A 71,116-nucleotide genomic window follows, 5' to 3' on the forward strand; every position below is an offset into this window, starting at 1 on the left:
AATCTCTGTCAACCTAGACCATTCAAGAGCCCCAGAACATGACACACCTTGAGCACTGTCATACCTCGAGGTCTTTGCTCATGCCCTGCTCTATTTGGCATGCCTTCTTCTTCATTTTTAAAAAAAAATTTGAATTTTATTTATTTTTTTATACAGCAGGTTCTTATTAGTTATCCATTGTATACATATTAGTGTATATATGTCAATCCCAATCTCCCAATTCATCCCACCACCACCACCACCCCGCCACTTTCCCCCCTTGGTGTCCATACGTTTGTTCTCTACATCTGTGTCTCTCTTTCTGCCCTGCAAACCGGTTCATCTGTACCGTTTTTCTAGGTTCCACATATATGCGTTATATACGATATTTGTTTTTCTCTTTCTGACTTACTTCACTCTGTATGACAGCCTCTAGATCCATGTCTCTACAAATGATCCAATTTCGTTCCTTTTTATGGCTAATATTCCACTGCATATATGTACCACATCTTCTTTATCCATTCGTCTGTCGATGGGCATTTAGGTTGCTTCCATGACCTGGCTATTGTAAATAGAGCTGCAATGGACATTGGGGTGCATGTGTCTTTTTGAATTATGGTTTTCTCTGGGTATATGACCAGTAGTGGGATTGTTGGGTCATATGGTAATTCTATTTTTAGTTGTTTAAGGAACCTCCATAGTGTTCTCCATAGTGGCTGTATCAATTTACATTCCCACCAACAGTGCAAGAGGGTTCCCTTTTCTCCACACCCTCTCCAGCATTTATCGTTCGTAGATTTTTTGATGATGGCCATTTGCATTTCTGTAATGATTAGTGATGTTGAGCATCCTTTCATGCGTTTGTTGGCCATCTGTGTATCTTCTTTGGAGAAATGTCTATTTAGTTCTTCTGCCCATTTTTGGATTGGGTTGTTTGTTTTTTTGATATGGAGCTGCATGAGCTGCTTGTATATTTTGGAGATTAATCCTTTGTCCGTTGATTCCTTTGCAATATTTTCTCCCATTCTAAGGGTTGTCTTTTTGTCTTGTTTGTAGTTTCCTTTGCTTTGCAAAAGCTTTTAAGTTTCATTAGGTCCCATTTGTTTATCTTTGTTTTTATTTCCATTGCTCTAGGAGATGGATCAAAAAAGATCTTGCTGTGATTTATGTCAAAGAGTGTTCTTCCTATGTTTTCCTCTAGGAGTTTTATAGTGTCTGGTCTTACATTTAGGTCTCTAATCCATTTTGAGTTTACTTTTGTGTATGGTGTTAGGGAGTGTTCTAATTTCATTCTTTTACATGTAGCTGTCCAGTTTTCCCAGCACCACTTATTGAAGAGACTGTCTTTTCTCCATTGTATATCCTTACCTCCTTTGTCATAGATTAGTTGACCATAGGTGTGTGGGTTTATCTCTGGGCTTTCTATACTGTTCCATTGATCTATATTTCTGTTTTTGTGCCAGTACCATACTGTCTTGATTACTATAACTTTGTAGTATAGTCTGAAGTCAGGGAGTCTGATTCCTCCACCTCCATTTTTTTCCCTCAAGACTGCTTTGGCTATTTGGGGTCTTTAGGGTCTCCATACAAATTTTAAGATTTTTTGTTCTAGTTCTGTAAAAAATGCCATTGGTAATTTGACAGGAATTGCATTGAATCTGTAGATTGCTTTGGGTAGTATAATCATTTTCACAATATTGATTCTCCCAATCTAAAAACATGGTATATCTCTCCGTCTGTTTAAATCATCTTTAATTTCTTTCATCAGTGTCTTATAGTTTTCTGCATCCAGCTCTTTTGTCTCCCTAGGTAGGTTTATTCCTAGGTATTTTATTTTTTTTGTTGCCATGGTAAATGGGAGTGTTTCCTTAATTACTCTTTCAGATTTTTCATTCCTAGTGTATAGGAATGCAAGAGATTTCTGTGCATTAATTTTGTATCCTGCAACTTTACCAAATTCATTGATTAGCTCTAGTAGTTTTCTGGTGGCATCTTTAGGATTCTCTATGTATAGTATCATGTCATCTGCAAACAGTGACAGTTTTACTTCTTCTTTTCCAATTTGTATTCCTTTTCTTTTTCTTCTGATTGCTGTGGCTAGGACTTCCAAAACTATGTTGAATAATTGTGGCGAGAGTGGATATCCTTGTCTTGTTCCTGATCTTAGAGGAAATGCTTTCAGTTTTTCACCATTGAGAATGATGTTTGCTGTGGGTTTGTCATATATGGCCTTTATTATGTTGAGGTAGGTTCCGTCTATGCCCATTTTTTGGAGAGTTTCATAAATGAGTGTTGAATTTTGTCAAAAGCTTTTTCTTCATCTATTGAGATGATCATATGGTTTTTCTTCTTCAATTTGTTAATATGGTGTATCACATTGATTGATTTGCGTATATTGAAGAATCCTTGCATCCCTGGGATAAATCCCACTTGATCATGGTGTATGATCCTTTTAATGTGTTGTTGGATTCTGTTTGCTAGTATTTTGTTGAGGATTTTTGCATCTATATTCATCAGTGATATTGGTCTGTAATTTTCTTTTTGTGTAGTATCTTTGTCTGGTTTTGGTATCGGGGTGATGGTGGCCTCATAGAATGAGTTTGGGAGTGTTCCTTCTTCTGCAATTTTTTGGAAGAGTTTGAGAAGGATGTTATCTCTTCTCTAAATGTTTGATAGAATTCACCTGTGAAGCCATCTGGTCCTGGACTTTTGTTTGTTGGAAGATTTTTAACCACAGTTTCAATTTCATAACTTGTGATTGGTCTGTTCATGTTTTCTGTTTCTTCCTGGTTCAGTCTTGGAAGGTTATACCTTTCTAAGAATTTTTCCATTTCTTCCAGGTTGTCCATTTTATTGGCATAGAGTTGCTTGTAGTAGTCTCTTAGGATGCTTTGTATTTCTGTGGTGCCTGTTGTAACTTCTCTTTATCATTTCTAATTTTATTGATTTGAGTCCTCTCCCTCTTTTTCTTGATGAGTCTGGTTAATGGTTTATCAATTTTGTTTATCTTCTCAAAGAACCAGCTATTAGTTTTATTGATTTCTGTGCTGATCTTTATGATTTCTTTCCTTCTACTAACTTTGGGTTTTGTTTGTTCTTTCTTTCTCTAGTTTCTTTAGGTGTAAGGTTAGATTATTTGAGATTTTTCTTGTTTCTTGAGGTAGGCTTGTATTGCTATAAACTTCCCTCTTAGAACTGCTTTTGCTGCATCCCATAGGTTTTGGATTGTCATGTTTTCGTTGTCATTTGCCTCTAGGTATCTTTTAATTTCCTCTTTGATTTCTTCAGTGATCTCTTGGTTATTTAGTAACATATTGTTTAGCCTCCATGTGTTTGTGTTTTTTACGTTTTTCTCCCTGTAATTGATTTCTAATCTCATAGCGTTGTGGTCAGAAAAGATGCTTGATATGATTTCAATTTTTCTTAAATTTACTGAGGCTTGATTTGTGACCCAAGGTGTGATCTATCCTGGAGAACATTCCGTGCGCACTTGAGAAGAAAGTGTAATCTGCTGTTTTTCAATGGAATGTCCTATAAATATCAATTAAATCTATCTGGTCTACTGTGTCATTTAAAGCTTGTGTTTCCTTATTAATTTTCTGTTTGGATGATCTGTCCATTGGTGTAAGTGAGGTGTTAAAGTCCCCCACTATTACTGTGTTACTGTCAATTTCCTCTTTTATAGCTGTTAGCAGTTGCCTTATGTACTGAGGTACTCCTATGTTGGGTGCATATATATTTATAATTGTTATATCTTCTTCTTGGATTGATCCCTTGATCATTATGTAGTGTCCTTCCTTGTCTCTTGTAACATTCTTTATTTTAAAGTCTATTTTATCTGATATGAGTATTGCTACTCCAGCTGTCTTTGATTTCCATTTGCATGAAATATCTTTTTCCATCCTCTCACTTTCAGTCTGTATGTGTCCCTAGGTCTGAAGTGGGTCTCTTGTAGACAGCATATATATGGCTCTTGTTTTTGTATCTATCCAGCAAGCCTGTATCTTTTGGTTGGAGCATTTAATCCATTCACATTTAAGGTAATTATCAATACGTATGTTCGGATTACCATTTTCTTAATTGTTATGGGTTCGTTTTTGTAGGTCCTTTTCTTCTCTTGTGTTTCCCACTTAGAGAAGTTCCTTTAGCATTTGTTGTAGAGCTGGTTTGGTGGTGCTGAATTCTCTTAGCTTTTGCTTGTCTGTAAAGCTTTTGATTTCTCCATCAAATCTGAATGAGATCCTTTCTGGGTAGAGTAATCTTGTTTGTAGGTTCTTCCCTTTCATCACTTTAAATATATCATGCCACACCCTTCTGACTTTTAGAGTTTCTGCTGAGAAATCAGCTGTTAACCTTATGGGAGTTCCCTTGTATGTTATTTGTCGTTTTTCCCTTGTTGCTTTCAATAATTTTTCTTTGTCTTTAATCTTTGTCGATTTGATTACTATGCGTCTCGGTGTGTTTCTCCTTGGGTTTATCCTGCCTGGGACTCTGTGTGCTTCCTGGACTTGGGTGGCTATTTCCTTTCCCATGTTAGGTAAGTGTTTGACTCTAATCTCTTCAAATATTTTCTCTGGTCTTCTCTCTCTCTTCTCCTTCTGGGACCCCTATAATGCGAACGTTGTTGCGTTTAATGTTGTCCCAGAGGTCTCTTAGGCTGTCTTCATTTCTTCTCTTTCTTTTTTCTTTATTCTGTTCCGTGGCAGTGAATTACACCATTCTGTCTTCCAGGTCACTTATCCGTTTTTCTGCCTCAGTTATTCTGCTATTGATTCCTTCTATTGCATTTTTCCTTTCAGTTATTGTATTGTTCATCTCTGTTTGTTTGTTCTTTAATTCTTCTAGGTGTTTGTTCTTTCATTCTTCCAGGTCTTTGTTAAACATTTCTTTCATCTTCTTGATCTTTGCCTCCATTTTTTTTCCGAGGGCCTGGATCATCTTTACTATCATTATTCTGAATTCTTTTTCTGGAAGGTTTCCTATCTCCACTTCATTTCGTTGTTTTTCTGGGGTTTTATCTTGTTCCTTCATCTGGTACATAGCCCTCTGCCTTTTCATCTTGTCTATCTTTCTGTGATTGTGTGGTTTTTGTTCCACAGGCTGCAGGATTGTAGTTCTTGCTTCTGCTGTCTGCCCTCTGGTGGATGAGGCTATCTAAGAGGCTTGTGCAAGTTTCCTGACGGGAGGGAATGGTGGTGGGTAGAGCTGGGTGTTGCTCTGGTGGGCAGAGCTCAGTAAAACTTTAATCCACTTTGTCTGCTGATGGGTGGGGCTGGGTTCCCTCCCTGTTGGTTGTTTGGCCTGAGGCGACCCAACACTGGAGCCTAGCCAGTTCTTTGGTGGGGCTAATGGCGGACTCTGGGAGGGCTCACACCAAGGAGTACTTCTGCTGCCAGTGTCCTTGTCATCATGGTGAGACACAGCCACCCCCCACCTCTGCAGGAGACCCTCCAACACTAGCAGGTAGGTCTAGTTCAGTCTCCTGTGGGGTCACTGCTCCTTCCCTCCTGGGTCCTGATGTGCACACTACTTTGTGTGTGCCCTCCAAGAGTGGAGTTTCTGTTTCCCCCAGTCCTGTCAAAGTCCTGCAATCAAGTCCCACTAGTCTTCAAAGTCTGATTCTCTAGGAATTCCTAGTCCCGTTGCCGGACCCCCAGGTTGGGAAGCCTGACATGGGGCTCAGAACCTTCAATCCAGTGGGTGGACTTCTGTGGTATAAGTGTTTTGCAGTTTGTGAGTCATCCATCCAGCAGTTATGGGATTTGATTTTATTGTGATTGTGTCCCTCCTACCGTCTCATTGTGCCTTCTCCTTTGTCTTTAGATGTGGGGTATCTTTTTTGGTGAGTTCCAGTGTCTTCCTGTCTATGACTGTTCAGCAGTTAGTTGAGATTCAGGTGCTCTCACAAGAGAGAGTGATCGCACATCCTTCTACTCCGCCATCTTGAAACAATCCCCCGGGCGTGCCTTCTTCTATCCATCAAACACTCTGTGTCAAGTCCTAGATCAAGTGTTACCTCCCCCTCTGAGGCTTCCTGTCCCCATCAGTCCCTCCCCTGGCCCTTCTGAGGGCTGGGTGCGCTTACCGCCCTTGCCCCCTCAGCTGTGCACTGCTGCCTCGCTTGTCCCTCCCACTGCATCACACCCTTCCTGAGGATGCGGGGAACTCGACCTTGCTCTGAGCTCCAGCCACAGGCCCGCACACAGATGTCTGAGGGATGTCAGCCTTCAGGGAAACTCAGTGATCAAATTGAGTCCGACAGTCCTCCTGCATCCTGCCCTGTTGCATCTCAGCCTCAGAGTTCTCTCCTGTAACTGAGGCAATGTGGCCCAGCAGGGTGGTGGCGAAGACAAATAAGAAAGCACTGGTGGGGCTTCCCTGGTGGCGCTGTGGTTGAGAGTCCGACTGCTGATGCAGGGGACACGGGTTCGTGCCCTGGTCCGGGAGGATCCCACGTGCCGCGGAGTGGCTGGGCCCGTGAGCCATGGCCGCTGAGCCTGCGCGTCCGGAGCCTGTGCTCCGCAACGGGAGAGGCCACAACAGTGAGAGGCCCGCATACCGCAAAAAAAAAAAAAAAAAAAAAAAATCACTGGTGAAGGCCCATTTTCTCCCTCCCTGTCTCCCAGGCAGCCTAGTTTGCTTCCCCCCTGGACTAGCTGGAGATGCGGAAGGGAATGCTGGATGTGGGGGCACCTATGGCCATCCAGAGGCCTGCTCGAAATGGTCTTCTGACTCTGGTTAGAGTTCCTGATTCCAAAGGGTTTTAGGGCAAGGCCCAGGACCCTGCATTTTCAAAAGTAAGTTATAAACCCCTTCCTCCAGGGGTTTCCAAGGGACATATTCTGAAATGACTGTTCTGGATGCACCAAACCTCTCTATGGCAATCGGGGCAGCGTAGCTGTGTGAGGAGCCACGTGACCCCTCAGCCCGCACAAGCTTTGGAGGGGGGAATGCTGCCACCTAGGGGCTAAGAAAGAAACTGCCAAAGCTAGGGCCTGAGCCATGTTGATAAAAACATTTATTGAGCACTTTCTGAGTGCCGGGCACTACGCCAAACTCTATGCCAAACTCTTTGTACATTTCATCATACTGGATCCCAATGACAGCCCTATGAGGTAGTACTGTCGTAAGCCCCATTGTAAAGATGAGGAATGTGGGGCTCAGAGAGGTGAAGTGACTTACCCAAGGTCACACAGCAAGTAAGTGTCAGCGCTTGGATCTGAAGCCAGATTTGGCTGACAGCTGAACTCTAACCACAACACTCGAGTGCCTCCTACATGCCTACATCACAGAGTCGTCTGGGGATGCTGGGAGAACTGCATGTGAAAAGGTTTAACAGGTAAGGGCTCCAACCATATCAGGTCCCTGAAGAGCAGCTTAACTAGAGGCTGCCCCTAGGCAGCCTGGAGGAGGGGTGGGTGGGACTCCCCTGTCTTCTCTCTCAGGCAGCCTGACCACCAGCCTGGACCAGCCAGACCCTGGGCCATTCAGGTTCAGCTGCCTCAGATCCCAGAATGCTGCAGGGCTTCCCAGCAGGACAGGTGACACAGCGAGGTGACCTTGGGCCAGGGTTTACAGAGCATGTTCCAAAAGGATTTTGACCAATGGCTCACTTCCACTGGGAAGGATGTCTAGTCTGCTCCTAGAGGCCCTGGACCCAAAGGTGAGCATCAGGCAGGATGCGGGAGCAAACACCATGGGTCCATCACTCCGAGGCCTGGATGTAGACAGGCACAGCAAGCATGGCACACGGGCCCTCGGCCCCTGTCTGCAGCTCTGCCAGGGCCAGGTTGGAGCCCAGGCCCTCAGCGTGCCCGGGCACCACCAGCTCAGGTTCGCCCCCCACTGTCCCCCCCACTACGATGGACAGCACGGCATCCGGCTCCGAGAAGGGCGGCTTGCCTGGGGCGGCCTCGGACACTGGCCCAGGCCCTGTGTCCTTCAGCTCCTCCAGCCCCAGCGTGTCAGGCAGGGAGGTCACCACCTTGCGGCCACCAGTGCTGCCGCTGCGGGGGGCTGCCCTTCTCCGGGGGGGCCGCCGGGCTTGCAGGTCCTTGTCCTTTTGGGGGCCGAGGCGGCAGCGGTGGTCCTTGAGGTACTTGTGGCGGGAAAAGCCCTTGGCGCAGCCGGCACAGCGGAACTTGTAGTTGCCTGTGTGGGCGCGCTGGTGCTCGGCAAGGTGGGCACGGCGGCTGAAGGACTTGCTGCACAGGGCGCACTTGTGGAGCTTCATGCCTGGGGAGCAGGGGGAAGGCAGTGAGAGGCACCCAGACCCTTCACCCTGCAATGCTGCCCTGGCACTTGGAACGAAGCCCAGTTCCTCAGCTTGCCCTATGAGCATGGGTGTGACCTGGGCCCTGCTCCCTCCACTCTCATCTCCCACCTTCTCCCAGCCACTTACCCTGTGCCAGCCTCCTGCCTCTGGGCCTTTGCTTGTGCTGTTTCCCCTCTGCCTGGAACAGCAAGCTCAGCCCCTAAACCTTGACTAACTTTGCCAGGTCACCATCATCTCTCTCCTCTCTGGTCTGCCTGCCTCACCCTGGCCGCCTCAGACCATTCCCCACAGGGCAGCTAGAGAGGTCTTGGTAAAACCTCTCCATGACACTCCCTGCTCCAAACCCTCCAGTGATTCCCCAAACTTCCCACAGAGCCGCCTGCAGCTGGCCACCCCCTTCACCTCTCAGACCCATCCCCTTCCTCTCCCCTCTCTCGTTCTCTGAGCTCCAGGCCTCCCGCCCGCCTTTCCTCGTCTCAAACACCCGCCGGTCTCTTCCCTGCCTGAAGGCTTCACACTTGCTGCTCCCTCACCCTGGAAGCCATTTCCGGCTCTTCTCCTCCCTCAGACTCAGCTTTCGTGTCACCTCCTCCGGGAAGCCCTCCCTGATACCCACTTCCATTCTTTCTCTGCCCTCTCACTCTGCTTATTTCCATCTTTGCCCTCAGCATATTTTACTGTAACATACTTATTTGTTTGCTGTTCATTTTCGATCTCTGCCACTAAATGCTAAGCTTCCCCAGGAGGGCAGGGTGGGCTTCTGCCTGATTCCCCCATGGCACCCCCAGTGCCTGACACATGGTATTCTCGCAGTAGTCACTCACTGGATGAATCACTGGTGCCTCCATATCCACCATGAAGTCAACTCCGTCCCACACACAGCCTGTGCCATGGCCCCCTCAGCCTCCCTGGGATGACAGCTCAGAGAGGGGGCAGTGAGTTGCCCGAGGCCACCCAGCAGGACAGTGGTAGTGCCAAGAATCAAGCCCAGGTCCTCTGTCTCCAAGTCCTCAATCTACTCTCTTAGTTTTCACACTTTTTTTAGCCACTAGATCCTGTTTATAAACCAGTGGTTGTTAATCAGGGGTGACTTTACTCCCCAAGGATCTTTTGGCTTGTCCCCGGAGACATTTTTGGTTGTCATAACCATGGGGTAGAGGCCAGGGATGCTGCTGAACATCGTACAGTGCACAGGGCAGCCGCCCACGACAAAGAATTATCCAGCCCAAAATATCAATAGTGTCGATATTGAGAAACCTTGTTCTAGAGACCAAGTGGTATGTGGAAAGCCAGCCAAGCTGCTCTGGGGAAGCAGCAGCCCCAGGAGAAGCTCTGTGGAGCCGTCGGGAAACTGAGGAGTGGTGTGGAGACCCCTACTCCACACCCCAGCTTCCTTGCTTTGCCGAGGGGGCCAAGGAAGCTCCCTGGCCTTATCTTGGACCCACTCAGAACTGGATCTCCCTCCACACCTGACCTCACCTCTGTCACACTGGGTGCCTCTCTGATATACAGTCATCTCCTCCTGAGTCAGCTTCCTCCTCAGCCTGGGGGACTGTGGTTGACTCACCTCCGTACACCCTGAGGACCCAAACACAGGCCAGGCTCATGGCTCACAGGAGCAAAAGTCTATTGGCTGGAAGGTACCAGGCAGGGAAAATAAGCCTCACAGGATGTGTTTGCTCTTTCTGGGGTTCCTGCCCAAGGGGCTTGAGCTGAACCAGACCCTCCTGGCACGTCCAGGAGCCACTTACCGGAGTGGGAAAGGATATGAGCCTTCAGCTTGTCTGGTCGGTTGAACTCCTTACTGCAGCCCGTGTGTGTCCTAGGATCCAAAACACTGGTCAGGGGAGCTCACTAAGCACAGGACTCTCCTGCTAGCCCCCCTGCTGGCAGCCCTGGGCAGGACGGACTCGCTCATCTACCCTAAAGGCTGGGCAGGGAAGCAGCATGGGGAGTGAAGCAGCCAGGCAGGACCCAGGACAGGACAAAAGGAGAGAGGGCCTACAGCCCTCGGCCCTGACCCCCTTGTATCCCACAGCTGGGTAAACCTGCCCCCTCCCACCCACTGTCTCTACTCACGAGAAGGGGCATTTGTATTTCTTGAATGGCTCATGGATCAACATGTGTCTCTTCAGTTTGTCCTTGCGGTTGAACGCGGACTCACACACTGAGCATTTGTAGGGCTTCTCACCTGCAGGAGGAAACACAGATGGGGGACCAAGGGTGTCGTGAGAGGGAGTCTGAATATGGGGCGCAGGGGTCTCCATTAGAGGACAGCAACTCCTCTAGGGAGGTGGCCTGGGGGAATATTGCCTCTCCCTTTCCTCGGGACTTTGCTTTGCCAAGGAGAAGAGGAGGCTGTTTCAGTTAGGATGGGCGGGAAGGGCCTCTCTGACGAGGCAACACCTGAGGCGGTGAGGGGGTGAGCCATGCAGGAATGTGGGAGTGAGGGTCCCAGGCAGGAGGAGAGGTGGGGCACTGCATGTGTCTGGGGAACAATGGGGAGGCCCGTGCGGCCGGGTTGGAGCAGCGGAGGGAGAATGAGGCAGAAGAGGAGGTGGGCAAGGCAGCCAGGCCCAAAAGGGAGGGTTTGGGAGGCCAAGGTTTTTACTCTGAGCCAGATGAGAAGCCACCAGAGGGGCTGAGCAGAGGAGGGACAGGATCTGACTCGAGAGTCTCACAGGCTCCCTCTGGCTGTGTGTACAGAACAGACTGAGGGCGTGAGGGTGGAGGCAGGAAGGAGGCTGGTACAAGAAATGGGAAGTGGCCAAGTACGGGTGATGTGCAGAAAGCAGAATCGGCAGCCCTTGCCAACTGACTGGCTGTGGGGCATGAGAGAATCTAAGGCGTGGGCTGGGTGGATGGCCGTGACATTTACTGAAATGGGGTCCACCACAGGGGAGGGGGGAATTACACCTTATCTGGTTGAATCCTTGCAACAAACCATAAGGCAAGTCCTAGAAGAGAAAACTTAGGTTCCTGGTCTACAAGTAGTGTTTGGGGGAAGTAAGATTCCAGCCCAGCAGTGTGACCCAGGGTCCACCTGAGTTGCCCCAGATGGTCTGCTGCAGAACCCATGTGTGGGGCTGGGGCTGAGGGGTGGCATGGAGAGCAGCTCTCACCCAACAGGGGTCAGGGGTCAGAAACTGCCCTTTGGAAAAGGGCTATTACCGGGTTGCTTTACTTCCTGCCATTATCTCCTCTCTGTTCTCCTCTCTGGGATGAATAAAGTACTTTTGAAAAATGCCAACCCAATGATTGAGGAAAGTCTGGTCCTTACAATGGAATGTTCTGCAGTCATTAAAAAGATTAAGGTCGATCTGTGTTTCCTGATCTGGAAAGATCTCCTGGCTATATTGCTAGGGGGAAAAGAAAAGTGTAGGACAGCTTAATACAGTCCCATTTTTGTTAGAAAAAAATACAGTCCCCATACTCCAAAAAAGCCCTGGCCATATGGGTTTGTATCGACACAGAATATGCAGGGAGAAAGGTAGGGGAGGGTACACACCAAACTGTCAGTAGCAATTAAGATTTGAAGGGGGAATTTAACATTTTACTTTATGTACTTCCATACTGCTTCCATTTTTACAAAAAGCATGTATTACTTCTGAATAATAATAATAATTTTAAAAACCATAAAGAAAGCAATTTGGTAATATCTATCAAAATTGTCAATGAAGTTTTTTTTTCTTCTTTTATCATAAATATGAAATATATGTAACAGAAAATTTACCATTTTAACCATCTTTAAGTGTACACTTCAGTGGCATTAACTACATTCTTACTGTCGTCCTACCATCACCACTATCCATCTCCAGAACTTTTTCATCATCCCAAACTAAAACTCGGTACTGCATATACATTTTTTTTTTTTTTTTTTTTTGCGGTACGTGGGCCTCTCACTGTTGTGGCCTCTCCCGCTGCGGAGCACAGGCTCCAGACGCGCAGGCTCAGCAGCCATGGCTCACGGGCCCAGCCGCTCCGCGGCATGTGGGATCTTCCCGGACTGGGGCACAAACCCGTGTCTCCTGCATCAGCAGGCAGACTCTCAACCACTGCGCCACCAGGGAAGCCCTGCATGTACATTTTAACCTAGCATTTCCACTGCTAGGAATGTACACTACAGATATATTCCCAAAAGCTTGTCAAGAGACCCACACAGCATTGTGTATACAAACTAACAGCTGAAAAAATAATTTAAGTGTCCATCCATAGGGAACTGGTTAAATCAAAGATGGTAAATGAAGGAGAATACTATGCAGCTGAGAAAAAGAAGGTGCTATTAGGAACATCTTCAAGGTACCTTGATAAGTGAAGAAAAATGGCACATAATAGAGTTATAATATGTGCCTATTTGTGTAAAAGTAAGCACATGTTTTGTATAGATGTAAAATAAAACTAGAATGTCCCAGATGAGACCACTAACAGTGATCACCTTTGGGGAGGGGAATTAGGATCACTCTTCAAACTGCAAACTCCAAGTCACAAACTGATGGTGGTTATTTTAACAACTAAAACTGTACAGATAGAAAATACTGTTTTGTGAAACTTCTGTTTCAGTATATTCTGTGTGTAAGTATGTGTTTCCTGGGTTACATATAAAATGTATTTTTTGGGCTTCCCTGGTGGCGCAGTGGTTGAGAGGCTGCCTGCCGATGCAGGGGATGTGGGTTTGTGCCCCGGTCCGGGAAGATCCCACATGCCGCGGAGCGGCTGGGCCCGTGAGCCATGGTCACTGAGCCTGCGTGTCCGTAGCCTGTGCTCCACGGCGGGAGAGGCCACAACAGTGAGAGGCCCGTGTACCGCAAAAAAAAAAAAAAAAAAAAAAATGTTTTTTTTACCGTAGGCCATAGTAAAAAAAAAAAAAAAAAAATCAAAAACCATTTGGATTGTCCATCTGAGGAGAGATGCTTTGGTGCTATCAAGGATTTTTTCCTCAGGTTTTCTCAAACTTTAGACCCTTTTCAGTATAAAACAGAACAGAATTTTTTAACTAATAAAAAACATTTTAAAGCTTAAAGAAAATAAAGTGTCGATGTATCTCAGCTGGGGAACTAAGGAGAGAGGGTTCTATCCAGGTTCGGGAGGGAATTTTGCATCAAGCACAACGGCCCCACCCCCAGGGGCTCAGAATGGCCTCAGGGGCAGAGCCAAGAGTCCCCCCACCCGCCCCCCGAGGCTCATCTCCACTCTAGTGTTGGTGGGAACCCCTTGTTCCCTTGAGAGGGCAGGCAGGGGCCAGGAAGGAGATGGGCAGGGGGGATGAAGAGAGGGAGGGGATGGGCAGGAGGGGGCTCAGGAGGAAGGCCAGAGGGGGATGGGAAGGGGAACAGAGAGGGTGTCTGGGGGGAGGAGAAGGGGGACTGAGCAGGAGTCGGTGGGGGACAGGGTACCCACCTGAGTGGATGTGAGCGTGCAGTTTGAGGTAGTGCTCCCGCCGGAAGAACTTCTTGCACACCTGGCACTTGAACCTGCCCCCGCTGCCGTGGGTGGGCAGGTGACGCCGCAGGTAGCGTTCACAAGGAAACACCTGGCAGAACAGAGGAGTCAGCGTCAGGTCTGACTCACCAGCCCTCACCACGTTATGAGCTCAAGGGGCCCCTCGTTACCAGCCCTTACAGAAACATCTTCCTTTCTGCCCACTAGGGGTCAAGGCCCACAGGGTCAAGCTCAGCCATTAGAGCCTCATGGCTCCCACTACTCACCCATAAGCCCAGTCAAGACATACATGCCCTGAGCTTCTGCCCAGGCTGTTGTTTCTACCCAGGGAGACTTTCTCTTAGCCTGACAAACTCCTACTCATCCTTTAAGACCCAACTCAGGTCACTGCTTCTGTGAAGCCCTCCCTGACTCCTCAATGCCACACCAGGCGAAGCAAATTCCGCCCTTGAATGTCCACCCATATTTTTAAAGTCAGCATCTAACTTATTGAAACACAGCCCTTTGCTTGTACGGGATCTCCAAGAGGGCAGAGAGGGGCTTTCATTCTTCAGCACAGGGCCTGAATCAAATGACTGACAAGCAAAGGAATGAATGAAAAAATGAACAAATAACTGAAGAAATAAATGGAAAGCCAGAAGACACAGAAGCCAAAATCTCCTTCCTCCCCAGGCATAGGAAAAGCATTCGTTCATTTTTTCATTCATCTAATATAGAGAAGTGGTCAAGGACACAGACCCATCAACTTACTAGCCCCATCATTTCCTAGCTGGATGACCTTTCTGTGCCTTGGTTTCCCTGTCTATAAAATGGAGATAGTAATAATTTGCCTGCCTCCTAGGGTTAAATGAGTCAGTTCAGATAAAATGCTCAGAACAGCATCTGGCACATGGTTCTTGCTAATTCACGATACCTTTTATTCAGACCACAAATTCCAAACCCCTAAATTAGGCTATATAATTAGAAACATCTACAATGAGGCCGAAGTGAAACCAGGGCTGTCTGTCCTGGAAAATCTGCCTCATAAGGTTGTAAGAAAATGAGTAGAACAAAGAAACCAGTTAACACACCAGGGGGATGCAATCAGCAAAATCCAGACTTCAGGAAACTCCACAGGACCGATGGCCCAGTTTCTTCAACAAATACATTAAAAGAAAAAAAAAAAGGAGCATCGATGGGGGGAATCTGTAGATTAACAGAAACTTTGGTCGTATCAACCAATCACAATATATCGACCTGATTCAAACAAACTTTACAAAAATTATGTTTTTGGGAAAAGTGGAAAATGGAACACTGCCTGGATATTTGATGATATGAAGGGCCAGGCTTTAGTGAGGGCTTCCAGATCCACTGAAAAGAAGAACCAGTAATAACAAGGATGATAAGACATCAGGAAGCTGGAGGCCGCTGTTCAGATGCTGGGCCTGGGCCCAGGAGAGGCCTCACTCCACGTCAGCCCGGCCTGGCCCGCCTGGCCCAGCAGTAGCCCTGGGATGGCCACGGGTGGTGTCCAACGGGTAAGACGGGCCAGGCAGAGCTCTCGCTCTTCAAAGACAAAGTCGTCTGCGGAGACAACCCCAAGCTTGGCCTGCACGTGTGTTGAGGCAGGAGGGGAGAAGGAGACGGTGGGGTCTCCATCACCTCTCGCCCCCTATTTTCGCCCGGCCAGCAAGGGCAGGGTTCCCTACCTTTTGGCAGTGCGGGCAGGGGAAGTTGTGAGTGGCAGTCTGCAGGTGGTGCTCCAGCGCCTCGGGGGTGGAGTACTTGTTGACGCATTTGACACACCTACATGGGGAGGAGCAGAGAAGTGAGAGAGCGTGTGTGCGGGGCTGGATGCCCCAGCAGGCGTGGGAACCGGCCACTCCCCGCCCCCAACACCAGGAGGCAAAATCCCACATTTGATTCATTCTCAAATAGGTCCCTTCTCGCTCGCCACCGCCTCCATCCTAACCCAAACCATCTTGTTCGAAGGAACGTGTGCAGTAGCCTCCTCCCTGCCCCAATTCATTCTCCACAGGGGAGCCAGCAGGAGCCTTTAAAAATCAAAATCACAGCTTACCCTTCCCCCTCCCCAGATCCTCAAGTCCAGTCTTTATTCACGCCTTGCCCCTAGGTTCTTTTTTTTTTCCCCTTAGATTCCATATATATGTGTTAGCATACGGTATTTGTTTTTCTCTTTCTGACTTACTTCACTCTGTATGACAGACTCTAGGTCCATCCACCTCACTAAGGGGTGGGATAGGGAGGGTGGGAGGGAGGGAGACGCAAGAGGGAAGAGATATAGGAACATATATATATGTATAACTGATTCACTTTGTTATAAAGCAGAAACTAACACACCATTGTAAAGCAATTATACTGCAATAAAGATGTTAAAAAAATAAAAAAAATAAAATTATGTGTTTACGACAAAACCTTTTTTTAAAATAAATTTACTTATTTTATTAAAAAAAAATCAAAATCAGACCATGTCACACCCTTGCTTAAAAATCCCCACCTTGGCTTACAAGGCCCTACTGGCCTGACTCACTCCCAGCTCTCAGCTTTCACCTTTCCCCATTGCCCATCTCACACCCTCTGCTCCAGGCCCCCCGGTCTCCTGAATGCACCCAGAACACACCAAGCTTGACCCCACCTCAGGTTCTTTGTACTTGCTGTTTTTATGACCTCTTCCCCCAAGTCCTCCCCTTGGCAGCACCTGCTCAGCCCTCACGTCTCAGCTCAAATGTCACCTCCTCAGAGAGACCCTCCCCGACCACCCCGTCTCAAGGTGCGCCCCAGAGCCCAGCCCCAGCCACTTCCTATTATGCTCTCCAGTTGTATTTTCTTCTTAGCAATTATTATTTGGAATCACTTATTTGCTTACTTCTCTGTCTCCTCCACCAGCAAGTGGGCTCTGGAGGCCAGGACCATATCTGTCTTGTTTGTCTTGTTCATAACCTGCTCTGAGCACCAGGGACAATCTCTTACATGAAACAGTCAGACAAGGACCCACTGTAGAGCACAAGGAACTCTACTCAGTACTCTGTAATGGCCTATATGGAAAAAGAATCTAAAAAGGAGTGGATAGATGTATAACTGATTCACTTTGCTGTATACCTGAAACTAACACAACATTGTAAATCAACTATACTCCAAAAAAATAATAATAATAAATAAAGGTCAGACAGACAAGGATCCAGGTCTGGCTTCTTCCCATCTCTGACCCTCAGTTTCCTTATCCATAAAATGAGGTAGGAATTCCAAGTGGACCTGCCCCTCAGTTTTTCTTAAGATCATAACAAGAGTCAAAGGACACACTGGTGCCAAACAGCTCATAAACTGCAAAGCACATAGACATGGTCTTTACTCTAAACATCACTCGCTAACATGCCCGCAAAATAGCAGTTTCAGGCCTCAAGCCACTCTAAGGAAAAGATCCCACCGTCTCCCCACCACAAAACATTCACCAGCAAATGGGCCCGTTTACAATGCAGTACCACTGAGGAACGCCAGAGGCAGGTGGGCAATTCATGTTAAAAACAGAACCACAGACCCTGCCATCTGTACACCAGGGCACGTGGGAAACCCGCAGTCAGGCTGCACCTGTGGTGGCCCCAGGGACGCCCCCTCAGGCCACACCCTGAAAACCACAAGCTAAATGCCTCCAGATGGCAAGAAAGAAGGAGCAGGAGAGGTGAGAGCAGAGCTACCAGGAGGGCAGAGACCTGGTGAGCTAGTGGGAGGAAGAAGACAGGAATCGCACAGGCTCTGGCAGCAGAGATGCAGTTTCGCACCATTAACTGAAAACTCCCTGCCAGAAACGCCACCCTAACTACGTCACCCAAAGTAACATCCCCAGCACCAGGTCAAACCAGAGCCATGTGTCTCCTGATACAGCACGCTGAGAAAGACACAGCATCGCTTTGTGATACTCCTGCCCAAAGTGCCAATCCTGGCTCCACCCTGAGGTCAAATCAGACAAACCCAAACGGAGGGCATTTTACAAAATTACTGGCTTATACTCGTCCAAAATATTAAGGTCATGAAAGACAAAGACAGAGTGAGAACTGTTCCAGCTTAAAGGGGACTAAAGAGACACGGCAACCAAATACAAGGTGGGATCCTGGATTGGATCCTGGGCCAGAAAAAACATTTGTTTCTTTGTCTATAAAGGATGTTATTGGAACAATTAGAACTTTTTGAATAAGGTACATTAGGTAACAGAATTGTATTGATTTAACTTCCTGATCTTGATAACTACACTGTGCTTATGTAAGAGGTTATCCTCATTTTTAGAAAATACACACTAAAGAGAAAGGGTAAAGGAGCACGTCTGCAAATTATTCCCAAAAAGTTCAGAATGTGATAAAGTAAGTGTGTAAGGATTGTAATATTGGGGAAATCTGGATGAAGGGTGTACGTGGGAATTCTCTGTACTATTCTTATAACTTTTCTAGAAGTCTAAAATTATGTCAAAATAAGTTTAAAAAGAACACTTCCTGAAAGTGATTGCTTATGGGATGAGGGAGCGGGTCAGGGTGGATAGGGAATTCCTTTTCACTCTATGCCCTTCTGTAGTTTTTAAATATTGCATTGTATGCACATAGCAATTATTTTTTTCAAGTAGGTAATTAATCTTTTTTAAACCCCTCTGTGATCTTTGACCTGCAAAATCACTTCTAGGAACTTATTTACAAACGAGCAAAGATATATGTCCCAAGTTGTTCCTGTAGTGTTGTTTATAATAATGACAAACTGGAAATAACCCAATTAACCTGCAATAAGGAATGGGTTAAATAAATTACAGCCCATCCACATACAATGGAATACTAAGTAGCTGTTTAAAAGAGTGAGGCAGGTCTGTTTGTGCTGAGGTGCAAAGATATAATCATTATAGTTTTAAGTGATAACACCAAGTATACAGAATGATCCTATTAAATTTTAGACTTGTTTGTCAGAAGTTGTGCAACAGGAAGATGGTGTGATGAATTTTCACCAGATTCAATAACTGTGTTTGGGATAACCTAACTCAAATATAGCCTGTGATATTTATAGCTATAAATATGCTTATTACAGATATATACCAAAGGACATGTACCAAGAGGTTAACAGGGTTTTGTTTTTTGTCTTCTTGTGGGTTTTTCTAAAAATCCATTTCTGTGTATTGAACATGGATGACTTTTGTAACTAGAAAAAAATACATCTTATTTTTAAAAGGAAAAAGTAAACATACAGCATATATATAGTGACGTGTATGAATTTCACTTGAGGGAGTTGGGGAGGCTCCACAGGCAGGCCAAGGCAATGTGGCCCAAAGCAGGCAGAGCAGCCGGACTGACAGGACCTGCCCCCGTGAAAATGGAATGAAACCACCACACCCACTCAAATGTCACCATGAGAGAGAAATAAACTCTCACCTTGTTAAAGTCACTGTTATTTTGGGTCCCTGTTACAAGCAACCAAACCTAGATTTAAATTATATAATTAATAAACATTGCAGCAATAATATTTATTGTGTACCTATTATGTTCCAGGCACCATGTCTAACTGCTTCATACTCATCTTACTTGATCCTTATAAATAATCCAATAGGGTAGGCACTATCATATCACCATTTCACAGGTGAGGAGACTGAAGTTCAGAGTGGCTGAATATCTTGCTGAGGTCATCCATCAGGTTTGCGGCTGAGCTCAGATTTGAGCACAGGGAGGTGGCTCCAGAGCTCTTATCATTACCCACTACACCATCCCACCCTTGGGCCATCCAGATGGTGTCCTGCCTCCCTGCACCTTACTTTGGGGCCAGAAGCTCCAATGGCTACAAAGGGCCTCTGTCACTCTAAGCTTGGCAAGAGAACCTGGGAGAAGTGATCTACTGCAGGCACAGGGCCATCATGGGGCTCAATTCTCAGCCTGCGAACTCCAAAACCAGAGCTATGAGGCTTCCACAGTCCAAGACAAGAGTTTGAATCCCAGCTCTGTACTGACATTGTTACTCTGGTGGGCAGGTCACTTCTCCTGTCTGAGCCTCAATGTCCTCATCTTGAAAATGGGGAGAACACCACAGCTATGGACTGAACTGTGTCCCTCCAAAATCTGCATGCTGAAGTCCTGACCCTCAATGTAATGGTACTTGCAGATGGAGCCTTTGGGTAGTGATTAGGTTTAGATGAGATCATAAGTGTGGGATCCTCCAGATAAGGTTAGTGCCCTTCTAAGAAAAGACCAGACAGAAAGGACACCCTCTCTCTCTCATGTGTCTATAATATTTTGTTATAGCCACCTCAGCTGACTGATACAACCTACCTCCCAGGATTGCAGGGATCAATGTCCCTAAGTCAGGCCAAGGCACCTAGTAGTTGCTCCCTTCCTTTTACTTGGCATCTCACTCCAGAGAGCCACACAGCTACAGGGACTCATAGAATATCCACAGATTGAAATGGCAAAAGCAAAAGAAAATGCCCTCTGAGAACAAATGAGAATTACTCATCATTATCCAGAAATCTCCACCCCTTAGCTGGTCAGAGCTTCACCTGTTTTTCCTGCCTCTCTGGCCCCATTTCCCAATCTCCCTCAGGGTCAGTTGCCCTACATCCCATTTCTCAAGCCCCAGTCCCCCTGCCAACTTCTCAAAGCTCTTGTGATTTCTACAAGGTCCTCATGCCCTGGCCCCACTTTCTCTCCCAGGCCCCATCTAAACATCTCCTCCCACTTCCATTCTACAGAACAGTCATTCTAAACCCCATGCTGTTTTATTTTATGTCACTACACCTGCTGTTCCTCCTGCTAGGAATGCACTTCCCACTACCCACTGTCTACCTGGCAAACTCCTACCCATCCTTCAAAACCCAGTTCAGATATCATTGTTCCTGGGACACCTTCGCTGTCCTACCTCCCACTTTGCGTAATATGTCTATGATAGCATTTTATCACAGTATATCCTAAGACTATATACACTCCTGTCTCCCTAAGCAGCCCATGCATTCTAAACTCAAGGTCTGTATTTACTTATTTTTGAACCCCAGAAGCCTCACCCAGGAGTTAGAGGGGGGCCCCATTAACAGAGGTCATCAGCCAAGTCTGTGCAGATACAAGTTTGTACAGAGAAGCAAAAGCCATTCTAACATGAAAATATTCACTAATGAACTAGAAGAAGTCCCTAGACAAACACTCCAATTTTTTTTTCACTATCCCCATGCACTGCGTGCTGGGTTTTGTGAGGCAGCTGCTCCCAAGAGACATAAGGCAAATGCGCGGTGAAATGGATGCAGAGCAAAAATGAGGGGTTCCACCAAGTCATGAAAGTGATGCTGGATGACACCACCGGCATATGAGAGTCTAGAAGAGGGACCAGAAAGCAATCGAGGAAGAGAAACTCTACAAGGATGATCACAGGATCCATGGCTCCAAACAGAATGACAAGGATGATCACAGGATCGATGGCTCCAAAGAGAATGATCTGAAGATCTAAGGACTAAAAGCATGAGGCAAAACGGAGGGAGCCCTTCATCATTTCTGCCAAAGGGACCTTCTTTATGACTGAAACAGAAAACTACAACAATGTAAAGGGTTGTCAGAAAACTACCCCCAATGAAACCTACATTTGATTCATTCCTTGTCCATTCTAAGAATCAGCATATAGCTTCAACTTTAACCTAAATTTTACAGATTATAAAACAAATAAATCTTATTTTTATGATTTTTGCTTTCAGATACATACTTCTTCATTTTTTCATTTAAGAATCAGCGTACCATTCCAACTGTAACCTAAATTGTGTAGACTATCAGACGGAATACTATTTTCATAATATTTTACTTTAGAAAAAAAAACGAATCTTTTTTCCATTATGAACAAGGAAAGAACATTGGCTTCCCTTTTTTAAGATTTATTTTCTTTTTTTTTAGGATAACTGTCTGCCAAGTTGAAGAATGATATAAGGAGGGCCAGCATCTTTTGCCCCCTTCAGTGCCAAGACACAGAACCCTCTCTGCCAGGCTGGACCCTGGAGCCTCAGATTCCCCTTTGAGATGTCCCACTGGTCCTGAGCAGTCAGAACCACCAAGGGACCAGACCCCTGGGCTCCCTGGAGGGACAGGGAAAAGGGAGGGCACATACTTGTAGACGGCACTGTCCTTCTTGGGGCTGTGCTGGGGCAGGAGGCTGTGTGAGTACTGATGCACGCCCAGGTCGTACAGCGAGGGGAAGTCCTTGCCACAGAGGTGGCAACGGTAGCTCAGCTCCTCCTGGTGGCTCTTGATGTGCTCCAGAAAAGTGTCGAGCTTTGGGAATGTCTGCGCGCAGCTTTTGACCACACACTTGTACACCTTGAGGGAAGAGGCAGCGTTGGTGAGGGAAGGCAGGAGAACTGCTCCACTGCCGCCCCCTGCCCTGTGGCATCCACCTCGAACACTGCTTGTGGAAGACCCGACCACTGTTTCCCTGCTCCCCTGCTGCTACAGCCCCGGTCTTATTTTGGTTAGAGGGTCCCCTCCTCTCAGCCAGTCACAATGGCCCCATTACCCTCCCTGCAGGCTCTGTGTCGTCTGGGTATGCTTAAGAAAAAATATCCAAAACCTGGGATGATAACATCTTGAAAAGATGTGAAAAGATGACACAACGTCCTTCCAATGTCATGCTAGAATAGTGGCTCTCCAACTTGAGTCTGCATCACGATAACAGATTATGCCACTGCCAGCGAATCTGATTCAGCAGGTCTGGGTGGCCTGAATATGTGCATTCCTACCAAGTGCCCAGGTGATGCTGAAGCTGCTGGGCCAGGGACCTCACTTTGAGAACTGCTGTCTGGCAGGCAGTTAGGTAAAGGCAGTTAAGCCACTGAGGGTCATCTCACCCTCTGGGTGATGTGATTTGTTTTGATTGTTTACTACTGATTAGGACCCAGACTCTAAAGTTAAATGTCAACTTGTAGAAAACTGATCCAATGTAAATGATTTTTGTCATGTAGAAAAGATAACTCCAAAGGTTTTGTTGCCATGTAGGACATGAACCAGATTTGTATCTAACTTAGCAATCTTATTTCAGGATTCCTTTTTTTCACTGACATAGTTATTTATGGGTATAGATATCAGTGTTTCATATCCTCTTTTGACTGGCTTTGTCATCCTCCCAGTTCCCTCATTAATGATTTAAGTAAAATTCTGACTCATGTTCACTATGTCATTTGTATGAGAATGATGTTTTTTAACATTTTGAAAATTATACTTTGACAAGTAGTACACACTCCTCATAGGGCTGCATGACACACTCAGATACAATTCCACATGCTCTTTCTTCCTAACAAAGTGAACCCTGATTTGCTCAGAGTGGCAAGATGCCAAATCAAGTTAAAACATTTGATCCCCTGGCTCCCTTACATCGAGTGTCAGCCATGTGACCCCTTTCTTGCCAATGAGAAGTAGGCAGTAGTCTTTGGGGAAGGAATCACTCCCAGAACAAAAAGGCAAAAGCTTCCTAGGAGAAGTCCCCTCTGTTTTTTGCATTTGTCCTGACTGGAATATAGATGTGATGACTGGAGGTATAGCAGCCATCCTGCAACCTTGAGGATGAAAGCCACATGCTAAAGATGGCAGAGCAGAAAGCCAAGAGAACCCTGCTATATAAGCCCAATGCTACCTACTTATGGACCTCTTGTGATGTGAGAGGAAAAAAACCCTAATCAGTAAGCCAGTTATCTATTATTTGCAGCATAACAATGCACTCCTAAATGACAGAGCATATGCACTGGCTCTGACCAATGAGAGGTCTACAGAAGGCTTCTGGGAAAGGTTTCCTTGCTCCTAAAGAAGACACAGAAAATACAACCCCTTTATGCTCACAGATAATACTGTGTCTGATCTTCTGCCTAGGAAGAGTGACTACCATCACAGGACCACAGGCAAACCACCAGCAGGGGACAAGGCCACACCCTGAGATAGTGGAGACAAGAGCTAGAAAGACACAGGGTCCTTGATGCTGGGTTGAGTCAACTGAATGTCTCAGGCCCAGAGCTGCCCTCTCTTGGGTTTTCTTGTTATGTGAGATAACAAACTTCCTAATTGTTTAAGCCAGTTTGAGTCAAAGTTTTCTGTGATTTTCCCCCAAAGATATCCTAACTTAACTCTATCAATCTCCCTGCTAAGAATCTATCATAAGGGGACTTCCCTGGTGGTGCAGTGGTTAAGAATCTGCCTGCCAATGCAGGGGACACAGGTTCGATCCCTGGTCTGGGAAGATCCCACCTGCCACAGAGCAACTAAGCCTGTGAGCCACAACTACTGAGCCTGTGCACCACAACTACTGAAGCCTGCGCTCCCTAGAGCCCATGCTCCGCAACAAGAGAAGCCATCGCAGTGAGAAGCCCACACACCGCATCGAAGAGTAGCCCCTGCTCGCTGCAACTAGAGAAAGCCCATGCACAGCAGCGAAGACCCAACACAGCCAAAAGAAAAAAAAAAAAAGAATCTATCATAAGGAAGAAGTCAGAGATGTGGACAAAGATTTGATTACAATAATGTTCACCACAGTTTTGTTTATAATAGCAAAACTCAGGAAGTAACCTAAATGTTCAATAATAGGGGATTTAAAAAAATGTAGCCATTGGGAATTCCCTGGTAGTCCAGGGGTTGGGACTCCACTGCTTCCACTGCAGGGGGTACAGCTTCGATCCCTGGTCAGGGAACTAAGATCCCGCATGCCACATGGCATGGCCAAAAAAAAGAAAAATGTAGCCGTTAAAAATTATGGTTTTTTTTTTTTTTTTAAATAGTGACATGGAGACTTCCCTGGCGGTCCAGTGGTTAAGAATCTGCCTTCCAATGCAGGGGACACAGGTTTGATCCCTGGTCAGGGAACTAAGATCCCACAGGTGGTGGGGCAACTAAGCCCGCGTGCTGCAACTACAGAGCATGCAAGCCACAGCTAGAGAGCCCGTGTGCTGCAACTACAGAGTCCACGCACTCTGGAGCCCAAGCACCACAACTAGAAAGAGAAAACCCGCACACCACAACCAGAGAAAAGCCCACTAGAGAGAAGCCATGCGCCGCCACTAAGATCTGACACAGCCCCAAATTAAATAAATAAATAAATAAATATTTTTTAAAAATAGTGACATGAGTAAATGCTCAGAATATAAAATTAGATTAAAAAACAAAAAGCACAAGAAAATTTACACTGAGTGAAAAAAGTCAGTCTCAGAAGGCCACATACTTGACGATTCCACATATACAACATTCTCAAAATGATAAACTTATAAGGAAAGATTAATTTTAGTGGTTCCCAGAGGCCAGGGATGTTGATGAGGAGGGTGGGTGTGACTACAAAAACCCAGCACAAGGGAGTCTCTGTGGTGATGGAATCCTTCTGTATCGTGATTGCGGTGGTGACTACTCAAATTTACACAGGTGATAAAATGACATAGAACTATACATACACTTTATATCAAAGTCAGTTTCCTACTTGTGATACTGTGCTCTAGTTATGTAAGAAGTAACCATTGAGGGGAACTGACTGAAGGGTATGAGGGACCTCTCTATACCATCTTTGCAACTTCCTGAGAACCTACAATTCTTTTTAAAGTCTTTTAAAAAGCTATCTCAGAAAAAAAGCATATTTCAAAATTATATATGTGTACAGATCCCAATTATATTAAAAAAAAACAGAAAATCTATAAAACATACTGCATTTTGGGCTGCATTCACGGGAGGACACATTGCAAGGTGGTTAATGACATGGGGTTTGGAGTCAAACCAACCTGGCTTTGAAGCCTGACTCCGTCACTTACTGGCAGAGTGACTTAGGATGGGTCACTTCACCTCTCTGTGCTTCAGTTTCTTCACCTGGATATACTGAAAATGCCTATCTCTAAGGTTGTTATGAGAAGTAAATAAAGTATTGAATGTAAGGCACTTAGCAGAGTACCCAGCATATAATAAATAGTAAATGTTAACCTAAACATTCTTCAGACTTTTCTGAATTTTCTAATCTTACATTGGGTATATGATACTTTTATAAGGAGAAAAAAAATAACTAATAAAGATTATTTTAAAAAATAAAGACTGGAATAGAGTTACCATATAACCCAACAATTCCACTCCTAGGTTTATACCCAAGAGAATTGAAAACATATGTTCATACAAAAACTTGTACACAAATGTCCACAAAAGTATTAGTCATAAAAGACAAAAAGTAGAAACAACTTAAATGTCTATCAACTGATAAAAGGATATTCAAAATGTGCTATATCCATACCACAGAATATTATTCAGCAATAAAAAGGAATAAAGTACTGATACATGTTACAACACAAACAAAAACATTATCTCAAAAGACCACATACTATATGATTCCATTATTAAATGTCCAGAACAGGTAAATCCATAGAGTCAGAAAACGGATCAGTGGTTGCCTGGGGTTGGGAGTAGGGGTGTGTGACTACTAACAGGTATAAAGTTTCCGGGGTGATAAAAATGTTCTAGAATTAGTGTGGTGATGGCTGTGTAACATTATGAATAGATTAAAAACTATTAAAGTGTACACTTTAAAAGGGTGAATTTTATGGTATATGAATTATGCCTCAATGGAAAAAAAAAAGGCTGTAGTCTTAAATCCCCATAGGTAGGTTTTTAGACCCTAGGTCTTCTCAGAGGAGTAAGGATGCTTCCTGTGTCTGGTCCCTTCATTATACAACCCTTGAGAGGTGGGCTTCCTCCCCTGGGCAAGCACCATAACGGCCCAGTAAGCTGGCCCCACCCAGGCAGAACGGATGGGGAAGCTTGGTCCATCATGGTCACATGGTAGCTCAGAGCAGCCGAGGCCCACTCCTGTCCCTTTCTAGGCAGCACCAGTCAAGGCTCACAACTAGAGTCGGTGTTGCCCGCCCACCCCGACCCCTGCTCCCCGCCACCCACCTACCTGCTCGTTCTTATGCTGGGTCATGTGGGACTTGAGCTGGAAGTAGGTACTGAACTTGCTGGGGCAGAACTGGCACAGGTAGGAGCTATCGATGAGGACCACCTGCTTGGCCTCCAGCTTGTCCCCCTCCTCCTCGCCTGCTGTGGGCAAGGCCTGGGGCTGCGGGGCGCTCGACAGGGTCTGGCCCAACCCTGGGGAGAAAGCCAGGGAGGGAAGTCACTGAGAAAGGCAGAGGGAGAGCCAGGACAGAGCCATGCCCCTCGGGAAGGACTCCCAGGGCACCTCCTGCGGGCTCCCCTGCATTCGCCCCGCCACCTACCACGAGCTCGGGGTTGGATGCTGTACCTGAGGCCCTGCACTCCCACTCAGCTGGCGCGCACAGACACAGCCATTCCAGGGACCAACGTACTGAATACTTACATTCCAGAAGAGCTATGCCTCAAGGCTCCCCTCACAGGCCTTCCCCTTGGACACTCTAGACCTCTCTGTGGTTGTTAACGACACTGACCGCCACCCTAGCTGCACCCACGATGCCTCCCAGCTCCTCGTTCCAGTTACAATCATTTGTTTAGTTGTCCTTCCCTCACTCTCCCTGAGGACGGGGGCCTCTGACCTCATGTCCTTAGGCCCAGTGGCCTGGCACACAGTAGGCCTCCCTCCATAAATGTTTGCTCAATGGTGGACCCTCTGGTGCCAGGCACTGTAGGAATTTTGAAAGAAATGGTTTCTCCTCTAGAGCTCGCAAGAACTCAGAGGGCACACACAGGATGGCTAAACAACGCAGTAGGGTAGTTCCAACTGGCAGGTCATGTAAAAGTGGGCATATGTTGCTTGCACATTAGCTGCCTGTGGCTGGCGCTGCTCACCCCCAGGGCTGCATAGGGAGGCTCCAGCCAGACAGCACCCAATGGCCACTTCTACCCACCTGTGCTATCCTCATCCTCCTGCCTGCTGGGGTTCAGGGCCATGACCTGTACAGTCACAGAGTTGCGAGAAACGGTGCCACCGCTGCGTCCTGGAGGCCACACCTTGTGGGTCTGCATGTGTTTCTTGACATTAGACTTCTGGGCAAAGGCACGGCCACATGCAATGCACTGGAAGGGCTTCTCACCAGTGTGGCTGCAGACACAAGGCTTGTCAGCACCCGCGTGTCGGAACGGGACTGTGGCCTCAGCCCGGGAGCTCACAGCCACCAGGAAGATCCAGGCAGAGTGTCCAGATGCTGCTGGCCACCATCCTGACACCATGAGGACAAGTCCTCTTGCTGAGGCAGGCAGACCAGAGACAGACAGACCCTGGGCTCTCGGTGACATTACTGAGCTGCTGAATCAACCAGCCCTGGAGCTGACCTTCTCTGTGGTCATCTCACATTGTGAGATAAAACATTTCCTAATTGTTTAAATAGGGATTTCTGGTTTTTGAAGGAGAAGACATCCTAGCTGTCACAGCACAGCACTCGTACCATTATTTAACATTTTCCTTCAAATCAATGTACTTTTTAAAAACTTAATAATTTAAAATGAAGTTTCCTGTTGTTATTATATATGGAAAACCACTTATAAACACAAAGTAACAAAAAAATGCATTTATAAAACAATATTATTAAGATTTATAGGTGCACCATCCAGTAAGGTAGACACAAACCACATGGAACTATTTAAACTTATTAAAGTAAAATAAAGTTAAAAACTCAGTTTCTCAGTCATACTAGCTACATTTCAAGTACTCAGTAGCCATATGCTTATTGGCTACCCTATGGACAGTGGCTATTGGGGCCTTTCCTTCTTTGCAGAAAGTTCTATTGACACACACTAGTGTAGACCAGTGGTTTTCAACAGAGATTGACTTTGCTCTCCCGGGGACATTTGGCAATGTTTGGAGACATTTTTGGTTGTCACAGCTGAGGAGTGAGGGGTGCTACTGGCATCTAATGGTTAGAGGTCAGGGATGATGCTAAACATTGTACCAAGCCTCAGGCAGCCCCCAAAGAAAAGCATGATGTGATCTAAAACATCTCAATAGGCTGGTAGACCCTGGTCTAGAGAGAAGCTGCTGCACACCGTGGTTGGAATCTCAGGCTCTCTCTCTCTCTCTGTTATAAAAAATGAGTAAGTACGTGAGAGGCATTAAAGACAGACTACACCAAACTGAGGCTTTCTCCTTTGCCTGAAAGAAACTGAAAAGATAATTTTCTCACTATGTCTTTCAAGTCTTTTCAACACCAATATCCATAAACCACCTAAAATCATCTCATGTCCCAATGTGCCACTCTGTGAGAAACACTGAACAAGTCCACCCCTCCGCTTCACAATGGAAAACCCGAGGCCCAGAGGGGCTCCTTGCAGGTTCTTGGGACAAGGGGTGTCAAGGTTAGTGAGCAGAGAGCTTGTAGAGGCATATTCACACAGCATGGCTGTCCTCGAGGTCAGCCCTTTCTGCAGAAGTGAGACTGAGGCACGCCTCCCACCCACAAAGCCCCTGTCCATTCAAGTAAATTCTTCCCCCACCTCAGCCCACTTGGACCTTCCCCATCACAGTAGGCAGGCCCCACAGATCCTTCCCACTGCTCCTGAGAAAGAAAAGGGAAAAATCATCTTGAGCTAGACTGAAGGTCTGAGAACCATGACAGACCAGATGGGGTCTTGGTCACCACCCAGACGAAGGGGCTGAGAAAGGAGCATCGCTTCCACATGAATCCCTCAGCCTACCTCCCCCCAGGAAATGCCTGCCACACCATGCCTGGGTACCTTCGGATGTGCTGCTGCAGGTCGAAGTTTTTGGTGAATGACTTGTCACAATACGAGCACTTGAGTTTCTGAGCCTTTGGCTTCCCTGCAGCTGACCAAAAAAAAAAAAAAGACAAAGAGGGAAGAAGGAGATGGTGAGCCTGAGGACAGAACTGAAGGTGCCAAGGGCAGCTTCCAGCCACTCTACCCCCTGGACTTGGGGCCAGACAGCTCAGACCCTGGGAGGTCTACACCCATGGACAGGCAGGGGAAGCAGCACAGGTGAGTCTCTCACAGTGCCTGGGGGAGAAAAGCCCAGGACACGCTCTGGCTGGGAGAGTAGAGCGAACCCCTCAAAGGCTCCCTTCTGCCCTAGGATAAAATTCAACCTCTCTGCTGTGGCCTATGGGGCTCTGCATCCTCTACTTCCTTCCAACCTCATCATTCTTACCATATAGCTGCAGTGGACTCCTTGCTAACCTTGAAAGACTTTAAACATGGTCCCACCTCAGGGCCTTTGCACCTGCTGTTCCCCCTTCCCTAAAATGCTTGTCCCTCAGATAGTCACAAGACTGTTTCCTTCTCATCCCCAGATAGATAGGCAGCATCATTTTCCAGCCTCTCCCCAGTATTCTCATAGTACTCTGTTAATCTCCTTCCTAGGGTGACCCATAAATATTTATTTATTCCCTGTCTCTCCCATTAAACTGTGAATAATTAAGGGTAAGGAAATCATGACCCAAGATGCTAGATTTCCAGTTTGTTTGTTTGTTTTAATATTTATTTATTTACTTGGCTGCACCAGGTCTTAGGTGTGGCATGCGGGATCTTCCTTGTGGCATTTGGGATCTTTAGGTGCAGCATGCGAACTCGTAGTTGTGACATGTGGGATCTAGTTCCCTGAGCAGGGATGAAACCCAGTCCCCCTGCATTGGGAGTGTGGAGTCTTAGCCACGGGACCACCAGGGAAGTCCCTAGATTTCCAGTTTTTGACACCAAGCCTAGCACACAGATGCTCAACACATTTGTGAAAGGAAGGAAGGTTGACTGAAACACCCTGAAAACTTCTGAATTCCTCTGCCTTTCCCCACTACCACCACTTTTTGACATTGCCCCTAACCCCATGCTTACCATCTCCGAAGGGGTGGCAGACATCACTGCTTGCCTATTAACCACTCACCCCTTCTTCTTTCTTCATAAATCCCCTACGTAATGGGAACATCAATGTTCCTGGCAAAAGAGACATTTCCCAGCTTCCTTTGCAACTAGATATGGTCAAGTGACTAAGTGTTGACCAATGAGATGTAAGCAAAAGCATCATGCAGAACATCTGGGAGTGGGAGATGCCTCTTTTATCCTTCTTACTTTCTGGAATATGAAACTGATGACTGGATCTCCAGCAGCCATTTTACATGATGAGGCATTCTGAGAACAAAAGTCATGTTCTAGGGATGGCAGAGCAGAAATATAGAAGAAATGTGGGTGCCTGGTAATTATATAGGCACACGATCTCCAGATTGCCTGCCTCTGGACTTAGTTTGCACAGAACAACAAAATTCTATCATTTGGAAGTCACTCTTATTTTGGATTTTCCATTACATGCAACCAAACTTAATCCTAACTATCAAAAAAGGGAAGACTGGAACCAAGCAGCCTGTGGCTAGGCCCACGCTGAGGAAAGATGCCATGGCAGGCTGTGGGCCCACCTTCGGGGAGTCCACTGGAACCTTTGGTCCGTCGGGTCTTCAGAGATGGTGGGGAGTCAAAGGTGGCCACTGCGCCCCTGGTGGCGCTGGTCATGGGGGCAGCAGGGTTTGGTCCTTTCGGTTTGAATCCTTGTTTGCCAGGACTGTACACCTGGGGGGTGGGGTATACTGGAGCCTCCACACACTGGTTTGGCACCTATAAGGACAGAACAGTCAGGGAGAGTGCCCTGGGAAGGGAGGGGAAGACCTGCCCCAGCCAGTGGGACCCTCACTGTGTCCCTGGCTGATCTTAGCCACCCCCAATCTACATCACCATCCTAACTCCTCCACCTTGCTCAGTCACCCCAGTCATTCCCAAGACCCCTTAGAACTTCATGATGCCAGCAGGCTAGAAGGAGCTTAGGAACCAGGCTGCCTGGGTTCAAATCCTGACTCTGCCACTTATCATTTAACTGACCTTGGGCAAGTCTTTTAAACTTCTGGCTCAGCTTCCACATCTGTAAACTGGGGCTAATCATAGCACCCCTCTCACGGGGTTATGAGGATTAAACGAATTAACAAGTAAAAAGCTTAAAACAGTGCCTGGCATATAGTAAGTACCCAATCAACATTAGCTGTTGTGATTGCCATTATTATTAGTAGTAGTAGTTTGCTTGCACAGGAGAACTAGGAAGTCAGAAGGGTCTATGCCCTCACCAGCAACTCCACTTCTTAACTGACTCCACCTGATGCCACACCAGCACACATCCCTCGGCCAAGAATTGACACTGAAGCCACAAGAAAATTACCAAATGAATTCTGAGCCACCCAAACTCAGTGACCACTAAGCTTACATCATGACACTGGGGTGTGAAGAATTCATTTACTCATTCATCTATTCAGCATTCATTGGTCTTCCTGGGCTAGCCTATCCAAAATTCCATTTCCTATCCTTCTCTGCTTTATTTTTCTCCTTAAACATATCATTATCTAATAAATTGTACATTTTACTTACTTATCTTGTCTATTATCTGCCTAGTTTTGCGAAGGCAGGGACTTTTGCTTTGCTTTTGTTTCTTCCTCTACTCCCAGGCCTAGAGCAATGCTTGGCACAGGGTGGGGACTCAATAAATATTTGTTGAATGAGTGAATTCATTTACGTACGTATTGGGCACCTAATATGGCACCAGTAGGTGCTTCTGCTGGGTCTTGTCTGTCGGGCCTTGGAACCATTCCTACACCTGCCCATGCTCTCCCCTGAAATGTAGAGGTGGGAAGCTGGGAACCACATTCCCAAGCATCCTTGCCAGCACAGTTCTGAGCGCAGATTAAGTTCTGCCCATGAGAAGCATCTGCATGAGATTTGGAAGGCAGAAGGGAGGTAGAGACCATTCTCCTCCGGCAGCTGTGCTGGGAGACAGGTGGGTTTGCAGTCATGAGTTTCGGAGTGGCTGGATGAACACTACGTTCCCCTCCTGACCACTAGCCCCAAGGACAGCAGGGCAGCTGGAACCTCAGCAACAGAATCCTACAGTTTCCTCGCCTCTGGGTACAGCAGCAGTGTCCTGGTTCTAAGGGCCAAGGAACACCAGTGACGCTGAAAATGAGTGGTGCTCAACAACCCTGACTTTGGCTCCTCCAGCCCTTCCATCAGCTTTGTAAGCACCCAATTTCCTGTATTAAATCCCTTTGCCAGAAATACCTAGAGTGGTTTCAATTTTCCTGACCAATATGGAACTCAATAAATATTTGTCACAGTGAATGAATTCACTCATCGTTCAAGTCATTACTGAGCCATTACATGACTGCCACTGGGTTAGTTCTCATTATCCTCACAGTTCTGCAAGGGGAGTTCCCATTCTAGAGGAAAGGAAACTGAGGTCAGAGGACCCTATTTCAGATACCTCCTGTAGGTGTACCACAGGCCAGGCACTCTGCCAGGTGCTGAGGATGCAAAATCAAAGATGACTCAGGCTCTGTCCTCAAAGAGCAAGCACCCTCATCTACATGGAAAATAAACAATGGCAGCTACCCCTATGCTGGCCCCCTCTGCCTATGAGACCACCACCGTCCTCTCAGTATCTCACTGACTTAATTTTTTTTTTAATTGAACAAGGTCCTTTTGCGTTATTCTCCCAGGCTAGGGAAAATCCCCCTGCAGGCTCTTATAACATCACATGGCTGGTGGAGGAATTTTCCCACTGGTCTAGCTCTCTTTCCATATAGATGCTACCTTACGTGGAATGTCTATATGGCTGGATTCTAGAGTGCGTCTGAGATAATGTGACCTCAAGTGCAGGTAGTCTCTTTATATCGTAACCATGCCCCCCAGCATGGGCGTCTAGCATGGTTCTGAACTCGTAGTGCTTTGAGAGTAGACTGCTTGTAGCTCAGAGCTCTTTAGCCGGGAATTAATATGGTACATATGGAACAGGCATACCTCGGAGTTATTGTGGGTTCAGTTACAGACCACTGCAATTAAGCGAATATCGCAATAAAGTCACACAAAAATTTTGATTTCCCAGTGCATATAAAAGTTATGCTTACACTATCCTGTAACCTGTTAAGTATGCAACAGCATTATATCTTAAAAAAAACAATACATATACCTTAATTTAAAAAACTTTTTGACTTAATTGCTAAAAAATGCTAACCATCACCCGTGCCTTCAGCGAGTCATAGTAATAACATCAAAGATCACAGATCACCATGACAAATATAATAATAATGAAAAAGTTTGAAATATTGCAAGGATTACCAAAATGTGACACAGAGACATGGAGTGAGCAAATGCTGTTGGAAAAATGGCACTGACAGACTTGCTTGACACAGGGTTACCACAGATCTTCAATTCGTAAAAAAAGCACAATATCTACAAAGTGCAATACAACAAGGTATGCCTGTACATTGACTGAATGGCCTCAATTCTTTACCTCTTCTAGTACCCAGGCCCTTTACAGTGTGACTTGCAGCTTTTCCCATCAAGAGGTGGCACCTATTTCCCTACGTCTTAAATCTAAGCTGGCCTTGTGACCTGCTTTGACCAACGGAAGTGACACTGTATCACCTACAAGCCTAAGCCTCAAGAAGTCTTGAGCATTTCTGCTTGCATTACTGCATGTCCACCACTGTGGTGAGAACAGGCCTGGCTAAACTGCTGGAGAATGAAAGATGCATGCAGCAGAGCCGGGTCACCCCACCAGACTTATCCCATACCGGGCCATTCTAGAGCAGCAGATGCCAGCCAACAGACATGTGGGAGAACCCAGCCAAGATCAGCAGTTGCCAAGCTGACCACCGTAGACATGAGAAAAATAAACACTTTTTCCTATATACCACTGAGGTTTGGTGGATATTTCTTACAAGGCTATAGCTGACCAATATACCTAGCTTGTTAAAAAATATGAGACACTCACATATGTAATTTTTTGGAATCTTTTCCCCAAAAGGCAGGTATTCTCTTGACTGTCCTGAGCATTCCCTGAGGGCAGCTTGTATTTCTGCTACAACCTCTACTTCATTCCAGTTTCTCGTGGTTTGCATTTTACATTTATACGTGTAACGGCTTGATCTGGTTTTGCCCTCCACGGTATCTTTAGCAGTGTCTGGCACACAGCTGGTGTTCAGAAAAGGTTCAGGTTACCCATAATGACCATGACCAGTTTCTCCCCCTTCACCCCAAGCCCCAGCATCTGCTCACCTCCAGGGGTGGGTAGGGCTGCATTCCCAATGCCTGGATCTCCACCGTTCCACTCCCAGTCAGGGGTGCTGTGGCACTATACACCTCCACCACGCCATTCCCACCAGGGTTGGGACGCCCGGGTGGACCCAGGCTCTGGGATGGGGTGGGTGGAGGCTGGGGGGGTGGAGGTGGAGGCAGTGGTGGAGGGGGTGGAGGAGGAGGTGGAGGCTGGGTGAGGTAGCTCGGCGCGGAATGCATGTTCAGGCTACTCTGAAATCAGAAGAGAAAATTAAAGTGTCACAGCCTCTTGATACCAGCTGTCTGATTTATCAGTGGGGAAGGACATTTGCCTTAGCCAGCCCTGCGGAAAGAACAGCCACTCATAGGCAGCTCAGAGGACGGGGCTGAGAGGGGGCATGAAAACAGAGTCGGCATGAAAACAAAGTCATGGGAGAATTCGAGGAGCCATCAGTCTGGCGTTACTATCCCTTTGCTCCATGCAGTCAGCAAAAGTGGCCCAGCTTGTGCAGAAATGAGCTCACAGAGCAGGCCTAATGTTGTTGTCTTTAGAAGGGCTTGCTTGTAGGGCTGACTCTGAACTGGCATCTGAGAACGTGCCTTGTAGAAGGTTTCCTATGTTGATAAGGCTATTTTGCCCACCTGGGCACTGACCCTACAACAACACACCTAGACTGTTTGCACAGACAATGTGATTTATGGTGAACCCCTCCTTCCCATGTCGGGGTCCGGAATTTTGGTTTGTGGCTGGGTGCCTAGGTGACTGATCCCCAATAAAAGCCCTGGCCTTAGAGTCGTAGGTGTGCTTCCTTGGCAGAAACACTGTGCACGTGTTGCTGCTCTTTTCTGCTGAAGGAAGATGCGTGCTGTACGCAGCCCTGCCACTTCCCTCAGAGAGAACACTTTGGAGACTTGGAAGAATGTCAATTTTCTCCAGACTTCAGCTGCTGGGTCTTTTTTCCTTGCTGATCCTGCTGTGTATCCTTTTACCTAATAAACCACAGCCATGAACACAACCATCCTGAGTTCTGGGAGTCTTTCCAGAGAGTCACCAAATGTGCTGGTGGCATGGATCCCCGAAACGCAGCCAATGACTTCTAGAAATTGATTCTACAAAAATAATCAAGCAGGTGGGCAAAGATAACCATACGTGGATGGTATTCCAGTAGTTTTTATAACAGCAAAAAATGGCAACGACCTAAATGTCCTTCCATGGAAGCCTGGCTAAACAGAGGATGGTCCATCCACATGGAATGGAACAGAACCCTTTGTGGTTGTTAAAGTGATGGTGCTGATCAATATTTCATTAAAGGGTATCTCTCTTAATTGCTGTTCCTTGGGTTCCATAGTCATATATGTCTAGAGAAAAATTTGGGGTGACAAAATCAAAAGTATTTCTTTACTGCAGGAAGAACCCAGGGTCAGAGCAAGGGAAGAGGCAGAATGCCTCCCTCACAGCCTGGTTTGACCAGGGATCCTTTTTCTACTGGAAAATCTCAAGGAGCCACTGTTCTAAGGAACACTTTGGGAATACTGATGTAGGGTTGTAGGCACAGAGAGAGAATGATGTTACACAAAAGGCAAAGTAAGAAAAGCAAGTTCCAGGGCTTCCCTGGTGGCGCAGCGGTTGAGAGTCCGCCTGCCGATGCAGGTGACATGGGTTCATGCCCCGGTCCGGGAAGATCCCACATGCCGCAGAGCAGCTGGGCCGGTGAGCCATGGCCGCTGAGCCTGCGCACCCGGAGCCTGCACTCCACAACGGGAGAGGCCACAACAGTGAGAGGCCCGCGTACCACAAAAAAAAATTTTTTTAAATAAAAAAAAGCAAGTTCCAGAACAGTGCATATAGCCTGACCCATTTATATAGATGTGTGTATATATATAGATATGTACGTATTTTTTTAAATTTAATTTTAATTTTTGGCCTCGTTTGGGTCTTTCGTTGCTGCACGGGGGCTTTCTCTAGTTGCGGCAAGTGGGGGTTGCTCTTCGTTGCAGTGTGCAGGCTTCTCATTGCGGTGGCTTCTCTTGTTGTGGAGCATGGGCTCTAGGTACGTGGTCTCAGTAGCTGTGGCTCGCAGGCTCTAGGGCGCATGCTCTGCAGTTGTGGCACATGGGCTTAGCTGCTCCACAGCATGTGGAATCTTCCCGGACCAGGGCTCGAACCCAAGTCCCCTGCACTGGCTAGGCAAATTCTTAACCACTGCGCCACCAGGGAAGCCCAGAAATAGCTTTTTTTTTTTTTCCTGGCTGCGTTGGGTCTTTGTTGCTGCGCACAGGCTTTCTCTAGTTGTGGTGAGCAGGGGCTACTCTTCATTGTGGTGCACAGGCTTCTCATTGCGGTGGCTTCTCTTGTTGCGGAGCACGGGCTCTAGGCGCACGGGCTTCAGTAGTTGTGGCACACGGGCTCAGTAGTTGTGGCTTGCAGGCTCTAGAGACCAGGCTCAGCAGCTGTGGTGCACGGGCTTAGTTGCTCCATGGCATGTGGGATCTTCCTGCACCAGGGTTCGAACCCATGTCCCCTGTATTGTCAGGCGGATTCTTAACCCCTGCACTACCAGGGAAGTCCCAGAAATAGCTTTTTAAATAAATATATTTAAAACACACACATCTGAGTCTTTTCTTTTCTTTTCTTTTAAATATTTATTTATTTGGTTGCACCGTCTTAGTTGTGGCAGGCGGGCTCCTTAGTTGCAGCAGGCAGGTTTCTTAGTTGTAGCTCGAGGGCTTCTTAGTTGCAGGTTGCCAGCTCCTTAGTTGCAGCACATGAACTCCTTAGCTGTGGCATGCAAACTCTTTTATTTATTTGTTTGTTTGTTTATTCTTGGCTGCATTGGGTCTTCACTGCTGCATGCAGGCTTTGTCTAGTTGCGGTGAGTGGGGGCCACTCTTCGTTGTGGTGCACAGGCTTCTCATTGCAGTGGCTTCTCTTGTTGCAGAGCACTGGATATAGGGCGCGTGGGATTCAGGAGTTGTGGCGCACGGGCTTAGTTGCTCCAAGGCATGTGGGATCTTCCCAGACCAGGGCTCATTCCCACGTCCCCTGCATTGGCAGGCGGATTCTTAACCACTGCGCCACCAGTGAAGCCCGATATGCGAACTCTTAGTTGCGGCATGCATGTGGGATCTAGTTCCCTGACAGGAATCGAACCTGGGCCCCCTACATTGGGAGCGTGTAGTCTTATCCACTGGAATGCCAGTGAAGTCCCTTTATGTGCATTCGAAGGTCAGGAAAGCCAGACACCAAAATCTTGGCAGTATTTTCTTTGGGTAGAGAGAGTAAAGGTGATTGACTGATTGATTGATTTCCCAATTTTTTCTTTTTTTTTTTTTGGTAGCACCATCTGGCTTGTGGGACTTTAGTTCCCCAACCAGGGATTGAACCCGGGCCCTTGGCAGTAAAAACATGGAGTCCTAACCACTGGACCGCCAAGGAATTCCCTGATTTCCCAATTTTTATTCTGTAAAGTTTCCAACCTACGGAAAGGTTGCAAAAAGAATACAATGAACAGTCTTTATACTTCATCTAATTCACCAGTTGCTACCATTTTGCCACATCTGCAATGTCTGTGGGTGTGTGTGTACACACACATACACATATTTGTGCTTTGTCAAGCCACTTGAAAGTTAGTTACAGACATCACGACACTTTATTCCTTAAAACTGTACTCAGATGCATCTCCTAAGAACAAGGACATTCTCCTATATAACCACAATTCAGTGATCGCACATGGGAAATTGAATATTGATATAATACTATTATCTAAAATATTCAGATTCCGGAACTTCCCTAGTGGCGCAGTGGTTAAGACTTCGTGCTTCCAGTGCAGGATGCCTGGGTTCAATCTCTGGTCAGGGAACTAGATCCCACATGCATGCCACAACTAAGAGTTCACATGCCACAACTAAGGAGCCCTCCTGCCACAACTTAGGAGCCCATGTGCTGCAACTAAGGAGCTGGTGAGGCTCAACTAAGGAGCCCACCTGCCGCAACTAAAGACCCAGCACAACCAAATAAATAATTTTTTAAATAAATAAAATAAAATATTCAGATTCCTCCAAATTCTAATCTCCCCAAGTGTCCCAGTAAGGCCTTTACCGCTTCCCCCATGCCCCACCCAATACAGGATCCAGCCAAGAATTGTAAATTCAGTCAGTTGCCATGTCTCTCTACTTTCCAGGTTAAGAATAATTTTAAAAAAATTTTTTTTTTTTTTTTACTTTTCTATTGTGTACTTTCTAGTGTTTTTCTAATGCACATGGAACACTTCTGTAAAGAATAAAAATAAGGGGCTTCCCTGGTGGTGCAGTGGTTGAGAATCCGCCTGCCGATGCAGGGGACATGGGTTCGTGCCCCGGTCTGGGAAGATCCCACATGCCGCGAAGCGGCTAGGCCCGTGAGCCATGGCCGCTGAGCCTGCGCGTCCGGAGCCTGTGCTCCGCAACGGGAGAGGCCACAACAGTGAGAGGCCCGCATACTGCAAATAAATAAATAAATAAATAAATAAGAAGAATACAAATAGGAGTCAAAACAACTGGACTGTGGCTATGAAACCCCAAAGTCATGTTCTGGGTCCCAGCTGAATGTGGCAGCTTCCCCATCCACAGCAGGGCTGGCCAAGGGGAAGCTGACAGTCCTCCTTAGCTTGAGGGAGAGCTGGGGCCAAGCCCCCTTCTCTCTACAAGATTCTGAATCTGCAGGAGTCAACATGCAGGCCTAGAATCAAGATCCCGTGAGGAAACTGGCCACCTCCTTACCTGCACAGGCGGGGGGCCCTGGGGCATGGGCTGGTCCAGGGACGTGAAGGCCGACATGGCAGACATGAGCACGTCATCGCTTACCAAGATGTTCCCCTGCACCAGGGTCTGGATCAGTGGGGATGGGGGCACGGTAATGTACGTGGAGATCTGGACAGTGAGAGGAGAGAGAGAGAGAGAGAGAGAGAGGAAGGGAGAGAAAGGGAGAGAAAGAACATGTCTGAGGCTGTGGAAGGAAGCAGATGGCATGATGCAAAAGATCTGGGTTCTGGAGTCCCACAGACCTGGATTCTATTTCCACTTCTGCTACTGCTCCCTGCCATGTGACCCTGGGAAAGTCACTCACCTCTCTCAACCTCCATTTCCTCGTCCATCAAACGAGGAGAATAAGTCACACCTCCGTGTAAGGCATATACCCTATGACCCAGCAACAATCCTTCTGGGCCTCTATCCTAGAGAAACACTCACACCTGTCCACAGGGAGTCCACAGAAAAAGAGTACTCTGCACAGCCTTGTTTCTAATAGTGAAAAACTGGAAATAACCTTGATGTCCATCAGTAGGAGAATAGATAAAAAAATACAATATAGTCATGGATAGAATACTATAGAGAGCAAGTAAGAGGTATTGCATGGAAAATCAAATTATATAATAACATGTACATTATATATTCTCATCTTTAAAAATCAAAAACAATACTACTATGTAATTCCTGTGCATACTTAAATAAGTATGTGAAAGTATAATAATATGCTCTCAGGTTAACAGCAAGGATGAAAGGCAGACCTTACAAGAGGGTGTCAAACATGCAGTGACTATTCCTGTCAGCAGATGTAAAGCGTGTTTTGTTTTGTTTATTTGTTGCCTTTCTTTCCTGGCATCTTCCTAAGTCGTCTGTCTGGAGGACCCCTGGGAACAGCAGCAACTGGGTCCCTGAACCCAGAGTCCCTGCTCAAACAGGATGTCCTTGCCCTCAACCAAGCAAGGACAACCCAGGCAGTTTAGGGACACACCCCATGTCACGGCCAGGAAAGGCAGTGACACGTATTTTTACAATGTCACATGCATTAGGCTGAGACAAAAAATGGGAAATCATTTTCACGTCCATCCAACTCACTTAGGCAGAGGGATTCGTGTCTGCCCATTACCAACTGATTGTGTTCTAAAGTTTTTTCCTTGCCCAGGACTGGAAGAATTTCCCTCTCTCCTACTGAAAAAAAAAAAAGGGGAGTGGGGGGAGAGGGAACATTTTCTACTAACAAAACTCATAATCAAGGAGTGAGAAAACGACTGTTCTGTGTTAGAAGATGTCTATGGTAACTAGAAAAGTTTAAATGTACATGTCCTATGGATCTGGAGGTGAACGCTTTTATCTTGATGGCAGGAATTATGTCTATACAATGGGTGAAGATAATGTTTTAGAGGAATAAGGAGACAAGAGGAAGCCAGAGGGAAACCTGACCCCGTGACCTGGCATCCTGGGACATACCCAGCCCCCTTTATGAGGAGTCTTTAATCCCTCTGAGGTCCCACCCAGGGTGTCTTTGCTCCAGAACTGTGTTCCTGACTGAGAACTCTGCAAGCTTCTCCAGATACCCCCAGCCTGCCCTGTGACCTCCAGACTTGTATATCTGTCTGCATCTTCACTGCCTCCACTTAAAGGTCCAATGGGCGGGCCTCCCTGGTGGCGCAGTGGTTGGGAGTCCGCCTGCCGATGCAGGGAATGCGGGTTCGTGCCCCGGTCTGGGAGGATCCCGTGTGCCGCGGAGCGGCTGGGCCCGTGGGCCGTGGCTGCTGGGCCTGCGCGTCCGGAGCCTGTGCTCCGCAACGGGAGAGGCCACAGCAGTGAGAGGCCCGCATACCACAAAAAAAAAAAAAAAAAAAAAAAAAAAAAAAAAAAAAAAAAAAAAAAAAAAAAAAAAAAGGTCCAATGGGCATCTCAAATTCACCATGAGCAGCTGAACTCCTGACATCCCCCCGCAAACCTTCTCCTTGTTGTTTTCCCCACTTCGGTTAATGGCAACTCCAACTCTGGTCATCCTTGACTCCTCTTAATCTCACACCCTACATCCAATCCATCCACAAGCTCTGTCAGCTCCACCTTCAAAACATTTCGAAAATCTCACCCCTTCTCTCCACCTCCACTGCCACTATCCTGGTCAAGCCACCGCCACCCATTGCCTGGATTTGTACAGTAGCGCCCTAATCAGTCTCCTGGATTTCTCTCTTGATTCCCATCAAAATCTACTGTCTACAGCAGCTACAGTGACCTAGTTAAAGTGTAAATCAGACTATATCCCTCTTCTGCTCAAAACCCTCCAATGGCTCCCATCTCATGCAGAGTGAAAGCCCACAGACCGACACGATTTGCCAGGATCCCCCTATTGCCTCTCTGACCTTATCACCTCTCACCCTCCGCACTCACTCACTCAGCTGTAGCCACTCTCACCTTCTTGCTGTTCCTGGAATAAAGCCAGCACGCTTCCACCTCAGGGCCTTTGCACTTGCTGATCTGGCCCCCTGGAATACTCTTCCCCAAAGTAGCTTCATGACTATTTCTCACCTCCCTAGGTCTCTGCACAAATGTCACCTCTTCACAGAGCTCATCCCAAAGCACCACATACAAAAGGGCAAAACCTCCCATCCCTGTCTTGACATCCCCTATCTCTCTGCACTAATCCTAGGAAAAGTACATCTCTACACATCTGTTTGGGTACTATCTATCTCACTCAATGCCATGAAGGCAGTGACCTGGTCTGTTTGTCCACCCCTGTACCCCCAGTGCCCACACAGTGCCTGACACACAGTGGGTACTCAAAAAAGACTTGACTAGATAAATGAACAAACGAATGGATAAATACCTGGCGATTGGCAGGAGGCGGGGCCTGCTGGACTGCTGCGGGTGCTGCCGAAGGTGTGTAGATGCTGTTGGTAGCCAGTGAGACTGTGGCCAGGGGTGGGGCACTCCCCTGGCACTGTTCCCGCTTGTGGGTCATAAACGCCGGCAGTGAGTTGAACTGCTTCTTACACTTCCCGCAGAGAAAGACATCCTCATCATCTAGGGGTCATGCCCACAGGGCAGCAGAGGGAGGGAAATAATGAAAAAAGCAAGAAAAAAAGAGGGGGCATCACAGTGAGAAATGGGAGGCCCGTGGCTGGACCATGAGAAAGGCAAACTAACGGCATTCCACGACTAAACGCGTGAGGGTCAAGCATCAACTCTGTGCTTCTTATGAGCTTTCAAACCATGCTGGCACCTGAAGGAATATCCAGCCAGGTTCGCCCAGGAATCAAAAAATTAGAAATCAGGAAATCGTAAGGTGGGTTCGCTTCAAACGTTGAGACATTCAGAATCTTTATCCTGCCTGAATTTATTCACCAGTCCCCAAATGGGCTGCATGATCACACTCCTCCGTGCCCTTGCATCCCCTGTCCTCCCTGCCAAGCTGCCTCTCTCAGAACAACTCATTCTGCAAGGCTCAGCTCAGATGTCACCTCCTCCAGGAAGCCCTCCTCAAGCAGTGTTCACAGTTCCTTCCTCTGGGCAAGTCTCTCTTATCACATTTTTCCCATCACCACCATATTTCCTAAGGGAAGGAAATATCTCTTATTTATCACCATAACTACAATATTTTCTGGGCACATAGGAGGCCTTCAGTGGATGTCTGCTGAATGCATGAAAAATTAAATCAATGATTAGCTACAGTTAACACCATCCATTATTGAAGGCCCACCACAGGCCATGCACTGTGCCAAGCTCTTGATATGTTGTGGCAGAAATGTCTAATTGTCATTCAATATTCACTCTTCCTTCTTAAAAAGTAATACAAATTTTAGTGAGAAACATGGCCATCTAGTTAAAGACCACATTTCCCAGACTTTTTTGCAGCTAGACATGTCATGTGACTGAATTCTGACCAATAGGAGAAGAGGAGAAGTATACTATCTACACAACTTCCTCCTAAAAGGAAGGGGTATGACTTCTACTTCTTTCTTCCCTTCCTGTTGGCTGGAGTGTGGAAATGAAAGTGGGAGGTTGGAGCAGCCATCTTGGACCGCATGCTGAGAGCAGCAGAGCCATATGAAAGAAGGGGTCTGAGTCATCAGGACTTATGCAACAAAGAAATAAACTTTAATCTTGTACAAACCACAAGAAACTTGCACTTCTTATTTATGACAGCTAAAACCAAATCCCAAGTACCCTCACAAGATTCCTATGAGGTAGGACTATTATCTCCATTTTACAGATGTGGAAACTGAGGGCACAGAGAGGTTAACTCACTTGCCCAACGTCACAGAGCCAAACTATGGGAACAAGGATTCAAACTCAGGTGTGTGTCTCTCTGTCCCCAGCATGGTTCCCAAGTACTCAAAAATCTTAGTAGAATGAATGGATGAACACACAGGCTCACACAGGGCTGTAAAGGAAGTTCCTTGCCCTCTCTGTGTCGCAAGGGCCTGGGCTGTAAATTGGAGAGATTCATGCTTAGCCTCATAGAGGGGAAGCTGAGAAATGACTTTGGGTCGAAGGTACAAGCATTGCTAAGCATCGGGGCTCCTAGTCATTCTCTGTCATGATCCCCACATTCACTAAGTGACTGAAAAAGACTGTCCTCAGAGCTAAGCAGAGAAAAGTCTGAGCCTGAAGATCCAGGCTGGGAGGAAGGGGAGAGGCTTCAGACATGAGAGGACAACCTGGGAACCACAGTGGGCAGTTCACTCCCACACCCCCTCATCAGCCCCACCTGTTTTCACAGGAAGTTACTTACCCTTCCCACTGGTGAACCTGAGCAGTTACTCACCCAGTGGCTGGATAGCAGGGGGTGCATTGACGCTCTGGCCTGTTGGATCAGGAACTGCTCCTTGGCCATCCAACAGTGACTGGACAGCTAGGACAGTCTGATTGTCCATTCCTGAAGAAAGAAAAGCACCTTCTGGAAGGTGGGCCCAGCATCCCACTCTGACTTTACCCTTACAAGCCAGACCCATTGCAAGGCCCCCATGGCAAAAATGTGTGTCTGTGCCCTGATATGCTTTCTCTACAACTTCTATTGCAGTAGAACCCAAGATTTTTGGCGGGGAACATGGCCCCAGAATAAAGATTACACTTCCCAGCCACTCTTGCAGCTAGAGAATGTCTAAGTTCTGGTCAACGGGAGCTTTGGGGAAGTTTTCTTAAAAGCTGCCTGGCGAGGTGCCCTGGTGGCGCAGTGGTTGTGAGTCCACCTGCCGTTGCAGGGGACACGGGTTCGTGTCCCGGTCCGGGAGGATCCCACGTGCTGTGGAGCGGCTGGGCCCGTGAGCCATGGCTGCTGAGCCTGCGCGTCCGAAGCCTGTGCTCCGCAACGGGAGAGGCCACAACAGTGAGAGGCCCACGTACCGCAAAAAAAAAAAAAAAAAAAAAAAAGCTGCCTGGCATGTGACCCCCTTCTTTGTCCGATATTCCATCCTGTTTCCTAGAACAAGAAGATGATGGTGGGAACTCTAGCCACCATCCCAGATCATGAGGACAAGGGCACTACAGGGCAAAAGACTGGAAAGATTCTGGGTCTCTGAGGACCTTGTAGAACAAAGCCGCTGTCACAGCTCTAGACTGACTTTTTCTGGACTCCCACATGAGAGAAATAAACTTCTAGCCTGTTTAAGCCACTGCTAGGTGGGCTTCTCTCTTACTCATGGCTGAATCTAATCCGAAATGCAACCACCCCTCTGGAAATCATGTTACTAAGTCTTCCCCATCCACACCCCACAAATCCCACAAGTCTGTTTGCACTTAGGCTTCTCTTGTTTTCCAATATGTGCTTATTTTTTCAGTTCCTCAGTAAACAGCGTAATCTGGATTGTGGTCGGAGGGACTCTTGAGAAGCTGACTATGTCCGTATTTTCCAACCAGTTGTCACTGTTGAGGTTCTCAGTAGTACACTGTCCAGCCGTGTCACCAGCTGGAAGACAGGCCTCCTCACATCTAAGTGGCCACCAAGGCACACTGCCTCCCTCCCCAATAACCCAGAGGGCGCCTCCTTCTCTCTGTCCTCACAGCCGACCTCTCACCTGGACACCTGCCCCAGCTTCTAACTGAAAGGCAACTAGAACCATTAGCTCCTGCAGCCAAACTGAGTGCATACTCTCCCCGGTCACAGGGCAGGTTGTGTGCCTCCTGAGGCCAGCCCTTCTCTCCATCTGCTCCAGCTCCTTCAGAAGCCGTTCTCCACCAGCTGGCCCATCTCACACTGTGCCCACAACTTCTCCTTCCCAGCAGCGGCTACACACACTCAGGTTTCTCTAGAATGGCCTCCCTCAAACTCATGTTCTCACCTCTCCTCCCTTCAACATCAAGCATCCGATGCGAGTTGGCTACACCCTCCATCTCCTCTGCCCACCTCCCAATCCTCCTCCACCCACTCCAGTGGGGCTTAAGCCCCCATCATTCCACCAGAATCACCAAAGACCACCTGGCAGCAGCAGACATTCTTTCTTGAAACACTCCCTTCTCGGGCTCCAGGGCACCACCCTTCCTGGGTCTTCTCCTACCTCTCTGCTCACTCTTTCCCAGCCTCCTTTACTCTCTTCTCCTGTCCATCCCTTAAATGTTTCTATTTTTGAAGGCTTCCTTCCATCTGGCTCTCTCTCCTCTCCCTCTTACACTCTCCCTGAGAATCCTCACTCGCCCTCATTTAGTTCTCCCTAATATCTGGAGTTTCAAACCTGGGGTTCATGCTCCTCCAGAAGGAGCTTCAGTAAATCTTCTATCATCTAATGCAAAACTGTATGTCAGCATTTGTGTGCAAATCTGTACATGAATGTTCATAGCAGTTTTATTCATAATAGTAAAAAACTGGAAACAAGTCAGATGTCCTTCAGTGGGTGAACAGTTAAACAAACTGCAGTGCATCCATACCACAGAGCGCTGCTCAGCAATAAAAAGGAGCAACCTATTGATACAAGCAACAACTTGGATGAATCTACAGGGAATTACAAGGAGTGAAAAAAGCCAATCTCAAAGGTTATATACTTTATGATTCCAATTACATGACATTCTTTTTTATAAATTTATTTATTTATTTATTTATTTATCTTTGGCTGTGTTGGGTCTTCATTTCTGTGTGAGGGCTTTCTCTAGTTGCGGTGAGCGGGGGCCGCTCTTCATCGCGGTGCACAGGCCTCTCACTGTCGCAGCCTCTCTTGTTGCGGAGCACAGGCTCCAGACGCGCAGGCTCAGTAGTTGTGGCTCACGGGCCCAGTTGCTCCGCGGCATGTGGGATCTTCCCAGACCAGGGCTTGAACCCGTGTCCCCTGCATTGGCAGGCAGACTCTCAGCCACTGTGCCACCAGGGAAGCCCTACATGACATTCTTGAAATAATAATATTTTAGAAATGGAGAACAGATTAGTGTGGTTGCCGGACATCAGGGATGGGGAGCAGGGGAAGGAGGTGGGTGGGGCCATAAAAGGGCAACATCTTGTAGTGATAGAACTGTTCTGTATGTCGACTGGTTATAATACTACAGGATAGTTTTACAAGATGTTACATTGTGGGAAACTAAATAAAGGATAAATGGAATCTCTCTGTATTATTTCTACAACTGCACGTGAATCTACAGAAAAAAAAGTATTTCAAAATAAAAAGTTTAATTTTAAAAAAATATTGGGGGCTTCCCTGGTGGCGCAGTGGTTAAGAATCCGCCTGCCAATGCAGGGTTCAAGCCCTGGTCCGAGAAGATCCCACATGCCGCGGAGCGACTAAGCCCGTGCACCACGACTACTAAGCCTGCGCTCTACAGCCCACGAGCCACAACTACTGAAGCCCGCGTGCCTAGAGCCCATGCTCCACAAGAGAAGCCACCACAATGAGAAGCCTGTGCACCGCAACGAAGAGTAGCCCCCGCTCCCCGCAACTGGAGAAAAAGCCCACGCAGCAACGAAGACCCAACGCAGCCAAAAATAAATACATAAAATAAATAAATTTATTTTTAAAAATATATTGGGACTCCCTGGTGGTCCAGCCTGGGTAGGACTCCATGCTCCCAATGCGGGGGGCCTGGGTTCAATCCCTGGTCGGGGGAGCTAAATCCCGCATGCATGCTGCAACTAAGATGCTGCATGCTTCAACTAAAACCCGGTGCGGCCAAAATAAATCAATGACTATTTTTTTTAAATAAAATAAAAAATACTGCCTGTCAAAACTATGGAGACGATAAAAAGATTAGTGGTTGCCGGGGGTGGGGGGAGGGATGAACAGGCAGAGCACAGAGGATTTTTAGGGCAGTGAAGCTACTCTGTACGGTAATATTACAATGATGGATATACGTCATTATACAACTGTCCGATAGAATGTACACCACCAAGAGTGAAACTTAAGATAAATTATGGACTTCGGGTGGTTATGATGTGTCAATGCAGGTTCAGCCTTGGTAACAAATGTACCACTCTGATGAGTTATGTTGATTAAAGGGGAGGTTATGAATGTGTAGGATCAAAGGTACACAGAAAGTCTCTGTACCTGCCTCTCAACTGTGCAAACCGAAAAATGCTCTAAAAAAATTAAGTCTTTCGGGCCTCCCTGGTGGCGCAGTGGTTGAGAGTCCGCCTGCCGATGCAGGGGATACGGGTTCGTGCCCCGGTCTGGGAGGATCCCATATGCCGCGGAGCGGCTGGGCCCGTGAGCCATGGCCGCTGGGCCTGCGCATCCGGAGCCTGTGCTCCGCAACGGGGGAGGCCACAACAGTGAGAGGCCCGCATACCGCAAAAAAAAAAAAAAAAAAAAAAAAATTAAGTCTTTGAAAAAAATGCTGTCTAGGTAAAACTCAAACCAAGTGTGTCATTCCCCACCCCTGAGTTTGTTCCTCTCCTAGTAACCCTCATCAATAAGAAAAGGGTACCACTGTCCACCCAGCTAAAGCCCCTGGGGCACCCCTTAACCTTAAGGGATGCTTCCCTTAACCTATCTCCCTTCACACCCTGACTTCCGGTCCTTCAGCAAGTCTAGCCTATTCTGTCTCCCAAATATCTCTCAGATCCACTTTTCCTCCATCCCCATAGCTGTCCCCAGAGCCCAGGCCACTATCAGTTCCCAGCAGAACAGCCACAGTGGTCTCACCTCCCCACGGCCACTCTGACCCCTCCTGTCTGTTCTCAGAGCAGCCAGGGTGAACTTTATAAAACATACGTTAGCTTGTGCAGCTCTCCTGCTGAAAACCCTCTCTTAGTTCCACACTGATGCCAAGATAAAGTTCAGAAGCCTCATCTCTAGCTGCTCACATGAACTTCTGTGAATCCTAGACCTCTCTCCCCACCAGGGCTTTGCAAATGCAGTCCTCACTGCCTGGGTCATCTCTGGACCCCCACAGTTCTGCTGTCCTTCTCCTAGCCCAGGACACAGTCCCGGGAACTGATCTTTCCTTTACGTTCTTCATCACTCAATACAAGAACACATTCTTGGAGTGAAAATTCAAACACTGAGGAAGTCCATGAACCTAGAGAGAAAGCAGGCCTCACACCATCCTGTTGGCCTCCCAGAGGGAGCCACCAATGACCCTGGCCTTCCATATCCATCACCCATCACAGCACTGAACACCAGCTGAGGTTATCTTTACTGTTTACCTTTTCTATAATTCTATAATTTCTACATCCCTTACCGAGTATTCCTGAAACTTAACCTTCCCAGATGTGGGGAGGATTACACATTTCGTGGTGAGAGAGCTGATCCTCCAAGATGTTAAGAGACACAGCTGAGACCTCCTGGGGAGTTGCTGGACTCAAAGCCTCAGCCACATACCACTAGTCCAGTCTACTTTCAGTTTGCACTCTAATTATGTGTATACTCATCTCATCCCTCCAAGAGCATTCTTGGGTCTCTATCCCCCTAGCATCAACTCTGTGCCATGGCCCTGAATTCTCTGAGGCTTCCTTTCCAACTCCTAGCAAGTGTACATGGAGGCTCTCAGTGTTTGCCTGTCTCCAAAGCTCACAATTCCCAGAGCCTGAGGACCATTCACATCCTAGGATCTTGCAGAGCATGCGACAACCAGTCGGTGCGGTGTTTGCTTGTTTGGGTCTGGTAACTTGGCGTCCCGGCCAACCACACCGTTGGCACCCATTCTTTCTTGGTCTGGGTTTATAATACTCTGCACCCCATAATGGTGCACAAAGCAGTCACCCCGTGTTTTCTGGTGTCCGTCCAAGGCCTGGCCTTGCACACAGGTGGCGCCGATCCTTTCCTGGTCTGAATTGAAGACACTATGTCAGAGCGCGAGGCACACATTTGGCGCTCAATACAAGTTCTTAATGGTCAGGACCCCTGGCTCGGCCCGTCTCCCCCGCAGCCGCTGCTGCACCACGGTCCCCCTGGATGCAGCCCTATGCAGCCCTACGCAGCCCTCGCGTCCGCGGTGCAGCCATGCTCGCCTCGCGGTTCCCGTCCTGGATTGCACACCACCCCCCGGCTGTTCCCTCCAGGAAACTGCCCCCCAGCCCCAACCGCGCGCCGCCCGGGCCCTTGCGGCGGCAGCTGTTCCGGTCCGAGGCTCCCCTCCCGCTGCGCCAGCCGTCTACGGCTGTTCCGCTCTCGGTGCTCTCCCCCAGGGCCTTCTCTCTCCCGCTGTGCCTGTCCGGTTGAACGCACCACCCTAGCCCCCCACCCGCCGCCGCAGCCGCCGCCGCCGGGCCTAGGCTCCCGCGGCTGTTCCGGTCGCGAGATGCCCCCCCCCAACCACTGAGCCTCAACTCCGCTTCTGTTCAGGCCTCACTGCTCCCCAACCCCTGCCGACCTCCGCTCCCGCGGCTGTTCCCATCCGTGGCCCTCCCGCCCCGCTGGCTGTTCCGGCCCGGCGCCCTCCGCCCCGCAGGCGCCACGCGCCCTGGGCCCCGCGCTGCGAGTTCGCGGCGGGAGGGGGAGCAAGGCGGAACAGCCGCCTCCCCAGTCCCCGCCGCCGCTCACCCTCCAGGGCCTCGAAGATCGTCTGCGCCATTTTGGAGCCGCCGCCGCTGGAGTCCGAAGCCGGGCTGCGCGAGCATTGTGGGAGCCGTGGTGGCGGCGGCGTCGAGGCCGCCAGGGGGCGCCCTCCTTCCTCCTCGGAGCCCCTCCACCATCCCGGAAAACCAGGAATGGCTCGCGGGACCCCCAGCATCCCGGGGCTCCCCCAGCCCCACCTGGATAACCCAGTTATTGGACACGTGGACCCCTATCTCTGCAGCATTTTGATACCAGCCAGGGTTCTTGGCTTTCCCCAATGAATGGAGTTGACTAGAGGCCAGATAAGAAATTCAGGCAAGGCTTTATTGGGGCCCTTGCTGCAGCAGGGGGGAGGGAGAGCAAACGACAGGTTCCCTTGCTGCTTGTTGAGGGGGGGCAAGCTTGTTCCTTATATGGGGTGAAGGTAGGGCTGTGTCCAGGGGTCAGGCAGAGGGGTGGCTTAGGTGTTTTGTCCACCCCTTAGGTGGTATTGTGTGCAAGGGGACATGTGCAGTACCCTGCTTTTGCTCCCAACACCCAGTTTTTGTTCCTGGTTCTTCACAAATGGCAGTTGGGTTTTTTTGTCTTTTTGTATCTTCTGGGTCCAGAATTTGCCCCGACTGTGCATGCATGCACAGTTATTTTTAGTCCCATATAGTTTCTTTGTATTTTGTTGCTCAGGGAGACAGGTGTCCAGTTGCAAGCATTGCAGCATTGCAGCAAAGGGTCCCAGGTCCCAGTCTGTCTCAATTTGAACCCCTAACTTTGTGCACTGACCCCATCCCTGTTGCACACAGGCACCTCCCAACCCTGTTTTCTGGACCTCCAGCCCCACCACACTGAACCTGACTCCAACTCTGTGATACAGACCTCTGTCCAATTGCCTGAGACCCCCATCTCTGCAACAGGGACTGAATATTTCCACTGTACACAGAGTAACAGGGAAGAGCAAAATCTGACTCCATGTTGGATCTGTTCTTTTACTTTAACCTTTGCTTTTGGATGCTTTTGTTACTATCATCACTAAGAGGATGCTGTCTATAGCTGTAAGCATACATAATGGCTTACCTCGGGGAACCCTGCCCCTCTGCCTGAATGTTAAAGTGCCTTTGTTCAGCTCACAGGAAGACATTCAGACCCTACCCACCTGTGAATGGCTGCAGAAAAGAAGAAATTAACACATCCCCTCTCCAGTTCTGGCCAAGCCATGAGATAGTTTGAATTTGCAAGACTTATGGCCTTTTTACTTTACTTCCTCACCTCCTCCCCCTCTCTGTTCTATAAAAGAAACTGGCATACAGACCCTGATAAGATGCTATTCTGGGATGTTAGTGTGGTGGTCCGAGTGCGGGTTGGAAAACAATTTCCAGACACAAGGCAGAATGTAAGGAAGGTAGAGTTTCTTAGAAGGGTTGCTGCAAGAACAGCAGTCTGACTTCCTGGTAGCCAGGGAACGTCGACAATGAGCATGGGTTGCCTGTCTGTTTTTATAGCCAGGGAACCTACAAGTCATCTGCTGACTGCGCAGAGTATGTGTACCTTCAGTGTGCTGAGCGGGAGAAAAATGGGGCAAATGTCTTTCCTTATATGGGATGGGAAAGGGACACGCTGCTTGGGAGGGCTCTGGGACAGTGCAGTGGTCACATTGTGACACAGTGATAGGAGTCCTGTAATTCTTTGTTCCGGCAATATTGGCCCTTTGAGTTTATCTTGTTCTTTGTCCTTGGAGCACACCACATTCCCCCCTCTCTTTATTTATAAGGCCAATTTTTGGCCCTATTGGATATCCTGCTCATGTCTACCTACCTGCCTAGCTCCTTCTCAGGCGATCGGGAACCCTTTTAGTAAGGAGAAGGGGCGACGATCTCTCTGGCTACTTCCTGCTGGGTGGGGGCTTTGTAGGGGCCCTGGGTTCCCGATGCCTGCTCTCTGTCAGGGTGTATTTACGGAGGGAGGTGAGAGCCTGCGGAATGATAAGGCGGCTTGTTCCAACGTAGTCTGTGTGCCAGTTGGCTGGTACGCTTGTTGTAGCACCATCTGGAATTGAATCTTTTGAACCTGTCAGGAGATGAACTTAGATAATGTGCTAATAATGCAGGGGCCAAACAACAAAACAAAGGCTATCAAGATTAATGGTCCCAACAAGGGCAACAATGTCCATATCTGGATCCCCATAGAGGAGAGGAGGCTGGAAAGCCAGCTGGGGCCCTGTCCTGCTCTCTGTTTTAAACCTTCTATGAATTTGATGTTTTTCTTTAGAATCTGAAGGTCTTCTTCAACCTGGACAGGGGTATTAATATAGAAGCAGCATGTCTCATTTAGTAGGGCGCAGACACCCCCTGCCTCAGCTGTTATAACATTAAGGGCCCTCCTATTTTGTAAAGCCACCTCAACCAAAGAGCCTAGGGCTGACTGCTCTTCCTCAATGGCTGCTACCGTAGCCTTCCAAGATTCCTGGACCATGATGGTGAGATTGAGAACGCTCCTCTCTAAGAGGGGTATGCCTGCAAACCAAAAGAGACTTCTAAAGACACAATGTATTATTTTGGGCCAATCAAGAATTGGGTTATGTTAAAAAAAAAAAGGGGACTTCCCTGGTGACGCAGTGGTTAAGAATCCACCTGCCAATGCAGGGGACATGGGTTCGAGCCCTGGTCCAGGAAGATCCCACATGCTGCGGAGCAACTAAGCCTGTGCACCACAACTACTGAGCCTGCTCTCTAGAGCCCACGAGCCACAACTACTGAGCCCACACGCCACAGCTACTGAAGCCCACATGCCTCGAGCCCGTGCTCCGCAACAAGAGAAGCCACTGCAATGAGAAGCCCGCGTACCACCACAAAGAGTAACCCCTGCTCACCGCAACTAGAGAAAGCCCGTGCACAGCAACAAAGACCCAACGCAGCAAAAAAAAAAAAAAAAAAAGAATTGGGTTATCATAAACTTGTTGCCCCCAATCAGTGGTTCATTTTTGTCTCTCCCGGACAGGTCTTAAGGCCTCCTCGAGGAAGTACCCAAGGTTGGGAATGCCTCCTGAGGAAGCTAAATCCTTTATAGTCATAATGGTCATCTCTGGGACCACAGCAATAATTGTGCAGGAGCCCCTTCTAAGTGTGGGAAGATCCAGCTAGACCCTGTTACCTCATAGAAATGAAAATCTGGTGCCCCTCAAGGATACCCCCATTGTGGGTCCCCAGAGCCAGACCTTTTGGGAGTTTTCCTCTAGAAATAGACTGGGGTCCATGGCCTAGGATTATATTGGGAAGGCCAAACTCCGAGGAAGTAATCATCTATACATAAAGGGGAGAATCCAGGCTCTGACTGATTATGAGTGTGATGGGGGAATCGGTATAACAAATTTCTGAATGTTAGCTGAATTATGTTATATTTTGGAGGAGGATCTTGCTGGGAGGTTAAACTAAGTAAGTGTCCGGTGGTCACACCGATCCCCACATATTTAGTTCCCAGGGCTGAGCTGTTTATGGGGATATGGTCTTCATAAATATATTTCTTAGTCGCATTTTTCCTTGAATTTCCCCAGCACAAAGTGAAATTACCTTCATGTACATCATATTTATTTTTGTCTGACCAGGGATTCCACTCCAGGCTAGTCTGATTGAAATTGAGGGTGTAGTTACAAAGAGAGTCATTTAGCCAGCCCAAAATGGGTCCCCATCCATCCGGGTTTTGGAAACAGAATTCTGCCTCATCTGCCCAAGCATGGGCTAATGTCCATATCCTGTTTTTCTCTTCATGAGTACAACAAGCGGTCAGAAATACATGAATGTCTTGCCAGGTCAGGTGAAAGGCTATAGTGAGAGCCTGAAATTCCTTAATAAAAGTGGTGGAATCCTGACTGAAGGAACCTAATTTGTTTTGAATTTGGGAAATGTCAGACATGGGGAAGGGAACATGGACTGTAATAGTGCCCATGTCTCCATTTGCTACTTTCCTCAAGGGAGGCATATCAGAATCTGTTTCCTGGCTTTGGGCAGTCCTCGATCTTGTGTGGGGAGGGGAGAGGGGGCTTTCGCCCTGTTAAGGGGGTGCCTGTCGGGGAGCTGTGGGTTGAGGTGGGGGGCGGGGGCTGAACCAAAGGGGGTTGATGGGGTGGGGGCCAGGAAAGGTCGAGTAGAGGGTCGTCTAGGAGATCTGCTGGAGAGGGAGACAGAGGGGTCGGGGGGGATAAGGCGGCAACAGAAAGACACAAGCGGCATGAGTCCCTGAGATCCGGATTCTGACTAAGGGCCATAAAGGTCTGGACATAGGGAACCTCTGAGTCCTTTCCTTGTTTCTGGCAAAAGAGATCAAGTGGGAGGATTGTGTTATAAGTTAGTGAGCCATCAAGGGGCCATTGTTCTTGGGCCCCCAGTTTATACTGGGGCCAAGCCATGTTACAAAAGAAAAGAAGCCTCTTCTTTTTGAGATTTTCAGGGTCAATTTTTTTCCAGTTCCTGAGGATACAGCCGAGGGATGAATCTGAGGGAGGCTCCCGAGACGTACCAGAACCCATTCTTAGCCCATATGCCGTAGAAAGGGGGTACTGAGAGTCACCGGCTGACAGAAAGGCGTCCCCTTTGTCCCAGTGATCTCTCCATGCGACTAAGGCACAAAATGGGCCGACTGTCCCAACAATTGCGTCCGACCGTGAGCGGTGACCCCTGAGCATGCGACTGAGGCACAAACCTGTGTGACTGAGCAACACCTAGGCTCCTTTAAGTCAACCTGGACTGAGAAAAAAGTGAAAGTAACAGAGAAGACAGTCTGAGGAATTCTGCCGGGAAGGTGGCGGCCAAGGGGAGGGAGCTCAGTGTTTTGCTTGAACCAGTATGTGCCTCACGGTGCACAGAAGTTGTCTTGCTGGGAGCAGATGCTCTAACAGCCTGATCTGCTCCGTGACCCCCTTATCCTTTCACGGGAGTCTTCAGGCAGCAGGCGCCCTAATGGCTTTTAAATGCCTGATCTGCGCCTGCATAATATCAATTGGCCTAGTCCTCAGCCAGAAGGAAGACAGAGGGACCCTCAGCCGTTCTGGGCGGCAGTTACTGGGGTGAAGTGAGCCTTCGGAACACACCAGGGTGTGTGGCCCTGGCCAGAGTTCCTCTGTTGCTCTCCTGGCAACTTGCCTGTTCACAGAGGGTCCCAAGGAATGAGGAGAGGAGGTGGGGGAGGAGATCCCCCCAAGAGGTATCCCCGTATGGGCCACCAAAATGTCATGGTCCGAGCGCGGGTTGGAAAAGAATTTCCAGACACAAGGCAGAATGTGAGGAAGGTAGAGTTTCTTAAAGAGAAGGGTCCTGCAAGAACAGCGGGCTGACTTCCTGGTAGCCAGGGAAAGTCGACAATGAGCACGGGTTGCCTGTCTGGTTTTCTTTTGTTTGTTTGTTTGTTTTGCAGTACACGGGCCTCTCACTGTCGTGGCCTCTCCCGTTGCGGAGCACAGGCTCCGGACGCGCAGGCTCAGCGGCCATGGCTCACGGGCCCAGCCGCTCTGCGGCATGTGGGATCTTCCCGGACTGGGGCATGAACCCGTGTCCCCTGCATCGGCAGGCAGACTCTCAACCACTGCGCCACCAGGGAAGCCCATGTTTTTTTATTTAATAATTATTTTAGCCTCATCCAAAGCAACCATCACAAAAATCACAGTTTTCATTTTCTTATATTCACTACATATATAACTCCTAAAATTAAAAAATATATACCTGTTCCAATAAGCTCCACTGTCATTGTAAGACACTGCTAGCCACTGTTCCTGATAAATTGCCTCAAAGACCCTCTGCCTAAAGGTGCATTTCTACCAGGACCCCCCCATCCTGTTCTGAACACCACTCCCCCCCGCCACCAGCACCCTTCCCCTCCCTATTCCCCCCCTTGCACAGCTAGCTCTGAGCAAATGTCCCCCACAGAGAACCCAACCCGTCTCCCAGACTCCATGTCCCACCTCTTTTCCTGAGAACCTTTGAGACCCAGGGCCCACTTTGAGCCCCCCTTCCCATTGCCTCTCTGGCAAGAGTAAGGTTAGGGTTCCCTCCTCCCTGTCTTCTTTTAACGTCCCCATTGATCCAATGGCCACAGATTCTCATCATGTCTTCTCGGCAAAAGTTTCTCAGTATAACTTTCTTACGTTTTTTAAATTATTCAAGTAATATATTAATACATTCACATTCATTTAATTAACTTAAAAATAGGTACTGAGGACCTATTGTAGGCTAGACACTGTTCTAGATGCTAGGGATGCAACCATGAATGAAAAGACAAAAATCCTTGCCTTCATGGAGTCATAGTCCAGCAAGTGAGATGGGCTATAAGCAAGAAAAAAAAGGAGACATGTTCTATGACTTTAAGTATTTTTTTCTGGGAGGAGGGGAAGCTACTTTAGGCAGGTCAGGGAAGGCTTCTCTGAGGAGGCAGACCTGAGAAATGAGATGGAATCAGATGGACAAAAGGGAACAAAAAGGCAGAGTTTATTAGCTTTATTATCTTGGGCAAGTGCAAAGGCTCTGAGGCCAAAATGAAAGGAAGCCAAGGACTGTAAAGGGGCAACTGAGGATAATAAGCAATGTATGGGTATAGGAGGATGAGGTTGGAGAGATAGACAAGGCTGCTGTGACGGTGTGGGTTTTTAAATTTTTTTTAAGGGCTAAAGTATCATGTATTTCTCTGGCTGTAATACTCTCACAAATTTAAGTATGAGTCAAAATGATGTGTCTTTTAGAATTACTTTAGGTTACTTGTGAAAACTTTGTAACCACTAAAGGGCTGACATCCAGATATATTCACATTAAGTATAGAGATGTGGGCTTTGATTAAAGTTTCTTGAGTAGAAAGAGAAAATAATTTATGATCCTTTTTTTTTTGACATTGGTTACTGCTTTTACTTTACATAGTACATGACTGGTCTTGCAGAAATATAACCGTGAAGAGGCCTGGTCTTCACATAGGATACCCGAGCTGTTCTGCATCAAATGTCCTCCAAGAAATTCTCTAATCATTATTCCCCTCCCTTTCAATATGTTATCTATTATTATGTATTTATTCATCCCTTACTGTGGACTAGACACTGTATCAGAGGGTGTGGGTTTTATTCTGAGGGTGATGGATTAAAAGATTCCACTAATCCAGACCTTGGAAGCTTTCCATGTACAGACAGTTCTTCACCTGCAATGGTTCAACTTATGATTTTTTAACTTTACAATGGTTTGACAGTGATATGCATTCAGTAGAAAAACTTTGAATTTTGATCTTTTCCCAGGCTAGCGATCTGTAATGATGCTGGGCAGCGGCAGCGAGCCACAGCTCCCAGTCAACCGTGCAGTCACAAGGCTGAACAACCAATACACTTACAACTATTCTGCTCCCAGACAACTATTCTGCTTTTCACTTTCAGTGCAGTATTCAATAGATTACATGAGACATCCAACACGTTATTGTAAAATAGGCTTGGTGTTAGATGATTTTGCCCAACTGTAAACTAACATAAGTGTTCTGAGCACGTTTAAGGTAGGCTATGCTTAGCTATGATATTCATTAGGTTAGGTGTTTCGACTTAATGATATTTTCAGCCATCGATGGGTTTATCCAGGTGTAACCCCATCGTAAGCCCAAGGAAGGGCAGGGCTGTATTTTGATACATCCAGGTGCATATACACATGTTGATTTTTATCCACTCTTCAGGCCTTTGCACATGCTGTTCTCTCTTACTAAAATGCTGTTCTCCCACCCCTACCCCTATCATGTGATACTCTTCAGCCATTGGAAGTTCCCCTTTTCTCTACCCCCTCAATAGGGAGCCCTCTAAGCGGAAGTGCTTCATCCATTCTGGTTGGATGGAGGCAACCATCAGAGCTTGGCACAGAGGCAACCTGGGAAATGCTTGTTGACTGACTACGTGACGGATGGAACAACTGAATGAGCTTTCAGGGATATAGACCCTACCTCCAGCAGGCTCTCCAGTCAGGCTGCCCCCTGCTCCAAACTTTCCACTCACCTCCATCTCTTCCTCCACCAAAATCTATCAGTCCTATGTCACATTCCCTTAGGACCAGCACCTTGGCACTGAACCGAATCCAATCATAGTTTAGAGACTCCTGCGGTAAGTAATGTGACAATTCCAGGGGTGGAGCCAAGCAGGGAAGAGGGAAAGTCTGGGAAACGCCCAGTGTTCCCATTCACAGTGAGTGCACCATCCACCCCAGAAAAGTTAACTTCTCCACGGTGAGAGGAGAAATTATGAGCAGCTTCAGCTAGACTCCCAGCCTTAAGGGGAAGAAACTAAGGACACACAAAGCAACGCTGGACCCTGACATCTTGTTAGGTTCATTGGTTTAGGTAGGAGGCAGAAAAGTGTGGTGGTTGTTATGGGATGAATTGTGCCCCCCACATTCATATGTTGATATCTTAATCCCTACTACTCAGACTGGGTTTGGAGATAGGGCCTTTAAAGAGGTAATTAAGGTTAAGTGAGGGCACATAGGTGGGCCTTAATCCAATATGACGGGTGTTCTTAAAAGAAGAGGGGATTTGGATGTACACAGAGACTGAGGGTTGACCATGTGAGTACACAGTGAGAAGGCAGCCATCTGCAAGCCAAGGAGAGACGCCTCAAAAGAAACCAAACCTACAGACACCTCGATCTTGGACTTCTAGCCTCCAGAATTGTGAGAAAATAAATGTCTGTCGTTTAAGCCACCCAGTTCATGGTATTTTTGTTATAGGGGCCCTAGCAAACGAATACAGTGGATAAGATCAAAGATTCTGGAGCAAGGGGGCTGAATTCTAATCTGGGATCCATCACTTATTAGCAAAATCATCTTAAGCAAGTTACTTTGTTTCTCTGCCTTAGTTCCCATCAGTTAAGTGGGCATAATTATAGTACTTACCTCATACAGTTGCTATGAGAATGAAAGGTTAATAAAGCGCTTAGGAAACAACTCCTGACATACAATGAATAATCTGTAGGCGCTCATTAAATAAATAAATTCAATTTCACTGGGAAAAGGTGAAGAAATAGGCCAAACCCTGAGGAACTCAGTTGTGTACCATTAAAAAGGGTCACCAGGGGACTTTCCTGGCGGTCCAGTTGTTAAGACTCCACGCTTCCAATGCCAGGGGTGCGGGTTCAATCCCTGGTCAGGGAACTAAGATCCCACATGACGTGAGGTGCAGCCAAAAAAGTATTAAAAAAAAGCCGGGGGGCACCAGGCAATGGTAAGTGTTCCCATATGGTGACTCTTTACCCCGGGTTCCCTTAGGGCAGAAATTTCTTAATATCTATGAGAAAGGGCTTAGCAAAAGAGTGCACTCAGGAAGTACTTGCTGAACCAAATAGTTTCCAAACACCCTTTCCTAATGCTGGGCCATGTATCAGGGATTGCTGCTTGATTCTTCATGGTAGTATCAGGTGATGTTTCTAGAAGCTCTGTTTGGTTCCTTTTCAAATTTTCCATGTTTTAAAAAAATAATTTTCTGTTTTCTGTAGCTATTTTCTAACTTTAAATCTTTTTTTTTTTTTTTTGCGGTACGCAGGCCTCTCACTGTTGTGGCCTCTCCCGTTGCAGAGCACAGGCTCCAGACGCGCAGGCTCAGCGGCCATGGCTCACGGGCCCAGCCGCCCCGCGGCATGTGGGATCTTCCTGGACCGGGGCACGAACCCGTGTTCCCTGCATCGGCAGGCGGACTCTCAACCACTGCACCACCAGGGAAGCCCTAACTTTAAATCTTGTATGCACAATTTTTTAAAACCTGTGGCTGTGAGTTACAGTACCTGAAGTCTGTGTTTATCTGTTCCTCCCATCTGTTGTATCTATTTTTTCTTCATGAAGGAACCCTTCTTGGGTTCCTAGTTATCTCTGACCGTGTGCTGGTTTCACCTTGAAAAATTATTTGTGGTGGTTCCCTGAAGGCAAAGATATTGATACATGTGCCCTCTTCAGAGAGACTTTGCATTTGCTTTTGTCAAAGGTTTAGGGGCACTTCCAGTCACTTCCAATGATAACTAGGGGCAATCCAGTTACTTCAAACTAGGTTCCCAGTTTATGGCTTCAGAATTCTTGGGCTACTGGGCTCTACTCCCTGGGGCACAAAAGGACTCATCAATGGTCACAACTCCCTAAGAAAGGGCTTTAAAATATTCCCCTTTCCTTTTCCTTCAACTGTTCTGCTCAGTATCAAGGCAACCTTTTCTGAACTCCCTTGGGGCTCGTGGTGTGGAGTGTGCAGCTTCATATCACATTAAACTCAAGGGTGAGACCCTTGGGGTCTCAGCCTAATGTGAGGAGATTCTTCTATTAGACTCCCCACCTTGGACAGGCCCTGGACTTTCACTTCTGTCCCTCTTGCCCTGTGTGGTTGATGAACTGGAACCCACAGGTTCAATATTAGCAAAAGCCCTCATGTCATAAGTAGCTTTGGTGCTCCAATATTCCAATCTTCTTGTTAAATATCTGGTTACCAGCTTTCACCTAATAATTAGCCTGAGCATTCTCCAGGCTTTTAAGCATTTCAGTGTTTTTCAGAGGATATTCTTATATTTTACCTAATGTTGCTATTTTCAGAGGGAAGATTAACTGAATAAATTAGTCCACCATTACGCCCCCAAAAAGAAAATCCAGTCGTAATGATAAAATAGGCCCAGCATAATTCCTCCTTACTGACCTCTGACCACATCCTCTGACAATGACCCAGGCAATAATGTCACAGATAAATACCAGATGGCCCATGTACCAGGGGACACCCTCACAAATCACAGCCACCACTCAGTGTGTAACTGTTATCCAGTACCAACTCCACACAGTGACATCGTACATAAATGTCACCCCTCAGTGTTCTGGGAGATAATCCAGAACTATATTGCTCAACAAGCCTATGTTGGGCGCCTGCCATGTGCTAAGTACTGGAGTTACAGCAGAAAACAAGACAGACAAGGTTTCTGCCCTCATGGAATTTACCGTCTGGTAGGGGCAGTGGACAATGAACATGTAGCAAATAAATAATTTCAAAGAGTATAAAGTTCTATGAAGAAAATAAAAGAGGGTAATGAGTCAGAGTGGGCAGTGCTACTTTAGATGGGGCATCTGGGAAGACCTCTCTGAGGAGGTGGCATTTCAGCTGAAACCTGAACGTTGAGAAGGAGCCAGCTATGGGAAGAACTTGGGGGTGACGCATACTAGGCAGGGAAATAGAAATGCAAAGGCGCTGAGGCAGGAGCGTCACGCTCGAGGAACAGCAAGGAGGCTAGTTTTGCTGGAGAGGAGTGACCTAGGAGGCAAGTGACGGGAGGAGGGGAGAGTGGGGGAGTGAGGTTAGAGAGGGAAGCAGGGGCCAGATCGTACGGAGTCTTCTCTTGGCGGGCCGTGGGAAGGAGTTTGGTTTTTAAGAATAAATGGAAACCCAAAGGGTGCCAAGTCATTTATGGGCTGAGAAGATCGCTATGATCAATGTTAACCAATCAGAACTGTCATGTGTAAAGATAAGGCCTGGCTCCCCGCAGTGCCACCCTCCCAACTCTAGGGAGGGTGGCTCTTCTTTCAGGAAACTTCCTTCCAAGCTCACAGGTGACACACCTCTCTCCAAGCCCGAGAGAAACGTGCTTTCTGATTGGACAAATCCAGGAGCATGTTTCTAACCTTCTTTAGGTCGAATCGGGCGGAGCCCACTGTGACTGATTACAAGCTCTCCCTCTCTTCCAATCAGACTGCTATTCGGGAGTGTGTTTGCGTCCCATTCCCCTGGTGAGATGAGTGAGTCCTGTGATTGGCTCTCCTTGTATGAGTGACAGCAGACGCATCTTATGGGCGCAAAGACGAGGCTGCGATGCCCGGCACTGTCCGGCGCTGAGGGTTGTGCAGGAGGAACCCGGAGCTGTCAGGGCGGGCGTCCTGCTCGGTGCCCGCCACCCCGCGCGCCGCCCGCACTATGGCCGCCCCGCCGCAGCTGCGGACTCTGCTCCTTGCGATCAACGCACTGTTGCGCAAGCGCCGCTACCACGCAGCGTTGTCCATGCTTAAGGGCTTCCGGAACGGGGCTGTGTAAGTCGGGCGGTGGGGCGGGGCAGGGTCTGAGGGATCGATCAGATGGGGTCGGAGAAGCGGGTTCCGGGGCCGGCGCCGCCGCGCTGTGCGCCCCTGAGCAGCTCTAGTGTGTCCCTAGGTCTCTCGGTGTCCAGTATCGGTGCAGTGGGAGCTGGATTTTGGGTTCCGAGCGCCTTCTGAGCCGGGGCTCCCACTACGCTGTTTCTGGGTCTTCCGTGCTTTGCAACCTGGACCTCTTGCCTTGACTGCCTCCCATGCAGCCCCTGTCTCCCTTCATTTGGGCCCAGTTTCCTCTCTCCCGCCGCTGTGTGCCCTTGGGTCTAATGGGAAGCTGGACTGTGGCCTCTAGCCAGCCGGCGGCCCTGCCTCTCTGTGCTCACTCCATTAAGCTGCGCGTGGGCTTTCATCCCGCTTCTCAATTCTCTTTTGTAAGTCCCTTCTGGCACAGGGGACTCCTGATAAGCCTCAGTCGTGATGTAAATGAAGCTGCAAATATTTGCTGAGCAAATGAAGACCTGCAGAAGAGGTCTTGGGGTCATTTCCCCTGGCTGGTGCCAGGACGGGAGTTCAGCTTCCTTTAAACTTCATGCATAACAGCTATCATTTATTGAGAGCCTACTGTGCCAGATCTGGGGACGCATCAGAGAACAAACGGAAGATCTGCGTGCTCTTGAAGTTGGCATTTTAGTGGCAGCATGGCATGGCTGTGTGGATGTGACCACCTTGGTTTGAATCCTGGTGCCCCTTACCTGCGTGATCTTGAGCAAGTCTTTTAGCCTCTCTAGGCCTCAATTTCTATAAAATGGGGCCGATAATAGTACTTATACTGTCAGAGGCTTGAGTCAGTATGTGTGAAATGCTTAGCACGGTGCCTGGTATGTATATGACTGTTGGCAGCTGTAATTGCTGTTGTATTCACATGGATGTCCGACTGGCTCACTCCTTCACCTGGTTCAGGCCTCTGATTGTCACCTCCTCAGTGAAGCCATCCCTGAACTTCCCACCTCCTTCCCTACTGAATTTTTCTCCATAATACTTACCACCATCTGACACTAAGTAGTTCACTTATGTATCCTGTTTTTCTACTGTCTTTCTCACTGGAAAGTGAGCTTCATGGTGATGCCAAAAATCTTGGCTCTCTGTGCACCAATGCCAAACAGAAACAGAGACAGAGATTTGGAGGAAAAGAAGAAGCTTTATTCTTTGCCAGGCAAAGGGGAAACACAGCCGGCTAGCACCTCGAGAACTGTGCCCCCCATCTCTGGGGAATAGGGCAAGGTTATATAGCCGGGACTGGTGGTCTGGTAGGTGATAAGGCTCAAAGTAATTAAGGTCTTGCATTATCTTCTTCTTGCGTTATTTCCAAACAGTTACAGCTGGCCTCAGGCAGCCTGGTAATTGGGTCTGTTTGGTAATTGGTTCTGTTGGCCTCTGGGTTGGAGGCCTGCGACCTTCTTTCTGAAATGCAGAGGTTACAAGGGTTGATTTGCTACAAGGGAGTGCAGGGAGTGTAAATACCAGGTGGATAATGTAATTCACACGGGATCAGAGAGTGTTGGGGCAGGGTGTAATTCACACAGAGTAAGGGAGTGATAGGTACAGGATGTAATTCACATAGTGTCAGAGAATGTTAGAGGTTAGCTTTGTGAAGGACAAATCTAGTTACAGACACTACAGATTAGTAACAGTTAAAATAAAACTAGGATTGATTAACTCTCTCAGGCCTGTTTATGCTGTTTCCCCAGGCTGTTCATTGTTACTTTATTTTCCTTGTCTATCAGAAAAGTCTAGTTTCTATTTTTGCTGCAACAATGGGGACAGAAAGTTTAAAATATTTTGTTCCTTGCTATAGTCCTAGTACCTGGTACATAATAGGCTCTCAAATATTTACTGAATGAATGAATGTGCAAGGTAGGAATTGCCATTGTCCCCATTTTCTGGATGAGAAGACTGTGGCTCAGAGAGGAAGACTCATTGCTCATGGCCAAGTCACTTAGTCAGGGTCGGAGCCAGGATTCAAACCCAAGGATACCTGATCTCAATGCCAGGCTCTTGGCTTCCCTGGGCACCCAGAGTCAGGGAGACGGTGGTTCCCCCTGGGTCTGGCCAGATCATATCAGTCATGCTTTGGTGTGACCAGGGTGGGGTGGGCCCTGAGATAACATCAGTGGGCCCAGGCCCATCTGTAAGGACCTGTAGTCAAAGTGGGGAGACTGATGATTAAATTACCATGGCAATACCAGATGATCAGGAATGCTTTACAGAGGAGGTGATGGTCCCATTTTGAAGGCTGAGTTGGAATTTGCTGGGGGTGATAAGGGCATCTCAGGCAGAGGCAATGGTTTGAACAAAGGCCTGGAGGTGGAAAAGAATGTGCTGTTTGTCAAGAGAGGCCATCCATTCAGGGAGGCCGACTTGGATGACTGAGAACTGAGACGTATGAACTGTGTGAAATGTAACTCATTTTGATGCTCCACTCCTAAATATATCAATGTGCATCTCTGAAAATAAGAGCATTTTCCTATATGGCTAGAGCATCATGATTACATTTAATAAATTAATCATAATCCTATAATATTGACTGCTGTCCGGTTGATAGACCAATTGTTCCAGTTGTCCCCCAAATGTCCTCTATAGCAAGTTTGTCTAGACCAGGATCTTCCAGGATATCACACTGTACCTGCATATCCTTTAAATCCTTTTTTAATCCAGGGCATCCCATTTTTCAAGATGCAGAGTGATCCTGTGAGCGGTAGTAAGTGGCTCCCACCTGAGTTTGAGGAGTTTGGGTAGGGGGCCAAGCAGATGTAGGGAGTTGGGGGCATTGTTCTGCTTGTGTCTGTGGTATAAGGAAGGACCCTTTTAGCCCTGACCAGCTGGAGGAGGCCAAGGGTCTCTTTATTCAGGGGAAAGAGTCCTGACTTTGGAGGAGGTGGGGCAGGGAGCTTGCTAGGGCCAGGATGAGGGCCCTGCCCACAGCTAGGCAGTGAGAAAATAAGCCATTCAGCGTGGCCACCACTACGGTAACACTGCTGTCATTTGATCACATTTTTTATTTGACTTATTTTTTGAAAATTAGGTAGCATATTCACAAAAGGCATAAAAAGTTAGAACTTTTTAGAAGGTTACCTTGCTCTAACCAAGCACAGAGCACATACAGAGCCACCTCGTTCTTGTACAGCTGTGTGGCATTCATTCCACTGACTGCTGGGTCCATTATTTGTTTTCCCAGTAGTCCCCTGTGGATGGACACATGTTTGCTCCCAGTCTTCTGCTGTTTCAAGCAAGCCTCACAGATACTCATATGACAACAATCAGGGGCTCGTGACAGTTGTCTCAAGGAGGCTGCCAAAGATTTTTAGACCTTGTAGCCTGGTAAGATTGGGGCCAGACAGCAGGAGAACTTGGTGGGACGAGGGGAAGTCCAATAAAGAAGAAAAAGAAAGGCAGAGACACTAATATTGGTTGAATTAGGAACTTTTACATGCGCTATGTCCTTAACTGCCAGAAGCAACTCTGAAATGGAGAATACTTTTAACTGATGGGAGGAGGGAGGCTCAGAGATGTTAAATGATTTATCCAAGTGTATACAGCAAAACAGGGCAGGGCTTTGGCACCAAATCTTATTTCCTTTGTACTACCCACTTTGGTTTGGTTTTTTTTTTTTTGGCCACACCGCGTGGCATGCGGGATCTTAGTCCCCCCACCAGGGATCGAACCCTCACTGCCTGCATTGGAAGTGTGGAGTCTTAACCACTGGACTGCCAGGGAAGTCCCTGTACTATCCACTTTGAAGCCAGATCTAACTTGAAAGCCAGCGTTATTTTCCCTCCCCAGATGATGTCAGCATTAGGGATGGGGGGGGCACAGGGAGTCAGAAAGAAACTGTGATTCTGTGGTGCTGCAGTAACTGTTTGCTTTTGTTTCTACAGCTATGGAGCCAAAATCCGGGCCCCTCACGCACTGGTCATGACCTTTCTCTTCCGGAGTGGCAGGTACCCATCCCCTCTGCACACCCTTCAAACTGGGAGAGAATGTGGTCACCCCTCAGTGCCAGGACTGTTGCAGTAGCTTCCTAGCCGGGTCTAACCTGTCTGCACCACCACCTCCTAAAGCACACGTCTGATTCTATTATCCCATCTCGAAAATTCCCCTGACTCCTTGCTGTCCTCCAGAGAAGCCCAGCTTCCAGGTGTGGCCTTCAAGGCCCTCTGCAGCCTGACCTCAGGGACATCCCCCCTACTCCCCCACGCCCACCCTGGGGTGCCCTTGGCACCAAGACTCACTGCCATTCATTCATGTGCCACATGTGGTTCTACCTCCTTACGTTTCTCATGCAGTACCCCCCACCAGGAATGCCTTTCCTCTTCCACCCCACCTTTATTTCCTTCCTAGCCACCCATACCAGTTCTCTGAGGATCACTTTTTCAGGAAAACTGTTCATGACCTACCTCTTGCCCTTGTTCAGACTTCCTGGCCTTCCTCTGATCTCCCATAACTTCCCTCAAGAAACTTCTCAGAAATCACTTTGTGGTCTAGTTTTTAATGTATGTAGCCTCATCTGGAGCTTATAAGAATCACACATGGGGGACTTCCCTGGTGGCTCACTGGTTAAGAATCTGCCTTCCAATGCAGGGGACGCAGGTTCAGTCTCTGGTCAGGGAACTAGATCCCACGTGCATGCCGCAACTAAGAGTTTGCATGCCACAACTAAGGAGGCTGCAGGCTGCAACTAAGGAGCACACATGCCGCAACTAAGGAGCCAGTGAGCTGCAACTAAGGAGCCCACAGGCCGCAACTAAGGAGCCCGTGAACTGCAACTGAGGAGCACACATGCTGCAACTAAGGAGCCCGCCTGCCACAGCTAAGACCTGGCACAACCAAAAAAAAAAAAAAAAAAGAATCACACGTGGACACCCTACTACTCAGATACTCAAATCCAGCTTGCAAGATTTTTTCTTTTTTTTTTTTTGGCCGTGCTGCACGGCATGTGGGATTTTAGTTCCCCCACCAGGGATCAAACCTGCGTCCCCTGCAGTGGAAGCATGGTGTCTTAACCACTGGACCACCAGGGAAGTCTGTGTAAGATCTTTTCTTTATGTATTTTTCCTTTTTATCTATTTATTTATTTATTTTTATTTATAATTTTTGGCTGTGTTGGGTCTTCGTTGCTGCACACAGGCTTTCTCTAGTTGCAGCGAGTGGGAGTACTCTTCGTTGCCGCCTGCGGTCTTCTCATCGCAGTGGCTTTTCTTGTTGCAGGGTACGGGCTCTAGAGTGGGCAGGCTTCAGTAGATGCAGTGCGTGGGCTCAGTAGCTGTGGCTCGTGGGCTCTAGAGCACAGGCTTAGTAGTTGTGGCGCACGGGCTTAGTTGCTCCGCAGCATGTGGGATCTTCCTGGACCAGGGCTCGAACCTGTGTCCCCTGCATTGGCAGGCGGATTCTTAACCACTGCGTCACCAGGGAAGCCCTGTATTTTTCCTTTTTTAAATTTATTTTTGTTTTAGTTTTTGCCCTCCGAATCATTTTTTTAAATTGAACTCATTCATTCATTCATTAAATATTTATTGAGCATGTGCCAGACACTCAAAGATTATTATTATTTTTTTTTTAAATAAGTTAATTTATTTTTATTTATTTATTTTTGGCTGCACTGGATCTTCGTTGCTGCTCATGGGCTTTCTCTAGCTGCGGCAAGCAGGGGCTACTCTTCGTTGTGGTGCACAGGCTTCTCACTGCGGTGGCTTCTCTTGTGGCGGAGCGCGGGCTCTAGGGCGCCCAGGCTTCAGTAGTTTTGGCATGCTGGCTCAGTAGTTGTGGCTCACGGTCTCTAGAGCGCAGTTCTGGTGGTTGTGGCTCACGGGCTTAGTTGCTCCGCAGCATGTGGGATCTTCCCGGACCAGGGCTGGAACCCATGTCCCCTGCATTGGCAGGCAGATTCTCAACGACTGTGCCACCAGGGAAGCCCCCAGACACTGTTTTTAGGTGCTGGGGATACAGCAGTGAAAAAAAACAGAGAATGATCACTTCCCTTGTAAAGCTTGCATTCTAGCAAGGAGTAGCAGAAAATAAACATAATAAGGAAAGTATATGGTATGTTAGAAAATTGTATGGGCTAGGGAAGGCCTCAGTGAGAAAGTGACATTCGAGTAAAGACTTGAAGGAGATGGAAGAGTTGGCCAAGTGGGTATCAAGGGAAAGAGTGTTTCAGGCCAAGGGAACAGCCAGTGCAAGGGTCCTGAGGTGGGATCATGCCTGGTGAGTTTGAGAAGGCTGCAGCAGAGGGATTGCAGGGGAGAAAACAAAGAAAGGAAGGTCACAGGGGTAACCTAGGCCCATCCTGTCCAGCTTTAGGTCATAGAGAGGAGTTTGGCTTTTCCTTTAAGTGAAACAGGAAATTGTTGTAAGAATTTGTATAGGGACATGCCACTATTTGACTTATCTTTTAATAGTGAGAGAGTGAAGGGTTTGCTGCTAGGGGTCAAGGGCAGAAGTAGGTGTAAAGTAGGAGGCTGTGGCAATAATCCAGTTGAGTAACTGTGGTGGCCCAGACCTTGATGGTGGCAGTGGAGGTGAGAGGTGTTCAGATTCTAGAAACATTTTGAAGGAAGGATTAGTGCCAACACTTGACAAGTGGGAAATCCAGCTTGCCTTAGAACCGTCAGCGCTGGGCCCATGTTCCTATGGGGTGAGAACCAGCTGACTCCTGGCTCTCCCCACTCACCTGGCAGACTTCCACAGGTCCCAGAAGACACACTTCAAGGTCCTTCTCCAGCCTTCAGGGCCCTTGCGTTTGCCGGCCCTGAACTGATCTCCCAGAATACACTGCTCCTCTCCCTGGTTCTCCTCACTGCCCCCTAGTGGTTTTTTAAAGATAAATCAAATAATCTGTCCTACTTAAATGTTCGCTTCTCTCAGGATAAAGAAAAAACTTAGCATGGCCCCGCCCCTCCCCCACAGCCTTTGCCCCACACATTTTCTGCTCAGGCCTTAATGGTTTCTCTCTGTTCCTTTACTCCCCATTCTCTGTCCCTCCTCGGGACCTTTGCATGTGCTGATCCACCGCCTGAGATGCAATTCCTCTCCCTTCCTGACCTCACTGACTCCTCATTCTTCACACCCCAGGATCATGTCTTGTCAAGGTCAAAGTTTGACCTTTGTGTTGTGATTATTCATTTCATAATTCCCTCTCCCATTAGATCATAAACCTCATGAGGGCAGCAAGCAGATCTCTTTTTTCTCAGACTTGTATCCCCAGATCCAGCACATAGTACATACTCACTCGCTCATTCATTTCTTCACATCTTCACTCCAAAAAAAAAATACTTTTTGAGCACCTACTATGTGCCAGGCCTTGTACTGGGGGCTGAGGATGAACAAGCCAGATGTAGACATCACTCTCTTGTAGCTTCCACTGGGATGGGGTGGGAGTGGGGGGAGATAATAAGCAAGTATATAAATGTCAGGTGGTGATAAGAGCTATGAAAGAAAAGAAAAGTTGGGTAAGGGAACAGAATACGATGGGCGTTCTTTTATGTAGAGTGGTCAGGGAAGACCTTTCGGAGGAGGTGGCGTGGAGTCAAGGTTGGAATCCAGTGAGGGAGCAGCCCCAAGAACATGGAGCGTAGAGGCCCGGGGTTGAATGAGCATCAGCCCATGAGCTCCTTGCCTGGGTCAGTTTTGCGTGCCAGGTGGGTGAATGCCCTGGGGGCGGCTGGGCCTGCACTGACGGTGACTCCCTGTGTTTGTGCAGCCTCCGGGAGAAGCTGTGGGCTATCCTGCAGGCCACGTACACTCACTCCCGGAACCTGGCCAGCTTTGTGTTCACTTACAAGGGACTCTGCGCCCTGCAGTCCCACCTCCAGGGCGAGACCTACCAGGTGCACTCATTTGTGGCTGCCTTCCTTGGGGGCGTCCTGGTGTTTGGAAACAACAATAACATCAACAGCCAGGTAAAGGCCCTCTCCTGGATGTGGGTTGGGGAAGGGGGTGGAGGTGAAGCGTGGGACAGGATTCAGGTATAGAGTTGGGGATGGGAGTCAAAGAAGACAAGCTCTTGGTTCCCTTCCATGTCCGAGGGTCTGTGGTTCACCAGTCCCTGTGTGACCTTGGGAAGGTCACTTCCCCCTCAGTTTCCTGCTCTGTTAACCAGGTCCCTTGTTGGAATTCCATGATTCCCAAAATCAATGTGTGTGCAGCTCTCTGGGGCAAAGATTTAAAAAAACAAAACAAAACAAAACAAAAACACAAAACACCACTCTGCAGTGACGTGAGAAAAAACCATGACCCTGGAGTAAGGTTTTCATAAAACAAAACTTACTACATTCGAAGAATTGTCTCTTATTCTGTAACTTGCCCTTTTTTCTGGGTTAAAGTTCTGTTTTTTAATGAGGTGATGAAACTAAATGCTAATCGTTGCTGCTACTCCTGTTTTAGCATCCTTCTTGGGCATTATGAAAGTTGGCAGTCTTTCCAATTTGCCTCCCTCAAATTTCTTAAATATTCTTAAATTGTAAAAGTGGGGGCTTCCCTGGTGGCGCAGTGGTTGGGAGTCTGCCTGCCGATGCAGGGGACGTGGGTTCGTGACCCGGTCCAGGAAGATCCCACATGCCACGGAGCGGCTGGGCCCGTGAGCCATGGCCGCTGAACCTGTGCGTCTGGAGCCTGTGCTCCACAACGGGAGAG

The 71,116-nt window shown here is 47.7% G+C and overlaps 2 protein-coding genes across 4 annotated transcripts in view; one reads left to right on the top strand and one right to left on the bottom strand.

Annotated features, from left to right (window-relative positions):
• Positions 1-6,775: 6,775 nt before the first annotated feature.
• ZNF341 (zinc finger protein 341) lies at positions 6,776-50,450 on the bottom strand. Of its 2 annotated transcripts, XM_082643543.1 has the most exons (15): positions 50,388-50,450; positions 44,255-44,365; positions 42,314-42,510; positions 39,454-39,603; positions 34,696-34,947; positions 31,017-31,212; positions 29,332-29,422; positions 27,510-27,703; positions 26,585-26,775; positions 21,791-21,999; positions 15,382-15,478; positions 13,652-13,784; positions 10,334-10,445; positions 10,006-10,076; positions 6,776-8,214 (listed from the first exon to the last, which is right to left on the bottom strand). In XM_082643543.1, the coding sequence occupies exons 1-15, from the start codon at positions 50,416-50,418 to the stop codon at positions 7,685-7,687; spliced, it is 2,565 nt and encodes an 854-aa protein (XP_082499669.1). In that variant the 5' UTR covers positions 50,419-50,450; the 3' UTR covers positions 6,776-7,684. The 2 variants fall into 2 exon arrangements, with proteins under 2 accessions (XP_082499669.1, XP_082499670.1); XM_082643544.1 differs by lacking the exons at positions 44,255-44,365; positions 50,388-50,450 and having other exon boundaries at positions 34,696-34,942; positions 42,314-42,417.
• An 11,760-nt stretch (positions 50,451-62,210) lies between these two features.
• The window catches only part of PXMP4 (peroxisomal membrane protein 4), a 13,331-nt gene continuing 4,425 nt past the window's right edge, over positions 62,211-71,116 (top strand). Inside the window, exons 1-3 of one of the 2 annotated variants that reach the window (XM_082644182.1) lie at positions 62,211-62,428; positions 66,364-66,426; positions 70,185-70,383. In XM_082644182.1, the coding sequence (XP_082500308.1) occupies positions 62,316-62,428; positions 66,364-66,426; positions 70,185-70,383 (375 nt within the window). In that variant the 5' untranslated portion in view covers positions 62,211-62,315. The remainder of the gene's footprint in view (positions 62,429-66,363; positions 66,427-70,184; positions 70,384-71,116) is intronic. The other variant, XM_082644183.1, reaches the window with a different exon arrangement.

The sequence above is a fragment of the Mesoplodon mirus genome (genome assembly GCF_964341445.2).
Source record: "Mesoplodon mirus genome assembly, chromosome: 15".
NCBI lineage: Eukaryota > Metazoa > Chordata > Mammalia > Artiodactyla > Ziphiidae > Mesoplodon > Mesoplodon mirus.

What these genes read in the sequence shown, in the direction of transcription:
- ZNF341 (XM_082643543.1), bottom strand. Translation starts at nt 50,418, where the DNA reads ATGGCGCAGACGATCTTCGAGGCCCTGGAGG. An exon ending in GGAGGATGAGGATAGCACAG is followed by an intron (nt 26,776 to 27,509) that starts GTGGGTAGAAGT and finishes CTTTCTCCCCAG; the next exon opens with GGTTGGGCCAGACCCTGTCG. An exon ending in CCCAGCATAAGAACGAGCAG is followed by an intron (nt 22,000 to 26,584) that starts GTAGGTGGGTGG and finishes TCTTCCCTCAAG; the next exon opens with GTGTACAAGTGTGTGGTCAA.